The sequence below is a fragment of the Ursus arctos genome, chromosome X, assembly GCF_023065955.2.
Source record: "Ursus arctos isolate Adak ecotype North America chromosome X, UrsArc2.0, whole genome shotgun sequence".
In the NCBI taxonomy this organism is placed as follows: domain Eukaryota; kingdom Metazoa; phylum Chordata; class Mammalia; order Carnivora; family Ursidae; genus Ursus; species Ursus arctos.
The window spans coordinates 40,620,218-40,683,331 of NC_079873.1; the positions used below are offsets into that span (position 1 = coordinate 40,620,218).

Here is a 63,114-nt window from a genome sequence, read left to right on the forward strand (position 1 = left end):
TTTAGAAGGGATGTGTGATTAGGGGGGAGGGGGCCGAAATCAGAAGAGTGCAGTTGTGTGGATGGTCCTACATTGTCCTACTGACTCAGAGCAGGTCAAATTAAGGTTGAGAAAGGTGCTCCAAAAAGCTGGACTCTCCTACCACCCAACCAGGACTTGGGGTTCCAGGCTCCGAAATAGGTTCTACCAGGCCTCAGATACCCATGCGTACTGGGCGCGGACGAGGCCTGAGTGGAGACAGTCTCCAACCTCCATCTGAGCAACGGCCATCCCAAGACAGGGCTCTCCACTCCGGAGCCACAACCACCACCTCTCCACAACACCGTCCCCACAAATGGTATCAAGGGAGACTCTGTGACTTCCAGAACAAAGGGCAAGACAGAGGTGCTGAAGGAAGTGGCCACTTGTACTTCATGGTCTAGCCAAGGAAGCTGGGGAGGCTGCCAATCCATGTGGAGGAGTCCACCACCAGTCACATGGCTTCCCTTTCTCCCTGCCTGAGCTGGCAGAGAGCCAGGGCGGCGCACGTGCCATGGACACCTCACGTCCGAATTTTGGCAGGTGATGAGATCACTCGCTCCTCAGACAGCACCCCAAAGAGCTCGGGGCTTTCAAACACTGGGGCAGAGACCTTGAGACAGACGAGTGACTTCACATCCTGAGAAACAGACCCAAACACTTCTCAGAGAATCCCACGGACTTCAGGCAAAGACCCCCAACCTGTCCAAACACTTCATGCCCTGGGCAAGTAGTTCTCAACCAGAGGCAATCTGCCCGCCCCCCAGGAACATCTGGCAGGACCTAAGGACATTTTGGTTGTCACAGCTGGAAGGGGAGAGGTGCTATTGGCAACGAGTGGGTAGAGATCAGGGATGCCACTTGTCAGTGCCCTTTAGCTGAAGACCCCCCAGAAACAAACCTATAGTTGAACAAGTAGGGTTCATTATTCATTTCTGCGAGGGAGCATGCACACCATGGGAGCCGGGAGATGTCTCAGTAAGAGGGTGTCAGGAAGAACCAATTAGGGGCGCCCAGCTGGCTTAGTCAGAAGAGCACATGACTCTTGATCTCAGGGTTGTGAGTCTGGGCCCCACATTAGGTACAGAGATTACTAAAAAAAATTTTTTTTAATTAAGAAAAAGGTAAGAACCAATGATAGGATCTGGGATTCAGTTAAGTGGTTTGGGGGAAGATCTAAAGAAGGGGGGCTCCCTCTAGATTGGACACTGTCAGAAAGTGAGGGCAGGGGCGCCTGGGTGGCTCACTCATTAAACGTCTGCCTTCGGCTCAGGGCGTGATCCCAGGGTCCTGGCATCGAGCCCCGCATTGGGCTCCCTGCTCCCCTGGGAGCCTGCTTCTTCCTCTCCCACTCCCTCTGCTTGTGTTCCCTCTCTCGCTGGCTGTCTCTCTCTCTCTCTCTGTCAAATAAATAAATAAAATCTTAAAAAAAAAAGAAAGTGAGGGCAGTTTTATGACTGGGTATCTCAATAAATCTTATCTCTAGCAAGGGCAGACTAGAGTGAGGGCAAAGCTGAATTTGGTGTTAAAATAAAAAAAAAAGCAGCAGTCACTCATTTTAACCAAGAGAGGGGGAGGTTTGGTACCTTGTAGGTGGCACAGTGACTGGTTTTTGTCCGTGCTTAGACAACATGATAAAGTATCTTTGCTTTGTCTCATTTTATCATGGTCTCAGAGTAACCTTGTCTGAGGTTAGTATTCTGTGAGGCCGTTTATGTCTAACAGAAGCATGACATGGCTTAGCTGTACGTACCGGAACAACTCTGGGTGTTGGGGGCTGTTCCCTCCTTCCCTCCCTCTTTCCTTTCTTGCTCATGCGAAACATCTTCTACGGGATGATTCATATCCCCCCCCACTCAAATTCATATGTTGAAGTCCTAACCCTTAAGACCCCCCAGAATGTGACCTTATTTGGAAACGGCCATTGCAGATGTAAAAACGAGGTCATATTCCTGGAGTAGAGTGGGCCCCTAATCCACTAGGACTGGCGTGTTTATTAAAAAAAAAGGAGGGGGGACATTTGGATACAGACACACATGCACAGAACACCGTGTGAAGATGAAGGAAAAAATCGAGGTGATGCAGCAGAAGCCAAAGAACGTCAAAGCCTGCCAGGAAACTACCAGAAGCTAGGGGAGAGGCGTGGACAGATTCTCCTGCTCAGCCGTCAGAAGGAAAGCAACCTGCCAACACCTGGATCTCAGACTTCCAGCCTCCGGAACCGTGAGACAATAAATTTCTGTTGCTTAAGCTCCCCCCCGCCCAGTTTGTGGTACTTTTTTTGTTTTTCACAGCAGCCCTAGCAAACTAGTGCAACATCCTACAATGCCTTCCATAACAAAGACTTTTCCAGTCCAAAATGTCCATAGTGCTGAGGTTGAGAAATCCTGCCCTAGATACAGAATCCAAAAGTATCGAGTGACCTCATTATTTCTGACAGAGACCAATAAAAGCTGGCTGAGAGTACACATAGCTCTGAACTTAGACCCCCAAAGTGCTCAGAGACCTCCCACCCTGGACACAGAAGGCCAAACAGCTCAGAGAAGCTATGCCCTGAAGAGACCCCAATAGATCAAAGACATCATTCTCTGGGACAGAAACCACCAAGGAACTAAGAGACCCAGCATCCAGAAACATACACCGAATGCTCAGACACAGTACAGCATGGGACACAGAACCCAGCAGAGCCCTGGGTCCAGGAAGCTCAGATATTTCACACCTCGGTCCCAGACACAAAACAGGTGAACAACAGCTCATGAACAGTAGTAACCATTTCCTGGTTTTACAGTCGTCCTATGGTTATGTAAGCTCTTTACATTAGGGGAAGCAGGGCTAAGGGTATACAGGAACTCTCTGCACTCTTTTTGCAATTCTAGGTCCAAAATGATTTTAAAATAATTTTTAAAGGAAAAAAGATTAAAAGATGTAAAAGGGAATTTAAGTTTTATAAACTTAACACATTTTGCCAACAAGCTCAGAAAACAGTATGAAGCCCCTCCAGTGGTCAGAGAAGTGCCAATTAAACAAAAGGAAATTCAATTTTAAGGAAAACAAACCAAACAACCCTGCACATCCAGAGACAAAGACCCCCAAACAGCTTAGAGACTTCTCACCCTGAGACAGAAACCCACAACACCTGGAAGACCTAAATCTCTGTGACACAGACCTCCACACTGTGAACATCATGTAATAACTACCCTACGATGTGAGTTGACTGCCTTCAGAACCACTTTCCTCCTACTTACGTACACTCAGCCAAACACCTCCCCTGCCCGATGCCTAAAATCCCATCATTAAAAAGTTTATCCTTGGAGTTACATCTTGCCCCCTTCAAAATTCCCCTTTTAAATGCCACATTTCCCTCCATCCCAGAGCATGAAGTCATGCATTTATGATGCATTTATGGCCCACCCCCTCTCCTTACTGGTCCACAAACGCACACATACACCTGCACACACCCTTAATCAGGCCTGGTCCAGAGGGGGCAGGAAGCCTCCAAGTCATCCTCTCCGGGCGGAGGAGGGGATGTCTTAGAGGAGGATCATAAGATCACCTTGAACCTTCTCTGCAGAACTCAGACCTACAGGTAGCCTGAAATACAGATGTCAGGAACCCCAGTGAAGAATTTTTCTCAGTGCTGCTGTGAACAGTGAGTGGGTCCTGAAATCAATATAATGGGACACAATAAGCACTGTTTTAAAAAGAGTAAGAACAGGTAGAAGAGAATAGAAAAGGTTACCCGACACATTCTGTGCTAGCCAATAATGCCAGCTTCTTTACAGGTGCGCAAACTGAAGTTCCCAGACGGGATTCGAACCTACGGTCTCCAGTAGCCAAAGCCCTGCCTCTGCAACCGCGAACGCCAACGCAGGGGCCATAGCGCCTGCGCCAAGTCAGCAGCCAATAGCAGCACAGAGCCAGCCGACTTGCTCGTAGCCTATAAGTAACCTTGGTACCCAGGAATAGCGTGGATGGGCAGTCTTGCCGTGACCAATCAGCACTCAGGACAGGGCTTGATCCCGCCCTCCTCATCGCGGAGCCAATCACTGCTCCGCAGCCTTCTTCCCCACACCACCCCTGCTGTTGATTCGAATCTTCAGAGCCAACCAGACTTAAGATCATGGCGATGGCCACTTCCAGATGGGTGGAGGCTTTACGCTGAGGGTGGGGTCCACCATTCCCCTTCCTGGGGCTTCGTCTGGTCTGGGCGGCTCCATTCTCTCCATCTGGAGTGCGGCAAGGCACACGCAGAACGAGGAAACCTTTCACGACCGTACACATACAGTGGTTTCTTCCAAAATGCACGACCCCCCCACCCCCGTGGTACCTCCCGGTGCCGACTGTTCCATCTCCAGGTCGCACAATGGTATGTCCCAAGCGGCACTGTCTCATCATTAACTCTTCATTCCCACCCTTCAAGTTCTCCTTACGTGTGCGGCCTAGGAAGGGCTGTTTCGTGTCAATGTCCCAGGATTCGCTCCATCTTCAGTTTCCCCCAACACAACTAAATAGACTCTCATGTCTTAGTCCCCTCCGCCCGATCCATTCCAGGCCCCCCCCCATCCCCCAATAGGCTGTCCCAGCCCATACCCCAGGATCTAGCTGAATGTGATGCCGAGGTGTCCTAACCCCCTGCTGCGGAGCCCCGGGCCCTAAAAAGGCATTCGTTCTCCTGATGCCACTGATGGAGGCGTGACTTTGTGTGGCAGCATCTATCAAAATAAAAACGAATATCCCTCCTTACTAGAAGCACCAGAGTGTATGTGGATTTCTAGTCCCCCCGTGTCTCCACAAGCACCTCAAATTGTCCTGCACACATAGGTACTCAAAAGGGAGTTTGCTGAATAAATAACTCTTTGACTTAGCAATTCCACTTCTAAATATGTGTTCTATGGAAATACGCACGCACTGGTCTGTGTGCAGAAGAATGGGAGGAGAAATCAACTAGAGGGAAAAAGGTAAATTAATCACGGTGATTCACGTTATACCACGGAGTACAAGCTGGCTGTGAAACAGAATGAGACCTCACCACTGGAAGCACACCCCAGATGGCTCGGGGACGTCATATCATTGGACACAGGGCACAGAAGAGCTTGGAGACCTCACACCATGGGACCCAGAGTCCAAAGCAGTTCAGGGGTCTCACGCTGCCGACACAGACCACAAAACAGCCTAGAGACCTCACACTCTGGCCAAAGGCTGGCCAAAAGCTCCAAGGACTCACATAACAAGACACTGATAGCCAGTTATTTTATAGATCTCATCCTCTGGCCACAGACTACTACAAACATCAACAGGAGCCTCACACTCTGAGACCCTAAAGCACCTCAGGGACTTTTCACACTGAGACACAAACCCCATACAACTTACATACCTCATACCGTGGACATGGACCCTGAAACAGGTCAGAGATCTCACCACCTGGGATATACATAAAACATCCAGGCAAAGATCTCACACTCTTGACATAGACCACAAAACAATTCAGAGGCCTGGACATAAACCATGAGGGTGACACACCTGTGTCCACTGGAGGGACTGTCTAAAGGACACAGTGTTAATGGCGAGGGGAGCAAGTGGGGGAAAAAATGCTCAAAGACATAAGATGAGCATCAGCCTTGCAAAGTATTCCGAGACCTCACACTCAAACAGCTCAAAGAACTATGACATAAGCCTTGTGACCCACTCCCTGGGATACTGACCCCAGACAGCCCAGAAAGGTGACACTCTGCACATAAGTTCCTGAACAACTCAGGAACTTCACACCCTGGGACAAGACACAGCACCAAAAATAATCCAGTGACCTCAGACTCTGGAAACATCTCGAAACAGCTTATGAGACTTTATACCTAGGAACACAGACATTCAAACACTCAGAGACTCCACACTCTGGAAGAACAGTTCCGAAACAGTGCAGAGACTTAATACTCTATAACCAAGGCCCCCGAACATCTCAGACACCCCAAAATCTGCAACATGGAGTTCATGACAATAGAAACATCATACCTTGGATACAGACCTGGAAACATTTCAGAGACCTTACAACTTGGTACCCAGATTAAACAAATAAATAGATCAAAGATTTCAGACCCTAGAAACAAACGTCAAATATCTTGAGACTTCATACTCAAGAACACAGACACTCAAAAATAACACACTCAGGGGCGCCTGGGTGGCACAGCGGTTAAGCGTCTGCCTTCGGCTCAGGGCGTGATCCTGGCGTTATGGGACCGAGCCCCACATCAGGCTCCTCCACTATGAGCCTGCTTCTTCCTCTCCCACTCCCCCTGCTTGTGTTCCCTCTCTCGCTGGCTGTCTCTATCTCTGTCGAATAAATAAATAAAATCTTAAAAAAAAATGACACACTCAAAAATGCAGACACCTCATACCTTGGAAAAGGGACACTGAAGGGTGGCTGGGTGGCTCAGTTGGTTGAGTGGCTGCCTTCGGCTCAGGTCATGATTCCAGAGTCCTGGGATGGAGCCCCGCATTGGGCTCCTAGCTCAGCGGGGAGCCTGCTTCTCCCTCTCCCTCTGCCCCCACTCGTGAGTGTTCTCTTTCTGTCTCCATGTCTCTCAAATAAATAAATAAACATTTTTTTAAAATAAAAGAGACACTGATACAGCTAAGTGACCTTGCTACCTAGAAACAGACCCTAATAGATCACACACATCCCTCGCTGTAATGGAGACTGCCAAAAAGATCAGAAACCTCATGCCTGGAAACAAACCCCAAATTACTCAAAAGCTTCACATCAGTGGAACTCGGGATCCGCCTGAGCTGGGACAACTTGCCCACTAAGGCCAAGAACCCCAAACCACTCCCAGATCTCCAGACACAGATACCCAACACCTCGTAGACTCTACAAACGAGACACCGAACCTCCACATCACACACTATGGGATACAGACCCGCCAAGAGAACGGAGACGCCATTCCTTGTGACACATCCACATAAATGATTGGAAACCGACCCCAAATAAGGCAGGGACATCACAATCAAGAAAGTAATCCCACTAGGACAGAGACACCACACTCTGGAATGGACATCTCTGCAAGAAAAGAGATTTCACATCCTAAATGGCTCGGCAAGGATAGCACCTCATGGAACCCAGAATCCAAAGAGCTCAGATATGTCACATCTTGGAACACAAAGTCTGAAACAGACACAGACCCCAAACAGCTCAGAGATCTCACATGTGTGGACATGGACCCTGAAACATCTCCGTGGCATCACACCATGCCATACATGCTCATAAAAACACCTCAGAGGGGCGCCTGGGTAGCGCAGTCATTAAGCGTCTGCCTTTGGCTCAGGGCGTGATCCCGGGATTCTGGGATCGAGTCCCACATCGGGCTCTTCCGCTGGGAGCCTGCTTCTTCCTCTCCCACTCCCCCTGCTTGTGTTCCCTCTCTCGCTGGCTGTCTCTCTGTCACATAAATAAATAAAATCTTAAAAAAAAAAAAAACCACCTCAGAGACGTCGGGCTCTGGGAAATATACCCAGAAATAAACAAAAGACCTCACTGTTGTCACCAAGATCCACATGGATGTCGAAGACCTCACACCTGGAAATATCTGCCAAAAGGCTCCAAGATCTGATGTAGTGGGATTTACACCCACAAGAGCTAGGAGGTCTCATACCCTTGATGGAGACTCCCACAAAGTTCAGAAACCTTCAACCCTAGACCCACATCCCCAAAGAGTTCAAACTCCCCACATGCTGGGAAAAAGACACCCCAACAGCTTAGAAAATGTTCATTGGGGCAAAAAGAAATAAAAACACCTCAGTAATCTCATTCTGTGGACCAGACTCCAAGACCACAACAATCTCACACCCTTGGACACAGAACATAAAACAATTCCGGGGCCTCCTACACTGGATGCAGATACCCCAAGGAGCTCAGACGCTTCATAGGCTGGAATGATGACCTGGAAACACTACAGACACCTCACACCCTGAGACACAGTGTCCCAAAGAGCTCAGAAATCTCAGACTCCGAGCACAGCACAAAACAATTCTGCAGCCTTAAGCTTTGGACACTGACCACTCCATACCACCCCCCACCCCGCTCCCCAACAACTTCCGCCCAACCTCACAGACCTCGTGAGAACAGAAGAACTCAAAAACAAAGAGATTTCACATCCTGCCGCACACCTCAGAGACCTTCAGAAGTGGACCCATGCCCAAGATGGCTCTGACAATTCTTATCCTAGAATGCACACCCCAAAATGGCTCAAAAATTCACCCTGGAGCATGAACAGTAAGTACCTCAGAGATCTTATCTCCTGAGAGCTAACCAAAACAACTCGGAGGACATGACACTCTGGACAAAAAACCCCAGACAGCTCAGAAGTCTCGGGCTCTGGAGCCCAGATCCATGAACAGACAGGGATCTCACACAGTCACACAGATGCCTAAAGAGCTCAGAGACCCCACTCCTTGGAAACGGAGGTCAGAGACATCATAACCTTGACAGTGACAATCAATAGGAACAGACTCTTCACACCTGGAAACATATCCCAAATGGCTCAGAATTTCCATCACGTGCCACGGAACCCAAAACAGCATAGACTTCACGCCCTGGACTCATGCCACAAAACAGTTCAGAAATCTCATGCCATGAACAGAGATGCCCATGAGCTCACAGATCTCACGCTTTAGGATTCAGAACCAGAAAAAAACAAAACCAAAACCCCACACTCAGAGATACCACAGTATGGGGTACAGGCCCCAGAAAGAATCCTTGCAGCTTGCAAACAGTCGCCAGTTGCTCAAAGAGTTCAGATGCTTCACACCTTGGACACAGACCACAAAACTAATCAGAAACTCCTCTCCTGGTAGCAGGTTTTGAACAGGCCCCTAAAATAGCTCATGAACTACACAGAAACCAATTAGCGAAGAAACCTCCTACCTGAGACACAAGCATGATAACATTCTGAGACCGCGTCACCCTAGGGATAGACCACGAATACGTCATAGGCATCACACCCTTATACAGAAACCACCAAAAACATGAAAGACTGGATGCCTGGGTGGCTCAGTCGGTTGAGCATCTGCCTTTGGCTCAGGTCATGGTCTCAGGGTCCTGGGATCGAGTCCCGCATCGGGCTCCCTGCTCGGCAGGGAGCCTGCTTCTCCTTCTCCTCCTGCTGGTTCTCTCAATCTCTGTCCCTCTCTTAAATAAATAATAAATAAATAATCTTTTTTTAAAAAAGTGAAAGACCTCACACCCTGGAACGTGCCCCAAATGACGCAGGGATTTCATGGCATGGAACACAGGCCCAAAAGAACTCAGACACCTCATACCCTTCAGACGGCTCAGGTCCCCGAACTGCTAAGGGACCTCACTCCCTGGACACAGACTAAAAAAAATTAATCATGATCTTCATACCACAGACAAACATAATCCAGAGAAACTCAGGAACCTCATATGTTAGGACACAGACACGGAACCATCTCCAAGAGCTCATATGGTAGAACACACCCAGGGATGTAGTAATTCAAAACCACACAGAGACAGAGTCCCCACTCCCGACACCTCAGAGACCTCACACTCTGGGACAAAATCCTACACACAGTTCAAATACCTCAAACCCTTGAGAAAAAAAAAATGCATAAAATTTCAAGATCTTATACCCTGGACACACATCGCCAAAGAGCCCGGACACCACATATGATAAGGCACCGAGCCAGTAACCATGTGTACCCTCACAGCCCGGTCCACACAATCTCCAAAATGTCGTATTCTAACCGTGGGGAATGGACCCCAAACACTTCACATGATCTCGTTTGCTGGGACAGCAAGCACAAAGCATCTCAGAGACTTCACACCTCAGATCTACATATATCTCAGAGACCTTATACCCTGATACACAGACCCCCAAATGTTTCAGACACCACATAGCCTGTGCCCTAGACTGATGAACAGTCCAGATAACTCATACCCTGATTGATCACACAGCCCTGGATGAATCAGAGACATCAGCCCTGGAAGTGCGATTTTCCCAAAAGGATAGAAACATCATGCCTAAAAGCGTACCCCAAAAGAGTTCCAATAGGAACCTCACACCACACAAGAGAGATGTCAAAATAGTTCTGAGAATTTACATCCTACGACAAACATCAAAACAGCTCAGAGACTTCACACACAATTATGCAAACTACAAAACCCGCAGAGATCTCATTTCTTGGGATGCTGGCTCATAAATGGCTCAGAGACTGTAGTCACTAGAAATAATACCTTCATAAGTCAGAAACCCCCAGAAGGAACAGAGGCTTCATAAGTCAGATACCCCCAAAAGGAACAGAGGCTTCACACCTGGAAATATACCCCAAACCACCTAGGGATCTCATGTCATGGGACACAGAAAGCAAAAGTTCTCAGAGGCCTCACCCACTGGACAGACACACACACACACACACAGTTCAGAGTTCTCAAATTCTCTGTCATGGGTGCCCAAATAGTTAAAATAAATCCTAATTCAGATAAAACCGCCAAGGAGCTGAGAGACCACATATTCTGGGGAATGATCTTCAGATGTTATAAGGATCTCCCACCCAGGATGCTTGGCTCACTCAGTTGGGAGAGCATGTGATTCTTGGTCTCAGTGTTGTAAGTTCAAGCCCCACACTGGGCAGAGACATTATTTTTAAAAAATAAAATACTGTGGTTTTTTAAAAGAACCAATTGGAAATCCTAGGACCCCAAAATATAACATTTGAAATAAAAAATTACCCAGATGGGCTCATAGCAAAATGGATATGACAGGGGAAAATATCCATGAATGTTAAGATAGATCAATAGAAATTATTTAACTTGAAGAACAAAGAGAAAAATATTGAAAAATGTGAGGAGGACTTCAGGGATCTCTTGGACAATATTAAAAGGTCTAATATTTATGCTACTGGAGTTTCAGAAAGAGAGGATGATATTGGCATGGAAAAAAATTGAAGAAACAATGACCAAAACTCCCCCAATTTTGGGTGAAAGACATAAGTTAACAGACTCAAGAAACACAATGATCCCCAAGCAGGATAAACTCAAAGAAAATTATGCCAAGAAATATCATAAATCAAATTTCAAAAAAACACAACACATTATTCATAGAAGAAAAGCAATACAAATTCCATAGATTTCTCATCTGAAATATAGTGGCCGGAAGACAGTGGAACAACATTTTTAAAGTGCTGAGAGTAAGAGTCAACCCGGAATTCCAATCCGTGAAAATGACTTTCAGAAACGAATACAAAATAAAGACATTCTTGGGGCACCTGGATGGCTCAGTCGGTTAACTTGGGCTCAGGGCCTGATCTCAGAGTCCGGGGATCGAGCCCCACGTCAGGCTCCAAACTCAGCGGGGAGTCTGCTTGTCCCTCTCCCTCTCCCTCTGCCCCCGCTCATGCTTTCTCTGTCCCTCTCTCTCAAATGAATAAACAAAATCTTTAAAAATAAATAAAGACATTCTCAGATGATGGAAGACGAAGACAATATGTCAACAGCAGATGTGCTGTACCAGAAATGATAAAGAAAAATAATACCAGAGGGAAATTTGGAACTTCAAGCATGAAGGAAGAACAACAGAAATGGTAAATCTCTGGGTAAATATCAAAGACTATTTTTCTCCTCTTAAATTCTTCAGAATATGAAGGACTGTTCCAAGCGAAAATGTTACTATTGTGTGTTAATGTTTTCATTGTAGAAAGATGTGATACATACAACCACCACAACAAAAGGGGGTAGGGCAAGGGGAATTACATGGTTGCAAGGCTTCTACATTTTACTCGAAGTGGTGAAAGGTCGCCTCCAGAAAGACTGAAAAATTACATGTTTTGTAATCTCTAGAGCAATCACTAAAAATTACGACAAAGAAATACGGCCAAAACCCAATAGCTCAATTGAAAGGGAATACTAAAGACTATTCAAACAATCCAGAAGAAAACAAGCAAGGGGAAGAGCAGAACACAAGGGAAAAAGGAAAAGAGAAAACAAATAATAAAATGGTAGCCCTGAATCCTGCCATATCAATAAAAACGTTAAGGGGCGCCTGGGTGGCTCAGTTGGTTAAGCGTCTGCCTTTGGCTCAAGTCATGATCCCAGGGTCCTGGGATGGAGCCCCGTCTCAGGCTCTCCTGCTCAGTGGGGAGTCTGCTTCTCTCTCTCCCACTCCCTCTGCTTGTGTTCCCTCTCTCGTGTTCTCCCTCTGTCAAATAAGTAAATAGAATCTTTAAAAATAATAGTAACGTTAAATGTAAATGATCGACACCAGAGGTCAGCAAATGTTTGCTCTAAGGGCCAGAGAGTAAACATTTTAGGCTGCTGGGCCCTACAGGCTCTGTCCCAACTACTCAACCCTGCTTTTGCAGTGCAAGAACAACTGTAGGCAGTAGTGAATGGATAGGTGTTTTATGTGTTCCCAGCAAACGTTATTTACAAAAATAGCCCATCAACTTGCAGGCCATAGTTCGTGACTCCAGGCCTAAACTCATCAATTCAAAGACAGAGGTTGTCTGATTATAAATACATGCTTTAAAACAATATCCAGCGATAATGCTTTCTATAATAAACCCACTTTACATATAAAGGTATAGATAGGTGAAAAGTAAAAGGATCGGAAAAAAGGTGGAGCGACAGACAAAGCAAACATCATAACAAGGAAAGTTATCAGGGATAAAGAGGAACATTACATAATAACAGAGTGGTCAATTCACCAAGAAGATGAAACAATCTTTTTTTAAAAAAAGATCTTATGTATTTGAGAGAGAGAGAAAAAATACGAGCAGGGGGGAGGGGCGGAGGAGAGGGAGAAGAAGATTCCCTGCTGAGCGGGGAGCCAGACATGGGGCTTGATTCCAGGACCCTGAGATCATGACCTGAGTCAAAGGCAGCTGCTTAACTGGCTGAGCCACCCAGGCACCCCAAAGGTGAAACAATATTAAATATATACATACTTCACAACAAATCTTCAAAATACACGAAGCAAAAACAGAAAGAAATGTAAGGAAAATCAGGCAAATTCGATTATTGTTGGTGACATCAATACTTGTCTTCTAGTAATAAAGTAGTAAGAAGTAGGTAGAAAATCAGTAAGAATACAGAAGACTTGAACAATATTATTAAACAGTTTGACCTAACTGGCATTTATAGAGTACTTCAACCAACAACAGCAGAATACACATTCTTCTCAAATGCATATGGAACATTCACCAAAATAGACCATATTCTGTGCCATGAAACAATCTTTAACAAACTTAAAAGAATTGAAATCACAGGAGCGCCTGGGTGGCTCAGTCAGTTGAGCTTCTGTCTTCGGCTCAGGTCATGATCTGGGGGTCCTGGGACTGAGTCCCGCATCATCAGGCTCCCTGCTCAGTGGGGAGTCTGCCTCTCCCTCTCCCTCTGCTCCCCCTGCTTGTTCTCTCTCTGTCAAATAAATAAATACAATCTTAAAACAAATTGAAATCACAGAAAATTTGTTCTCTGACCATGATGGAATTAAACAAGAAATCAGCAACAGAAACATACATATATGGAAAATCCCAAAATATGTGGAAACTAAATAACACACTTCTAGGTAATCCACGAATCAAAGAGGAAATCTGGAGGGAATTTAGAAACTAGTGTGAATTGGATAAAAATAAAAATATAACGAATCAAAATTTGTGGGATGCAGTTAAAGTGGTGACGAGAGGGAAATTAATAGCAATAAAATGCCTGTAAGAGAAAAGAAGAAAGGTCTCAAATCAATTATCTAAATTTCCAACTTAGAAAACTAGAAAAATTATGGGGCACCTGGGTGGCTCAGTTGGTTAAGCGACTGCTTTCAGCTCAGGTCGTGATCCTGGAGTCTGAGGATCAAGTCCCACATCAGGCTCCCTGCTCGGTGCGGAGTCTGCTTCTCCCTCTGACCCTCTCCTTTCTTATGCTCTCTCTCTTATTCTCTCTCTCTCTCTCAAATAAATAAATAAAATTTTTAAAAAATAAAAAAAAGAAAACTAGAAAAATTATGCCCCAAGGAAGGAAATAATAAAGATACAAACAAGTCAGTAAAATTGAAAACACACACACAAAAAATAGGGAAAATCAATGGAACCAAATGCCAGTTCTTTGAAAGCATCAATAAAATTGAAAGTCGCTAGCACCAAAAGCAGTACAATTTTTTTTCATTAACTCCTAAATCAGTAAGAGATTCTCTGTAGAAATTTTCTGTTGTTTCTGGAATCTCAAGGAGAAGGGATTTTCCTCAAAACAGCCTAATTCGCAAGTCTTTTTCATGCAAAAAAATATTGTATAAGCAAAGGGAAATTTTTTTTCCTCTGCATTGTGATTACTTGAATTCACAGTTATACCGTAAAAGGTAAGGCATTTAGATCTTTCAGATTATCTCTATAGTAAGTGGAGCTATTGAATTTTTTATTATTGCGGTAGATTTCATCCTGGCACTTCAAAGTTAGTTTGAAGTTCTGGAATCAGAAAATACTCTGGTAGTAATATGTTCAAGCAGTCATTTGAGCTGAAAATTAGTGGTGATACAGTGCGGAAAGCCATTACAACTTCTGCTGCAATTAATTTATTTTCTTCCACAGAATTTCTTTTTTTCTTAATTTATTTTTAAGTAATCTGTACACTCAACATGGAGCTCCAAATCACAACCCTGAGATCAAGAGTCACATGCTGTACCAACTAAGCTAGCCAGGCAGCCTTGAATTTCTTAATGAAAATTTTATCATTTTATGAGTATTTTTGGTGCAAGGTGAGGAAATCATACATCTCTTACGCTTAGCTGTACTATGTTGGCTTATATCTGACTTCCTACCATTTTTGATATTGAATGAATGATGGGATACTGCTCAAAGAATTTCAAAAGGACTTTTCCTCATTTAGTAAGTGTCTACTGTTCAGTAAATTCACCACGAAATTTACACCTGCGTTTTAGCATTTGGGAGTTTAAATACACACTAAAGATACATACATATAATAGCAACCACCACAATTGTAGTTGGATTTGATCATCTCACAGTGCGTCTGTTACACGTCAAATGCATAACAAACTGTGAGCCACTGAGACCTGTGAACTAACAATAAATTGGACTCGAGATCTGCCGCAAATCAGGTGAACTTCGCATTTACCTGAGAGGGTGAGCTGTACTTGTAAGGTGCACTTTTCCAGAGCAAAGCCAGCGCTTTGGGAAGGTTTTGGAGAGCCAGGCGTGCAGGGATTGGTGGATGTAGAGAAGTAGAAGTGTGAAGACACTGAGGGACTTTCAGGGTGTTCCTGCTCTCGCTGGAGTAAGGCCGCTGGCAACTGCCGACTTTCAGAACAGGCGGCTGCAGTGAGCACGCGCTGTTTGGATGTCGCCCAGAAGCATGGGCTTGTCACTGATTGGCTGACTTTTCAGGAGGGCTTATCATTGATTGGCTGGCTTTTCAGGAGGGCTTATTGTTGATTGGCTGGCTTTGAGGATTAGGCATTTATCACCCAGTGATAACTGGATGTACTCCACAATTTGTTTATTCATTCTCTAGTGTTCCTAGAGAAGTGAAATTTCTGGATTACAAAAGATGCATATCTTTAAACTTTCTTAAATAATTCCAAATGGCATGCCAAATTGGTTGAATTATTTTTTTTAATATATTTTTTTAAGTAATCTCAGCACCCGACGTTTGGCTCGGCCTCACAGACCCCACTGACTTAGCCAGCCGGGCACCCCTAAGTGGTTCAATCATCTTATACTCTGACCAGCAGTGCATAAAGAACAGCCTTAAAAATATTTCTTTTGTTACCATTCTGATATTGTGTGATGTTCCTTACGGTGATTTTAATTTATGACAAATGAGGTTGAACATCTTTCACGTTGTTTTAAAGATTTTTTTTTATTTTTAAATAATCTCTACACCCAAGGCGGGGCGCAAATTCATAACCCCAAGTTCAAGAGTTGTGTGCTCTACCAACTGAGCCAGCCAGTTGCCGGTCTTTCACATTTATTGAACATCATCCTCTTCTGTAACTGCCTGTTCGAATCTTTTGCCTACTTGTCTATCGAATTTCACAAGCTTGAAGTTGTGGTTGATTTGTGAACTCTCAGAAGTGTAGTCACTGTAGTGAGGCTATCACCCATTGGCAGATTTTCAGAGCACAGGAACAGATCCAAAATTATCTCTAAACAGTGATTACTTGTTCACAGCTTGGGACTTTGGCCATGAAACAGATTTTTTCCTTTCTTCAACATGTATCTTTAATTTTTGGTCACCCCTCTCGGTTTTCTCTCAACCAAACCTACAGGAGATACCATAAGAGACATTCCAGATCTTTATTTGAGGAGGTAAGATTTTTTTTAAAGATTTTATTTATTTATTTGACAGAGAGAGAGAGAGAGAGATAGCCAGCAAGAGAGGGAACACAAGCAGGGGGAGTGGGAGAGGAAGAAGCAGTCTCCTAGCAGAGGAGCCTGAGGTGGGGCTCGATCCCATAACACCGGGATCATGCCCTGAGCCGAAGGCAGACACCTAACCGCTGTGCCACCCAGGCACCTCTAAGGAGGTAAGATTTTAAGTAGTGTTGCCATTTTAGTGATTTAAGAACCAATTACTGTGGCAGAAAAATAGCTCCAACTGTCAAATTTTTGTAATTCATTGACAAAAGTCTCTCTCTCTCTAATAAATAAAATCTTTATATAAAAAAAAACAGGAGATGTCAACAAATCTTTTCTTTTTTTTTTTTTAAAGATTTTATTTATTTGACAGAGATAGAGACAGCCAGCAAGAGTGGGAACACAAGCAGGGGGAGTGGGAGAGGAAGAAGCAGGCTCATAGCGGAGGAGCCTGATGTGGGGCTCGATCCCAGAACGCCGGGATCATGCCCTGGGCCGAAGGCAGACGCTTAACGACTGTGCCACCCAGGCGCCCCAACAAATCTTTTCTGTAATGGGCCAGAGAGTAAATATTTTAGGCTTTGGGAAACATCATCTGGTTTTTGTTACAACTAGTCAACCCTGCCATTGTTGTGAAAGTAACCATAGACAATACATAAATGAACAACAGTGGCTGTATTCTAGCAAAACTTTATTCACAGATCCTGAAATTTGAATTTTGTATAATTTTCACATGTCACAAAATATTTTTTTCTTGTAATCATTTTATTTTAGAATTTATTCTTTAAAGATTTTATTTATTTATTTATTTATTTGAGAGCGAGAGTGAGAGAGCACAAGCCAGGGGGAGAGGCAGAGGGAGAGGGAGAAGAAGGTTCCCCGCTGAGCAGGGAGCCTGATGCGGGACTCGATCTCACCACCCTGAGATCATGACCTGAACTGAAATTAAGATTCAGATGTTTAACTGACTGAGTGACCCAGGTGTTCCAGAGCTTTTTACCTTATAAAATGATTTTTTTAAAGACTTTATTTATTTGAGAGAGGGCATGAATGGAGGCGGAGAGGCAGAGGGAGAGGGAGAAGCAAACTCCCTGCTGAGCAGGGACCCCGACGCTGGGCTCCGTCCCTGAACCCTGGGATCATGACCTGAGCCAAAGGCTGACATTTAGCCGACTGAGCCACTCAGGGGTCCCTAAAATGATTTTATTTATTTATTTATTTTTTTAAAGATTTTATTTATTTATGTGACAGAGATACAGCCAGCGAGAGAGGGTACAGAGCAGGCGAGTGAGAGAGGAAGAAGCAGGCTCCCAGCAGAGGAGCCCAATGTGGGACTCGATCCCGGAACGCCGGGATCACGCCCTGAGCGGAAGGCAGACGCTTTAACGACTGCGCTACCCAGGCGCCCCCCTAAAATGATTTTAAAAACACAAGAAATAACAGGTGTTGGCAAGAACGTAGAGATAAAGGAATCCCCGTGTGCTGTTGGTGGGAACGCAAACTGGTGCAGCCACTGTGGAAAACAATATAGAGGTTCCTCAAAAAATAAAAAAAAATAGAACTACCCTCCAATCCAGTAATTGCACTACTGGGTATTTACCCAAAGCCTACGAAAGCGCTAATTCAATGGGACGTATGCCCCCCTATGTTTTTTGCAACACTTTTTACAATAGCCACATTATGGAAGCAGCCCAATTGTTCATTGATTGGAGAATGGACAAAGAAGATGTAGGATATTAAATATACACACAATAGTATATATATATATAGTATACTTGTATACACAGTGTACATACACACACACACAATGGAATATTACTCAGGCCTAAAAAAGAACGAAAACTTGTCATTTGCAACAATGTGGATGGTTCTGGAGAGTATAATACTAAGCAAAATAAGTTAGAGAAAGACAAATACTACATGATTTCACTCATATGTGGAATTTAAGAAATAGAACAAAGGAACAAAGATGCAAAAAATACAAACCAAAAAACAGACTCTTAACTACAGAAAACAAACTGGTGGTTGCCAGAGGGGAGGTAAGTGGGCGATGGGTGAAATAGGTGAACGGGATTAAGAGTATACTTATCTTTTTTTTTTAAGATTTTATTTAGTTATTTATTTGACAGGGAGAGACAGCCAGCGAGAGAGGGAACACAAGCAGGGGGAGTGGGAGAGGAAGAAGCAGGCTCCTAGCCGAGGAGCTTGATGTGGGGCTCGATCCCAGACCGCCGGGATCACGCCCTGAGCCGAAGGCAGACGCTTAACCACTGAGCCACCCAAGCACCCCAAGAGTCCACTTATCTTGATCAGCACTGAATCATGTGTTGGCTTATTGAATCACTGGGCCCTTGGGTGGCTCGGTTGGTTAAGCATCTGATTCTAGATTTCAGCTCAGGTCATGATCTCAAGGTCATGGGATGGAGCCGCACATTGGGCTCCTCGCTGGGTATGGAGCCTGCTTAGGATTCTCTCTCTCTCCCTCTCCCTCTGCTCCTCCCCCTGCTTGCACTCTCTCTAAATAAATAAAATCTTTAAAAAAAAAAAACAAGGTAAAAAGCTCTTACCTTTTTCCTTTCTTTTTTTTAAAGATTTTATTTATTTGACAGAGAGAGAGACAGCCAGCGAGAGAGGGAACAAAGCAGGGGGAGTGGGAGAGGAAGAAGGAGACTCCCAGTGGAGGAGCCCAATGTGGGGCTCGATCCCAGGACTCTGGGATCACACCCTGAGCTGAAGGCAGACACTTAACGACTGAGCCACCCAGGCGCCCCATCTCTTACCTTTCTTAGCTCAAGGCCACATGGAAACCCGCAACAAGCTAGATTTGGCCCGTGGATCATAGTTTACTGGCCCCTGAAACAGAACACGGCCAGAACTACAGAAGCCCTCAGTGCACCCCTTCTCTGGCACGTCGTTCTCTCTTCCCAGAGAGAACCACCCCCCTGACTTTCATGGTCATGATTTCCTTGCTTTTCTTGCTCTTTACCACCCACATCTGTGAACCTAAACAGCAGAGTTTCGTTTTGCCTGCTCTGAACAGTATATAAAGGAACCAAAATACATTACGTATGTTCTGTCTTGCTTTTTTCCTCGACATGATGTCTGAGAGATACCTGGACGCTGTGTGTAGCCGTAATCTGCTCATTCTCGCCCCTTTGTTGTACTCCATTGGTAGATATCCCACAGTGTGCTTATCCATTCTCTTAGCGTGCATCAAAGAGTATCATTTCTCGGTCCCAGAGGACACATACCTTCATACATTCCTAAAGAATTCCAAATGGTTTTCCAAAGGGGTTGTGTCAGTTTACAATCCCACCAATCGTGCATAAAGTATTACACTAAAAAAATCATTCCACCAATACGATATTATTGTGAGGTTCCTCTTTGTGGTTTTAAGTTTCTTTTCCTTGATGAATAATGAGGCTGATCATTCTTCACATATGGACATTTGGGCATCCTCTTCTGTAGTGTGCCACTTCAAATCTTTGCCCCCTTTTCTAGTGGCTGCAAATGATTTTTTTTAAAAGATTTTATTCATTTATTGGAGAGCAAGGAGTGGAGAGCAGAGAGTGAGCAAGGGAGAGAGCAAGCAAGAACGAGCGAGCGAGAGTGGGAGCAAGCGGGGAGGATGGACAGAGGGAGAGGCAGACTCCCTGCTGAGCAAGGAGCCCCATGTGGGACTTGGTCCCAGGACGCGGAGATCATGACCTGAGCTGAAGGCAGATGCTTAACTGACTGAGCCACCCAGGCGTCCCAACTGCAAAGGGTTTTTCAAAAATTGTAACTAGTGATCAACTTTAAAAAAAAGTAAAAGATTTTCTACTAAACTGTGGTATCTGGCTACTGTTGGGATATTGGAAGGTCTGGCCACCCATACAGCAGCAATGGGTGGGAGCAGGGTAGGGTCTCCTCTAGATAAGGCATGAGGTCACCAATGTCCCCTGTGCCCACTGCCAGGATGGCTTTGATCATGAAAGTGTTTGGGACATGCTGGGGCAGCCACCCTTGACTCCGTCTTCACCTTCCCCTGCCAGCTGGGCTCTGCGAACCTAGAGGGGTCAGGGAGAAGTGTAAGCAAGTGTTTCCCAGATTTCGGCTAGGTAGGAGTTTGGCACTAACTCCCACGTTGCTCGTGCCCGATATAAAGCAGTGGCTCTCAAGCAGGTCCTGGAGCCTCTGTCCACGTGGCCTGCTCCCACCCAGACACTCATATCTCCCTCCATGCCCCAGGGCCCTGCATGCCCCCTGACCTCACCATTGTACAGGGAGTCCCAGCTCTAGAGCCAGGCGGTGACGGGTAAATATTTTCTCAATTTAAGTTAAAGTCCTCATGGGAATATTGGCAGCTTAGATCCTCACTTAAAAATTTGAGCCAGGAGCACCTGGGGGGCTCAGTCAGTGAAGCGTCTGCCTTCGGCTCAGGTCATGATCCCAGGGTCCTGGGGTCGAGCGTTGCATCAGGCTCCCTGGTCAGTGGAGAACCTGCTTCCAACTCTCCCTCTGCTGCTCCCCCTGCTTGTGCGCTCATGAGCTCGCTCTGTCTCTCTCTCTCTCTCTCTTTATCAAATAAATAAAATCTTTAAAGTAAAGAAAAGGAAAAAAAAATTGAGCCGTACTGGGGGACCTGGGTGGCTCAGTCGGTTAAGTGTTGGACTCTTGGTTTCGGCTCAGGTCATGATCTCATGGGTCATATGATGGAGCCATGTGTTGGGCTCCGTGCTCAGTGGGAATCTGCTTGAGATTCTCTCCCTCTGCCCTTTCTCTCTCTCTGTCTCTCTCAAATACAGACATACACACATACATACATCTTTTAAGAAACTGAGCCATATTGGGGTGCCTGGATGGCTTCGTTAAGGATCCGACTCTTGATCTCAGCTCAGGTCTTGATGTCAGGGTTGTGAGTTCAAGCCCCGCATTGGGCTTCATGCTGGGCATGGAGCCTACTTAAAAAAATTTTTTTTTAAATTGAGCCATATTCTCATTGATAGAAATGTCTCAAAAAATCCATTAAAATTCCATAAACCTCAGTTAATGGGAAGAGCCAGAAAGGGTTCGGCTTAGTTTTGTATCTGTAAAAGTAATACTAGCAACTTTTAAACAAATGATTAAATGTTTTTTTTGTTACTTATACAAGGTTCTGTGAAGAAAGGGAAGGGGCCATGATTCTTCCAGAAGAAAACAGATTTGATGGACTATATCCCAGATGGGAAGATAGAATGCTTGGCCCCCTTTCCATATATTCCTGATCTCGGTGCTCCTAGGCTATGTTCTGGAATGGCATCTGGAGATGTGTGTTCTGACTACGTGACTCTGGCCGAGTCATGAGTCGCCCATGGGGCTCCGTTTTTCCTTCTGTCCAATGAGTAGTCATAAGCACCATTCTGACCAGTCACAGGCTTCACAGGGTTGTTGGGAGGTCACAAGAACGTGAAAATGAAGTATCTTTAAGCAACTAACTCAGCTCTCTCAGAATGTAACGCGTTTTAAATTATTATCACATAGAAGTTGTTTCTTTAGGGGCGCCTGGGTGGTGCAGTCGTTGAGCGTCTGCCTTCGGCTCAGGGCGTGATCCCGGCGTTTCAGGATCGAGCCCCACGTCAGGCTCCTCCGCTAGGAGCCTGCCTCTTCCTCTCCCACTCCCCCTGCTTGTGTTCCCTCTCTCGCTGGCTGTCTCTCTCTGTCTAATAAATAAATAAATAAATCTTAAAAAAAAAAGTTGTTTCTTTGGAGCAAAGTGGTAGATAACCCTAGTGTGTTAGCCTGCTGGCAGGGCCCTAACAGAATACGACTGACCAGGCGGCTTAAACAGCAGAGATTAATTTTCTCACAGTTCTGGACACCAGAAGTCTGACATCAAACTGTCGGCAAAGTTAGTCCCCACCCCCTCCAAGGTGGCTCTTCGCTTTGCAGACGGCCACCTACTCCTCGTGTCCTCACACGGTTTCTCTTCTGTTTTCTGCGTCCTGATCTGCTCTACTTGGAAGGATGTCAGACTGGATTAGGACCCACCCTAATGACTTCATTTTAACTTGATCACCTCTTTAAAGGCCCAAATACAGTCACATTGTGAAGTACTGGGGGTTAGGGTTTCAAGGTGTGAAGCAGAGGAAGACACCCCTCAGCCCGTAAGAGCCACTAAGAGCCATGGATGAATTTTATCTATTTGTCTGAGGTGGGGGATGAAAAGGAGGGGGGTAGTCTAGATCTGGGATGTGTTGGTTTGTTCTGGGGAGACCTCACCTAGGACAGACAGAACACTCAAAGGTGGCCATGGGCATTGACTGGTGCAGGCTTTCTCAATAAAATGCATAATCGTGACCTTATTGTTTTGCTTAAAAAAATAATAAGGCCTGCTCATTACCAAAAAATGGGGGGAAATGTAGAAAAGCACAAAGATGAACACTTCTAAAAAATCCCTCTAGGGGTGTCTGGGTGGCTCAATCAGTTGGGCGTCTGCTTTAGATCATGATCCTGGGGTCGTGGGATCGAGCCCTACGTGGGGCTTCCTGCTGAGTGGAGTCTGCTCCAGCTTCTCTCCCTTTCCCTCTGCCCCTCCCCCTGCTCTCTCTGTCCCTCAAATAAAATTTTAAAAAATAAAATAAACAAAATACATAAAATAAAATAAAAAGTTCCTCTAAATCCTAATACCAAGAAATAACCAAATAACCATTTTTTCTTACCATGTTCCTTCCGCACATGTACAAGGAGACAGATTGGTGGGTGGAGAGAATGAGCAAGAGGGAAAGAAAGAAAAGCAGTTTCTGAGAAGGGGCTTGCACTATACACGGCAGTTTAAGTAAAAAGTGTTGACCTTCTCTTCCAGTACATTAACAGAAGGGGCCTGGGTGGCTCAGTCGGTGAAGCGTCTGCCTTCGGCTCAGGTCATGATCCCAGGGTCCTGGGATTGAGTCCCACGTAGGGCTCCCTGCTCAGTGAAGAGTCTGCTTCTCCCTCTCCTTCTGCCCCTCCCCCCTGCTCTCTCTCACTCTCTCTCATGCTGTCTCTCTCTCACTCTCTCAAATAAACAAAATCTTTTTTTTAAAGATTTTATTTATTTATTTGACAGAGACAGCCAGCAAGAGAGGGAACACAGGCAGGGGGAGTGGGAGAGGGAGAAGGAGGCTCCCAGAAGAGCATGGAGCCCGATGTGGGGCTCGATCCCAGAACGCCAGGATCACGCCCTGAGCCGAACGCAGACGCTTAACGACTGCACCACCCAGGCGCCCCTCAAATAAACAAAATCTTTTAAAAAAATTAACAGAAGAAAAAGAAACGGATGTTGTATTAGTTCCTTTTTGCCGCTACGACAAATTACCACGAACGCAGTGACTCAAAACAACACGAATTTACTACCTTCCAGTTCTGGAAGTCGGAAGTGCAGCACGGGTCCCACTGGGCTCCAAACAGGATGTTAGCAGGTCTGGGTTCCCTTCTAGAGGCTCCATGGGAGACCCTTTTTTCTTGCCTCTTCCAGCTTTGAGCGGCCCCCGCCTGTCCTGGCCCGGGGCCTGCTTCCTCCATCTTCAGAGGCAGCAATTCAGTTGGGCCCCTCTCACATCACATCACTCCCGCCTTCCTCTTCCACTTTTAAGGACCCTTATGAGTATATTGGCTCCACCAGATACTCCGGGATAATGGCCTTGTCTTAAGGTCAGCCGATTAGCAACTTTAATTCCCTTTTGCAGTGCAACCTAACATATTCACAGGTCTCAGGAATTAGGATGTGATCATCTTTGGGGGTGGGGGCAGTAATCTGCCTGCCACACGCGCAAAAAGTAAAAAACTGCCAAACCTCTGCTAAAGTTGTCATCACAACATCCTCTACATTTAAATTTTTCATAACTCTCTAAGCCAAAAAAAAAGATTATGAAAAACCTTTATCAGTTAAGATGCTTTTGTCTGGAAGTAACAGAAACTGACTTGAACCAGCTCGACCAATTAAGGGAATAGATGGGGTGCACCTGGCTGGCTGTCGGTGAAGCATCTGCCTTCGGTTCAGGTCATGATCCCGGGGTCCTGGGATCGAGTCCCGCATCGGGCTCCTTGCTCAGCGGGGAGTCTGCTTCTCCCCTCTACCTGCCGCTCTCCCTGCTTGTGTGCTCTCTCTTTCTCTTTGTCAGATAAATAAATAAAATCTTAAAGAGAGAGAATAGATGAACTCACAGAAAGAGGAAGTGGCTTCGGGTTGGCTCAATGCCGTCTCAGAAGCCCCGGATTCCTCCTATCCCTTTCCACTGCAGCATCCTGAGGCTCGCTTGAATGCAGGAAAAGGTGGGATGGGGGGGCGGGTTCCAGGGAGGCCAAAGGCCATCTCCCACGAGCGAGTGGAGAGTTGCCATCCCAGGCCAGGCTGTCCAACCATTGGCCCACCGGGATCTTCACCATTGTCAGTCCACACTGACCTGTGCTGGTGGGGGCACAATGGCCCGGAGGCCTGCCTTCCTGAGTCAGTGAGTGGCAGCGGGCCACCCGCGTCTCCAGGCCTGGCAAAGGGCTGCATTCCTCAGGCATAGGCCAGCCCTTGGCCTGTGCTTTCTGCACGACTAGGGAGCCGCATGGCCCGCCAACCATGGGCACATGGTCAGGCTGCCTTTTGCCTTCTCTCCCTTCTGCCTGGCTGGGCTCGCCTGGGCCTCTGGAAGCCAGGGTGGTGCTGAGGCTGGAGCAGGTCCACCTGGAACCTGGCCAGGCCCGGGGTCTAGAGAGGAGCTGGGAGGAGAGGGCTTGTACCCCACAGGCCTCAGTCCAGCATCCTGAGCAACCCGCCCACGGATGTCCGGCCCGCTATCCTAAGTGGCTCGGTTGCTCCCACGCTGCTCCTGTGCGTTCTCATCTCCAAGTGCTCTACACATGCTGTTCCTTCTGCTGGCATAGTCTGTCTCTTTTCCTTCTGCTCAGTTAACTCCCTATCCTTCAAATTTCGACTAAGAGGTCACTGCCCTGAGGACTGCTTCCTGGCACCCCACCTCGATGTGGTGGGCTGAACAATGGCCCTCCAAAAGGTATCCAGCTCCTAATCCCTGGAATTTGTGAATATTCACTTATGTGGCAAAAAAAAAAAAAAGGACTTAGGTGTTATTAAGTTAAGGGTCCGGGGGCACCGGGTGGCTCAGTCAGTTAGGCAACCAACTCTTTATTTCAGCTCAGGTCATGACCTCAGAGTTGTGGGATCATGCCTGGCATCGGGCTCCAAGATTCTCTCTCTCCCCCTCCCTCTGCCCCTTTCCCCCCAAAAAAGTTAAGGATCCGTGATGGGGAGATTATCTTGATTTTCCAGGTGGGCCCTAGATGTAACCACAGATATCTTTGTAAGAGGGTAGCCGAGAGGGATTTGAGACAGAAGAGGAGAAGACAGGGGCGCCTGGGTGGCTCAGTCGGTGAAGTGTCTGCTTTCAGCTCAGGTCATGATCCCAGGGTCCTAGGATCAAGCTCCACGTCAGGCTCCCTGTTCAGCGGGGAGCCTGCTTCTGCTTCTCCCTCTGTCTGCTGCTCCCTGTGCTTGTGCTCTCTCTCTGCCAAATAAATAAATAAAATCTTTAAAAAAAACAGAAGAGGAGAAGACACACATGCAGAGGAGGTGGCAGTGTGATCACAGAGGTGGAGATTGGACTGATGCAGCCATAAGCCAAGGGATGCTGGCAGCTTCTTCTAGCAGCAGACCTCACCTTTCCCTCCTGTCCTTCTTAAATCCACTCAGCCTCAGCAGTTTAGGACTATAAAGTCCAGCAGAGACCATCTTGTCTAACCTCCTCACTGAACAAATGGGGAAACTGAGGCACAGAGAGGGCCAGGGACCTGTTCAAACTCACCCAGTGTGACATTAGCCACAGAGCTAAGGCTGGAAACTGGACCTGGATGTGGGCCCCTGCTCTGTCTCAGGAGTCCCTTGTAAACACTCAGAGTGACCTCTTCAAGGACAACCAAAATGACCTTGATCACAGAGGGAAGAGAAATTCTTGCCCCTGCCAGGCGGTAGGAGACAGGAGCCAAGTAGCCTCTAGACCTTCCCCATTCAAGACTTGGTGGGCCTTCCCTGTCATGTGGTGGATTCCACAGCCCAGCCCCCATGTCCAGGTTAAGGCCACAGGGCCACCAACACATAGAGTGTCTTTTGAGACCACTGAGCTCAACTCCTTCTGTACAGAAGAGGAAACTGAGGCCCAAAGAGGGCAAGGGACAGAACCCAGACCACACAGTGGCTCCAATGCGGAACGAGGGCTAGAACTCAACTCACCTTGCCTCCCTTTCTGTGGTTCTATAGGCGATGCTTTCCACTGCCTCCCTACATTCCTCACACCCATTCCCTCCCTCTCCACTACTCCATCCCCACGTTCTCCAGATGGTAGGTGGAGGTCCCCTGTTCTTTATTTTTTTAAGATTTTATTTATTTGTCACAGAGAGAGAGAGAGAGCGAGCACAAGCAGGAGGAACAGCAGGCAGAGGGAGAAGCAGGGTCCCCACTGAACAGGGGGCCTGATGAGGGACTCAATCCCAGGTCCCTGGCATCATGACCTGAGCCGAAGGCAGACGCTTAACTGACTGAGCCACACAGGTGTCCCTGGAGGTCCCCTGTTCTTAAGGAGCATAAATTCCTCCCCAAGACCAAGGGGAGGGATTATGATTAGTCTAAACCATGTCCTAGCAATTTTGCTTCCTTTGAATAATTTTGAATGTCAGGGAGGGACATTTGGTGCAGTTTTGGCCAATGAGATACAAGGGATAATCTATAGGGAAGGCTGTTCAGCCCAAATAAAAAGACAATGCCTCATTAGGAGAAAGCCTTTGTCCTGATCCCTTTGTCCTGCACTGGATACAGACGTGAGGTCTAGAAGTACAGCAGCCTTCTTGGGACTATGAGGCAAGAACCATGAGGAACAAAGTCAGCATGCTTAAAGATGGTGGAGATGAAGGGGGAAGGAAACATTGACTCTGCTTACAATAGCATTGAACCTGAGACTGTCAATCTCAAACTTTCTGCTAAAGGGAGGAAATAAACCCTTCTCACTAAAACGCACCCTAGCAGAGCTTTCTGTTAGTTACAGGGTGAAGAATGCCTGAGAAAGTCCCTTTACATATAATCTCTTAACTACCCTTTGGGACAGCCAGGCTAGGTCTTATGTTGTAGGAACATCCAATGACCCTGGAGGTGGCCATGATTTGGGAAGCCCTGGCTGCTGTCCCACTGGTTTTTCTGGGGCTTTGTTCTGGGAGAAGTGCTTGGGCCGGTGGTGAGCAGGGAGGGAGCATGTCGGGTCTCAGTACCCTCCCCAGCAGGTGCCTCTATTCTATGGAGAAAAAGAAATCTGCTGGTGGAGACATTTAGTGAAGTCAAAGCTCTCTTTAATCTGTCTATGAATAGCAGTAGCTAAATTATATGAACTCTTGACGTACCCTGAAGCCCATTATGAAAGCCTGGCCAAGCCACAGAGCCCTGGAGCCTCGTCCACCTGCAGATCTCTGAAGAACCAGGCTCCGCATCCAGGCAGTGGAGCCAGTGTCCAGCTTGGAGGTGCAGATGCCCTTCCAGCCCCGTCATCCTGGCCGGAGCTCTGCCGGCTGTGAAGGAAGGATGAACACCTCCTAGAAGCCAGGAGGCCCTCTTGGAAGAAGACTCCCCCTGCTCACCCCATGAGCTCCTTAGCTTGCAGAGCCCATTTCCGCAGAGGGTTCGATCTGCCCAACACTGTGTATTCTGGAATTAATTCTGCAGTAACAAACCAACCCCATGATGTCAGTGGTTTCAACTAATAAGACACGTTTATTTCTTGCTCTCATCACAGACTAACAGGGCTGTTCTCGGTTGATAGGTGGACTGCCAGGTGGTAGCTGAGGACCCCAGGCTCCTTGCGCACTGTGGCTGTGCACTGCGCTGGAGCTCTGGACCTCCGAAAGAGGGACAAAGAGCAAATGGAGAAAGCACCACCGCAGACCTTCCAGGCAATAGATCATCAACGTTTCTCTTGCTCAGGCACCCCCAGGCCCCATGAAAAGAGTCAGTCTGTGGGGTCTTACATGGCAATGTGCTCGCTTTGGCCGTACAGATACAAAAAGTGAGGCCGGCTTTTGAGAGCCTGTCCTGTGCATGGCTCAGGTGTGATAAAAGATAAACTGAGGCACGCTTAAATTGTCAGTTTCTTGGAGCCTAAGGCAACCAGAGCTGGGCAGCACCGCACAGGAAGTAGTGAGGAGTGCTAACGACAGGAGCCAGGAGCGAGGGGAAGTCTCAGACGGGAAGCAAAGGGAGGAGATTATTTGATGGGCTGGAGCTGAGGCGGTGGCCTTATCCGGGAAAGCCTAGCTGGCTGTTTGAGATGGTTGTTCTAACATTTTGGTTTCTTGGGTGCAAGTGCACCGCTCTGGCTCAGGTTTCAGTTTGCTTACTGAGGCTACCAAGGCCTCAGAGCCACCTCGCTCCAACGGCCTCCTTGTCGAAGTACTTTTAACAGGTGGTATTTGAGCTTTGCCCTCTTAATCAGGGTCACCAAACGGACGGCTCTAGCATCATTCCATCCCGTTCTGTGGGACATCATGAATGTGCACACCCCTGTGTGTGATACCAGAAGCGTCCCCATCCCAGTGTGTAACCCCAGGAGTGCCCACCCCCCAAGTGCGTGGCACCAGCAGTGTCCACACCCCAGCGATGATAGTGAGTGTTCAGTGTGCGTGACCCCAGAGGTGTGGGACCAGCGTGTGTGACCCCAGTAGTGTCCAAATACCCATTTGTGTGACTGCAGAGATGTCCACGCCCAGTCTGCGTGACCCAAGAGAATTCACATCGTGATTTGTTTGACGCCAGGGCCACCCACACCTGCGACCTCAGCAGTGCCCAGTCCCAAGGCTCTACCAGGGAGTGTCCTGAAACTACCCTGTGTGACCACAGGAGTGTCTACACCTCAGTTGCTTTCCTTTTTTTTTTAAGATTTTATTTATTTATTGGACAGAGAGAGACAGCGAGAGAGGGAACACAAGCAGGGGGAGTGGGAGAGGGAGAAGCAGGCTTCCCGCTGAGCAGGGAGCCCAATGTGGGGCTCAATCTCAGGACCCTGGGATCATGACCTGAGCCGAAGGCAGATGCTTAATGACTGAGCCACCCAGGTGCCTTACACCTCAGTTTCTGACCTGAGAGGTGCCAACACATCATTTCTTGGACCAAAGAACTATCCCCACCTCAGTCACAACAATCCCAAAAGTGTCTACTCCTCGGTCTGTGTAACACCATAGATGTTCACAGCCCAATCTGTGCAACACAGGGAGGGCCTGATCCACAGTGTGTGTGATATCCGGAGTCTCCACTCCCCAGTGTGTTTTAATGTCAAGAGTGTCCCAAGCTCCTTCCGTGTGACCCCAAAGATTTCCACTCTCCAGTGTGTGTGACAGACGCCTTGGAGTGTTCACACCTCTGAGTGACCCTGTGTCTGTCCACACCCCAGCATGAGTGACTCCAGGAATGTCCAAACCTCCATCTTAGTGATCCCACGTCTGTCCACACCCACTCATTCTTACCTCATAGTTGTCTACACCGTAGGCTGTCTGAGCCCAGGAGTGCCCACGTCCCAGTCTGAGTGACCCCAAAAGCTCCACAATCCAATCTGCTATCTGAACCCTGGGATGTCCACACTCTGATATGTGTGACCCTGTGAATGTCTACTAGCCAGTCTGGGTGACCCAGGAGTGTCTACTCCTTAGCATGTATGACTCCAGAAGCCTCCACATGCAAATCTGTTTGACCCGAGGACCGTCCACACCGCGGTTTGTCTCACTACAATAGTGTCAACACACTAGTCGATCTGAGCGCAGAAACGTCTACAACCCATTCTGTGCAACCCCAAGAGTGTGCAGTCTCCAGTGTGTGTGATTCAAGGAGTATCCACTCCCTAGTGTGTGTGACTTCTGGATTGCCCAGACCCCCACCTGAGTAACCCAAGGCTGTCCACCCCCCAGTGTACGCTACCTCATGTGATGGCCACACGCCTGTCTATGTGGCCCCCACACCCCACTCTGTGTGGCTCCAGGTTTATGCACACCCCTGTCTCTGTGATCCGCAAGGGTGTCCACAAAACAGTGTCACGATGCTACATTCGAAGACAGTACTGGATTCCTCAGTGCTGTGTCCCTGCGCACCCTCTGTGGGTGTGACCTGTGAGGGGCCCTTCATGCCTAATTCAGTGGACCACTGTCCCCAGCTTCTGCCCACACCATTAAGTGGCCTCTTCTAATCCTATTTCCCCTCACTCTCTCCAGGAGACCATTGAATTCCCATATCCTCCTCCCTGACCCCACACACATAGGTCCACATCCCTAAATAGACCGTCCCAGCCCCAGCCCCTGCAGATCTTGGAGAGAGCAAAGGCCAATGCAGCCAGCCTCCTGCCACAGACCCCACCCCGCAGAGAGCAGTGGAGCGGCAGCCAGTAGAGGCACCGCTGATGGGAGTAAAACCTTCCAGGATCTCGTGAAACATCTATGGGAATCAACTTCTTACACTCCCTTCCTCCCCAACTAGAATGTCGGCTCCACGTGGGCAAGGACCTTTGTCCAATCCAGTTCTTCGATGTCTCTCCAGCACCTAGAACAGCAGTCGGTACACGGAACACGTTCCTTAGGAGTTTGATGCATGAAAAAACCCTCTGACCCAGCCATTCCACTTCTAACTCCATCTAACACGTACACACATTCTCCGAGCTGCGTGCACAAGGCTGGTGGGAGCGAACGACTGGGACGACCTGGTACATCTCCATAGAGAGCCGATGCCTATTGCAGAGTGAAAGGGATGCTGGTTTGGGTTCTACCGTGGAGCACCCGCTGCCCATGAGGCAGGATGCGTGGGACGTGTGGGTGCCTGTGGGGGTGGGGACGCCTTCCACAGAACAGGCTGTTGACAAGGGAAAGCAGGTGGGAGCTGGTCGTGGTGATGTGTCTGTGTGTGCGTGTGTGTGTGTGTAAGGAAACACCAGAAACTGACCTCAGTGGAAATTTTTGGAGTATGGAGGCGGGATGACCTTGTACTCCATATACTGATGCACTGTTGAAACCTTTTACACAAACCTATATTCATGTATTATAAGGGAAAATCATATGCTAAAATCAGTATGCATAGTACAGAGAACTTGTGTATGTTGGGGGGGAGTACTTGGGGTGTGCCTAGGGACAAGAATCTCAAACTCAATGCCCCAGGGCCTAGACCAGTAACCCCCAAGAGAGATGGAACTCAGTTCAGGGTAAGTAAGCAGCAGTGGGACTGATGAAAGTTCCTGACTCTCAGCAGTGGAGGGAGTGGGCGTGGTAAGGGATGGGGGGGATGGGGGAAACCCTCAAAGCTCACACCCCAAAAGAACTCAGAAACATTGCACCCTGGGACACAGAACACTTAATAACGTAAGAGATCTTGGCTCGGAAACAGACCCCCAAGTCAGTGGTCATACCCCAACTCAGCTTTTAACTTCACACCCTGGATACAAACGCTGACTCTCAAACAGATCAGAGATCTTACACTCTGGGGACACTAGCCTACGTAGACTAGAGGCCTCGCACCCTAGAATAGACCCCTCCCCCCCGCCATACTCGGGATGGGTGGTTTTTCTGTGTTATTACAAAGTAGTCCCTTATACATACACCTTGTAAAGGACTGAATGTTTGTGTCCCCCCCAAATTCATATGTTGAAGTCCCAGCCCTCAATGTGATGGTATTAGGAGGTGAAGTCTTGGCGGGGGGTGATTAGGATTTTGATGAGGTCACGAGCATGGGGTCTTCGTGATGGGAATAGTGCCCTTACAAGAAGAGACCAGAGAGCCTGTGCTTTCTCTCCACCATGTGAGGACACAGAGAGAAGGTGGTCGTCCTCAAGCCCGGAAGAGAGACGTCACCAGCACGTGACCCTGCTGGCACCCCGATCTCAGACTTCTGACCTCCAGAAGTGCTAGAGAATCAATTTTTGTTGTTTAAGCCGCCCAGTCTGTGGTACTCTGTTATGGTGGCCTGAGCTGAGTCAGACCTCAAGCTTTACTTTCAAGGCCCTGAGTTTTATATCAGAGTCCTTGTACTCGCACTGCCTACCTCTGTCACCACCAGCATTCCTCAGCCTGTAGCCCTCCCATTCCTGCCCCTTGATCCCTGGGCACTGAGCCAGAGGGTTGTCTGGAGACTCCAGGGCAAGGACACCTAGCCTGGCATGCTGCGTTTTCTGCCCTCCAGGCTGCCAGCCAGGATGTGGGACGGAACTTCCCAGAAGCAGGTGAGTGGGGTGGTCCCAGGGGCCAGGGGCACGGGTGTTCACACCAAGGCTGGAGATCCCTCAGCCCAGGCCTGGTAACCTGCTTCCCTTCTTTGTGGGCTATCCTGGGGTGTTGGCATCCATTTTCCCATGCTCCTGTCTCTTCCTCTTTCAAAGACAAGCAGAGGGCAGCAGAGGGACACGGAAAGGCCCTGTTCTACTGCAGTCAGACAGCAACATGCCTGCAAGAATGGGCTGAGGGGCCGACTGCTCTGTTACCTCGGGCTGGCTCCAGGGAGCCAGTTCGGCCAGGAACGTCACGATGGGGCAGTGTGGGAAGGGACCAGGAACCCCGACACTGACCTTGGGATTCACTGTGAAGGAAACCTTGAAGAAGATTCTGTAGAAAAACAGGAGGCCAGAGGGAGGGCATCGTGTTCTGGGAACTCTATTATACAGAAAGAGTTACTGTGAGGAATAAAATGTATTTCACTTAGTGCTTAGAGCGGGGCTTGGCACAGAGTAAGCCCTACATGATTACTATGTCCTTTTACAAACCGGCCTCCCTGACGTCACCCCAACAACCCTGAACTACCTGTCCCTTGCCTTCCCACACTGATCATGCCTCACTCACTCTTGGATTCTAAACCACACTGGCCTTCTTCCGGTTCTTTAAGAGAACCAGCCCTGCTCATCCTTTAATTTGTGAGGATGGAGCTCCTTGTCCGCAAAACAGGATCTGGGGAGTGAATCCGAGTGGGCAGGGCATTGAAAAATGGGAGGAACGGGTTGAGGTGATTTCCAATATACTCCCAAAATTGGGGGGGGGGGGCTAAAGCAGTGTGTAGGGGGAAATCTATAGTTCTAAATGCATAGATCAGGAAAGTAAAAAACCAATGACCTGAGCTTCCATATCAAGAAGCTGGAAAAGAAACAGCAAATTGAACCCCAAGAAAGTGGAAGGAAGGAATTATAAAGATAAGAGTAGAAACTGGTGAAACAGAAAACAAGCATCCATTGGATACAATCAACAAGGTCTTAGCTCGGCTCTTTGAACACATCAATAAAATATTAGTAATTTCTGTTTTCTGTCAAGCAATTAAGAGAAAAAATATAAACTACCAATATCAGGAATTATAAGGGGGTGCTATTACAGATCCTATAGACATTACAAGGTTTTTAACATACAACTTAATTTTCGGTGGAGCCCAAAGGTCAATTTCTCATTCTACTGCTTGTGTGTTCCCAGGGATCCTCTGTATCCATGAGGACAGCAGAGCTCAGCAACTTTGCTAATGCTTCCACCACCGATAAGAATAGAACAGCACGGGGTGGGGGGGTAAACAGAAGGGGGAATGAACCATGAGAGACTATGGACTCTGGGAAACAAACTGAGGGCTTCAGATGGGATGGGGGATGGGGGAATGGGATAGACCGGTGATGGGTATCAAGGAGGGCACGTATTGCATGGTGCACTGGGTGTTATATGCAAGTAATGAATCATGGAACTTTACATCAAAAACCAGGGATGTACTGTATGGTGACTAACATAATAAAAAACTATTATTAAAAAAAAAGAATAGGGGCGCCTGGGTGGCGCAGCGGTTAAGTGTCTGCCTTCGGCTCAGGGCGTGATCCCGGCGTTATGAGATCAAGCCCCACATCAGGCACCTCCGCTATGAGCCTGCTTCTTCCTCTCCCACTCCCCCTGCTTGTGTTCCCTCTCTCGCTGGCTGTCTCTATCTCTGTCGAATAAATAAATAAAATATTTTAAATAAATAAATAAATAAATAAATAAATAAATAAATAAATAAAAGAATAGAACAGCACAGTATTTTTTTTAAGCTGGGGCTCAGTGCAATCAATTGTTTAAAATGTAATGGATTGGGGGCACCTGGGTGGCACAGCGGTTAAGCGCCTGCCTTCGGCTCAGGGCGTGATCCCGGCATTCTGGGATCAAGCCCCACATCAGGCTCCTCTGCTATGAGCCTGCTTCTTCCTCTCCCACTCCCCCTGCTTGTGTTCCCTCTCTCGCTTATCTCTTAAATAAAAAAATAAAAATCTTTAAAAAAAATGTAATGGTTTGAAAGGAATTGCACACAGTGGAATGGAATGAATAAAATAGTATAGGGTGGAATGGAGTAGAATAGAATAGAAGTCAGACTTTGTGCTAGGCACTGGGCCTCATTGTTGTGGTAGATATCCACTAATTGAACAAATATTATTGAACATCTGCTAGTTGTTTGGGACACAGTGGGTAACAAAACAGAGAGAATATCTGCCCTTATGGAGTTTGTATTCTAGTCAGAGAGACAGATATTAGCATATGCATTAGACATGCATAAGGTTGTGAGGCCAAAAATACAAAGATGGCCCTTCTGAGGAACAGGCAAAAGGACAATGTAGCTTGAGATGGATGAGGCTGTAGAGACTAGGGGCCATGCTCGGGAGTCTAAAATTCAACAAGATGACCACGACAACATCATCATCATCACCGTGAACTCTTACAGCACTTGCTATGTGCCAGGTGTTGTTCTAAGCCCTTAAAAATCCAACTCTTTTTTTTAAAATGTTCACAATAATCTTATATGTATCAAATCATGCACATTTTACAGAAGGGGAAACCAAGGCACAGAGAGATTAATTAAACATCAGTCTGGCTCCCAGAATCGGTTCTTTTAACCACAATACTCTGCTACAGCACCAGACCACAGGCACCTTATAGTTCTGTAGCAGATGTCGTGTAAATACACAAATTATTAAAGAACGCAAATCAAGAGAAAGATCAGGTGGGAGGTGTGCTGAGGGCAGGAAGTAAGAAGGGAGGAGGTGTGTCTTCCCACTGGATGTCAAGGCGGATCTGTAAACACACATGCCTAGAAACATTTATGTCATCTGAGATGCTCCCTTCCTGTCCTGGCATAACTGAGGAGTGAGAAAAAAGGGGACTGGGTTCAACTGGCCAATGGAGGGCTTGTATTCATAGGGTTGGGCTTCCTCTGTGTCTTGTCATTCCTTGCAAAAGAGAGGAGTTCCAGCTTGGGGACAACAAGAGAGGGTTTGGTCTTGGTCCCCACTTCCCTTAACTTCATTTCTGTCCCTCTACAAGGGGAAAGAGAACAAGAAAACACTAGAGAGCGGTCATGGCAGACTCTTAAGAATCCACACATGGGTGATAAGATTCTACTCAAGTGGGCGCCTGGGTGGCTCCGTCAGTTAAGCATCCGCCTTAGGCTCAGGTCATGATCCCAGGGTCCTGGGATCAAGTCCTGCATTGGACTCCCTGCTCAGCAGGGAGTCTGCTTCCCCCTCTCCCTCTGCTGCCTCCCCTGCTTGTGCTCTCTCGCTCTCTCTCTCTCTCTCACTCTCCCTCTCTCTCAAATAAATAAAATCTTAAAAAAAAAAAAGACTCTACTCAAGTTTCCACCCCGGACTTTCCCCTGGAAATGGGGTTGAGGAAGAAATATAGTCCTTGTGGAGATGAAGGGAGGTGAAGAGAAGGAAACAGGAAACATGGGTGTGGCCAGTGGCAATGTGATCTCTTTAGAATTTTTTTTCTTTTTTAAGTCATGGAGGAACAGCAGTCAGACTCCTTCACCATGCCTTATCCATAGACTTGACCACATTGTGATGACGGTAAAGAGTATCAAAAACACCAGCATGTTTTATTCCAAGATCCTGGGCATGGAAGTCACAACTTTCAAGGTAATCACTTTCTCAAGTACAAACTGCAAATGAAGTAGAATTTGGTTATAATACTCTTAATCCCTCCCCCTAAAAACATCCCACAGGAAACCTGTGAGAAAAATTTAAAGGATCAATGTAGGAGATTCCAAACTCTGAAAAGTAGAACTTCCAGAGAGAATAGACAAAAAGGAGGGGAGGAATTTGCCATAAAAATAATGCAAGAGATCTTTCCAGTCTTTATCCAGAAAGAGTTAACTGAGTATCCAGCACATTGACACTTAGATATGTTCTTATGAAATTATACAACATCAAAGTGGAAATGACTATCTTAAGACCTTTCAAAGAGGTTAGAAAGAAAAGTAGCTCAGTCAGTAGAGCATGTGACTCTTGATCTTGGGGTTGTGAGTTCAAGCCCCACGTTGGTCATAGAGTTTCCTTAATAAAAAGTGTAGATATAAAGAGTCAGACATTTTGTGCACTTGCTTTGAAAATTGCTTGCGAGCATGCTACATCAAAACGAGGGATTAAGCCAGGAATAGGGAGGACATCAAAGTCAGGACACAGTGGATCCCAAGAGGAAGATTCCAGAAAGATAACTAGAAAACATTCAGTACAGTTTGGAACAGGTGAAAGAAACATCCCAAGAAAGAGAGAGAACCAAGGGAAAAAAGTGAAATAAGGTCATTTTCTGGTAGAATGGATATGGTATCAACTGTGGTGATAGAAAGGAAAGAAATAGGAAAATGATAAAAAAAAAAAAAAGAGGGAAGAGGTGGAGAGGGTGGGGACATGAAGAGGACAGGAGGGCCAGTGAGACACTAGCTGTAGTTCATCTATCAAAATGTAAAGATGCAAGTGGGTCTTTTAAAAATTATAAAGGAACTAAAAGAGGAACTACAAATGATAGAATTCTATTGGGAGGGGCGGTAATGTGGGTGAGCTAAATTCTTATCAGAGCAGGGAGACGAGTGAAAACGTCTCAAGTTGCTAAATCAAGAAAATGTCTAAAGTTGCCCATTATCAGTCACTTACTGTGTCTGGAGGTACGTAGGAGAAAACTCAATGAACAGTGGGTGGAAGAAGATAGAGTTTTCCTTTTTTTTTTTTTTTTTTATCATTTAACAACCCCTGTAGAAAGTTGGGGCTCAGGCAGGAGCTGGGAAAGAGGAGGACGTGAATGGGCCAGAAGTGCCAGTTCAGTGGGGCCGGAAGGTTTCCAGAAGCTCCACCCACAAGCTCTGCTGACATCTCATTGTCCAGTCCATCTTACATGGCCCCCCTCAGCAAGGAATGCTGGGAAATGTAGACTTTTTAAGCTGGGCACACAACTGACCCCACTGAAATTTGGGTTGTTTACAAGAAAAAAGGGAGAAATGTATATTATATTGTATTGCCTCTAGGGAATGCGACTGGATTGGGGTGGGGCAAGGGGCTGGGTTTTTTTTCATTAAAAGCCCCATTGTACTTCGATTTAACCTTGTTGGGGTAGGGAGGGGGCTTTGTCTCATGCTTATCTTGGGGGTTTAGCTCTCGGTTGTTCTTCCTCCCCAAATAGGGTGACCTGACAGTTAAGCATCTGCCTTCGGCTCGGATCATGATCCCAGGGTCCTGGGATCGAGCCCCACATCGAGCTCCCTGCTCAGTGGGGAGGCTGCTTCTCCCTCTGCCTGCCGCTCCCCCTGCTTGTTCTCTCTCTCTCTCTGTGTCAAATAAATAAATAAAATCTTAAAAAAAAATAGGGTGACCGGAAAGCATTGTGTTTTGGAGACCAGAAATTCAACCTCCACGAGGTGGGAAAGGAATTTGAACCCAAAGCTGCTCACCCAGTTCCTGGCTCCCTGGACATATGTCTGATCACAGAGGCACCTTTGGAGGAAATGGTCCAGCACCTCAAGGTGAGTTGGACATCCGTTCTTTTCGAGAAAGCTGCTGCCGTACAGCGGAAACCAAAGCACGACCCAGTCAGGTCTTCCTCAAATTTCAGACATAACAAGTTTTGTCACTTCCAGATAATTCTTGTACACAACTGTTTGCTCATTATTTTTGCTGACATCATTGTTTCATGTAAACAAGTCTATTTTAAAGGGAAACATTACATCACTTTCTAAAAGATTTTATTTATTCAAGACAGAGAGCACACAAGCAGGGGGAGCAGCAGAGGGAGAGGGAGAAGCAGGCTCTCCGCTGAGCAAGGAGCCTGATGCGGGGCTCAATCCCAGGACCCTGGGATCATGACCTGAGCAAAAGGCAGACGCTTAACCGACTGAGCCACCCAGGCGCCCCACATTACATCATTCTTGTAAAAAACAAACAAACCTAAATTCTTTTTACAGAAAAAGTACATGAAAAGCCCATTGTACCTTGACACAAAGGGAAGTTAACTTGTAAAAAACAAACAGCTATAAAAACACCAGTCCTGGGGCGCCGGGGTGGCTCAGTCGGTTAAGCTTCTGCCTTCGGCTCAGGTCATGATCGCAGAGTCCTGGGATCGAGCCCCACATTGGGGCTCCCTGTTCAGTGGGGAGCCTGCTTCTCCCTCTCCCTCTGCCCTTCCCCTCTATCAGTGCTCTCTCTCACTTGCTCTCTCTCAAATAAATAAATAAAATCTAAAAAAAAATACCAGTTGTTAGATTCTACGCACTTTCTTTCTCTGAACCGTCTGGGCCTGACATTACAAAGGGAAGTTTGGCAAATGGTTGAGGAGGTGCTAAGGACTTGTTAGCATCCACTAGAGGCTTGCTTCTTGGTATAATCAGGATTGAAATAGGGGGCACCTGGCTGGCTCTTTCAGAAGAGTATGTGACTCTTGATTGTGACGTTGTGAGTTTGAGCCCCACACTGGGTGTAGAGATTACTTAGTTAAAAAAAAAATAAAGGACTGAAATAGGATTGAAGAGGGAATATTTAGCTCAGTGTCTCTCTTTTAAAATGATTTCACATAAAGGGAGCATTTCTTCTCCTTTTGGGGAACACAGTTTAAGGTCTTGCATCTAATCTTTCTTTGGAAAGTTATCAGTGAAAAAGGGCCGTTCAGAACTAAAGTGGGGAAAGCATAGAGGGTTAAGAGCATGGACTTTGGTCCAGACTACCTGGGTTTAAATTCTGACTCTGTCACTTACTAGATAATACTAGGCACCGTTACCATCCCTTCTTTACAGATGAGGAAACTGAGGCACAGAGCAGTTAGGTACTATGCCCGAGGCCATACAGCTGGTCCATGGCTGGAACAGAGTGCGGGAGGGCAGAATGGCAAGAGATGAAGTCAGAAAGATATCAGGGACCTTCTGGGGATTACCTTTTGGTCTCACACATGGACTATGATGAATGACTTTTGTCTTTTCCTCCCACTTCAGGCTTGTGAGGTCCCCATTGAGGAGGGTCCAGTCCCCAGAACAGGGGCGAAAGGACCCATTATGTCCGTCTACTTCCGAGACCCTGATGGAAACCTGATTGAGGTGTCTAACTATATCACCCCCTGATCGAGGCTGGCCCTCCTCCACTCTGTTTGCGGCCATGTCTCCCTCTCCCTTCCTTCCTACAAACTCTCACTCAAGCCCAGAAGTCTCCAAGGACTGAGGACTTGGGCACTTCATTCTTCCTACTGCGGGGGGAGGGGGGAGCCGATTTGGGTTTGGGACCCAAACTACCTGTGTGAATATCTCCCATCCAAGGTCTCCCCTAATAAATTAATAATCTCTTGATTAATACGAGTTCTTCATCATTGTCTCAGTGTTATGTATGGATGTTTGTCTAGGGTGTGAGGTCTCTGAGCTGTTTGGGGTCAGTGACATCTCTGAGGACCAAATCCAGGCTCAACCCCTTGGGATTCAGGGCCCTGACAGATTTCTCCCTGTTAGTGAGCCTGTCGTTTTTCATCCTTTGGGAATTCACCTCACCCCTTCCAAGTGCTGCCTGCTGTGCCCTCCACCCCAGAGGCCTCACTGAACCTCAAGATCTCTGTGAGTCCCATGGAAACTTCAAGGACCACCGCAGATGATACGACGACCTCTTCCTGGAGTGCCTCATCTGATCACGCCCCCAGGGTATGCGGTACTGTCGGCCTTTGGATCTGTTAGGTCCAGACTCATCTCATTGATGCTAGACAGGTCAAAGACAAATCTCACCTGTGACTGTTCCCCCCCCCCCCCCGCCCAATACCACCCATTCATTCAACTCATAAACATATATTGAGCACCCACTGTGTGCTTGGCCCTGTTCCAGACACTGGGGAGACAGTGTTGAACAGAAGAGATAAGCATATCTAGGTTTGGGGAGCTGTCATTCTAGTGAGAGAGACGGAGAATAAATAAAATTAAGTAGGGAAAATACGAAGCATGTTGGAGGATGAGACATGATTTTGGAGGAAAAGAAAACATGGGAAAGATGGAACGCGGCTAAAAATCGCTGAGGCAGTTTCTGATGTGTAAGGGGATGGTAAGCGGGCCATCTTCACTGAGGAGCCATTCGAGCAGGGATCTGAGGAGGTGAGAGAGGGAGTGGCCCTGATAGCTGGAGGAAGAGCAGAACAGGCAGAGAGAACAGCCGGCGCCAAGACCCTGAAGAGTGGACGTGCCTAGCACGTGAGGAACAGTGAGGCCAGTGCAGAGGCAGCCCTGAATGTGCGGGGGGGGGGGGGGGGGGGCAGCAGGAGGTGAGGTCAGACAGCGGGCGGGGGACAGATTGTGTAGGGTCTCCTGGGCCTTGCAGAGAACTCTGGCTTTTACTCTGAGTGACAGGGGAGCCACGGAAGAGTCATGAGCGGAGGAAGGCCATGATTGACTTAGGATTTAACAGGCTCCCTCTGGCTGCTGTGAGGACAATAGGCTGGAGGGGCGAGGGTGGAAGCAGGGGGACCATGACGGGGAGGCTACTGCAGTGGTCCGGGTGAGCGATGCTGGTGCTGGCAGGGGAGGTGATAAAAAGTGGTTAGATTATGGAGATATCCTGAAGACAGAGACTGGACCAGTTTGCCAAGAGACAAAATGTCAACTAGGGAAGAGGTCCGAGGACACTTGGGTTCTGAAACAAGGATGAACCAGCAAACGAGGCAGGCAGAGAGGAAGGGGAAGAGAACGGCTTCCTGAACAAATGAGTGATGGATGAAGGAGCATGTCTGACGGTCTCCTGAAGTAAGCGAGCCCCTAGTCTTGTGGACTCTGGTCTCGAAACAGTCCCCAGCTGGTAGTTCAGCCAGACCCTATGAGTGAACCCCCAAAGAGCCCCAAAAAGGCCGGGAAGAGAGGATGTGTAAGGATGTGAGTTTCAGGGTGTGGAAGGCTCTGCCAAAAGCTGTAGCAGGTCTCCTATTTTAATGTTTTTATTATTTGCTTATTTACTTTTACAATTAAATGTTTATTGAAATAATATAAACTGGGGGTGCCTGGGTGGCTCAGTCAGTTAAGCATCTGCCCTCAGTTCAGGTCATGATCCCAGGGTCCTGGGATTGAGCCCCTTGTCGGGCTCCCTGCTCAGTGGGGAGCCTGCTTCTCCCTCTGGCCCTCCACCTGCTTGTGCTCTCTCTCTCTCAAATAAATAAATGATCTTAAAAAAATAATATAATATAAACTGTGAGTAATACAGATTGTTTTCAGCGTGATATCAGTATCACCCATTTCTCCTAGTAATAGATGATAGATAGCCAGATGAAACACAATAGTGGAAGGATCTAGAATAATAAATTTTATTACTAGGAGTCTCCCTCGAAGTCAGCAAACCCGACCTACTCACAGCCAAGGAAACAAATGAAATGGTCAGGACACGGACGATGGGCCAGGCACTTGCTCGGCGCTGTGCATATAAAAGTAAACAGAATGTGTTACGTGTACTCAAAGAGCTCGGAGCCAGGCTCATGGGCGACAGCATCCAGAAAGCAGGAAATCAGCACACAGCCGAATCAGTATTATGAGAAAAGCACGCTGAAGCTTCAAGGCGCACCCAGCTTGGGCTCGGGAGCAGCTCCCCGCAGGTCGAGTGTGAGAGCTGACCTGGGCAGGGTGAGCAGGTATCACACAGACAAGGAGCTTGTGAAACAATGCCCTAGGAAGGCCCAGGGGAGGGAAAACATAGTGCATGTGCTTAATCCAAGGAGTTCAAGTACAAAGTAATTCCAGTCCCAGATTCTGGAGACAATAGTCTCCCGGCTCCCAGGTCAATGCTATTTTTAGAGTACTATCTGCCTTTCTAGGTCTCCTGACAAGTATGTGATGATTCACAGGTATCGATACTCTTGCATAGAAAAAAAAGGAAGAAGCCATGGCTCATGCTTACCCAGGTACAGATATTAAGATTTTTTTGATGGCTGAGTAGTATTCCACTGTATATATATACCACATCTTCTTTACCCGTTCATCGACACAGTAAGATTTTCAAACTCTCTTGTTTGAAACGTCTCCTTGAGGAATGATTGGTTTGTATTATAGCCTTTCACTTCCCCCCCAGATTTGTGGGAATGAGGTCATGCCCTAAGTCTGGAAGGGACTTGAAGGAATCACTTTGTCAGTGGCCAAGGGAGCAGGAGGCAGTAAAGGAGCCATTATCTGTAGGGAACTCAAAAATTAATCCTGAAGCTAAAACTGTTCCACATTTTCTGATCACCACGTGGCGGCAACCCAGCAATTGTTAGTAATGTCAGTCATGAAACCCTCCTCCCTGCCAAGGCAAAGGGCTCCTGCTGACCCTCACCCCGTCTCTGCCCCTGCACTTAGATATCCTTGCATACGTAGAAGGCCTGGCACCCCCATGAGCTATATATAAGTCTGAAATCTCCACCTCGGCCCTCTCTTCCATTCATATTGCCACACATTCTCCTTTCCATTTCATTCCCTTTTGCAAACACAGCTGGAGTCGTCAAAATCACACATACAAAAAAAAAAAAAAAACCCCACATCAATGTTTCTCTCTCTACAATTATGACATTTCTCTCCAGTCAGGTTTCTCAGGGCTCAAGTCCCTTTTGAGCTGGGGATGACATCCAATGCCGCCACCCATGCATTGGCAGGCTTACCAGGTACGGTTCTCGCTCGTCCTCTCTGGCCGGGCCATCCAGCAGGCGCTCGGTAGGTTAAACACCGAGGGGTCTTTAATGCCCAGCTGCACATTGAAAAACTGTGCAGACAATATTACACTGTAACTTTGGGCACAGGTTTCCTGGACAGCATAACCATCTTTCACTGTATAAATGCCAATCCAGGTTTCATCTGATCTAGCTGGCTTTGGTCAGGCCCCTCCTGAAGAGTGATCTGCTCCTGGGGCCCCCTATGGAGTACTTGTCCTCCGAGGTGGCATTCTGAGAAATGTCTAGAGGTCCCAGGGCTCTGTCGGGGTGATCTTGTAGCACTGCTTGGTGGCTCGTTCAATCTGAAACACCAATCCATCCTTAGAGAACAAAATATATTCCAATAACCTCTTGCAGGGGCTCAGCACCTTTCACTCGTTCAGCACCCGTGCATGCTGGTTGAGCCCGTTGTAGGAGAGCACGGCTGCTGCACCTGCTGCTCTCCGCATACAGAACCTGGTGGGCCTCCCACTGCTGTGGCATCTGGCAAGGGCACAGGGTCCCCGGGGCGCCCCTAGTCCCTGCCCCCAGCGCTGCGGCCCCTTGGCCACCGAGGCCACCTAGAGTCAGAGGCCACCCAGCAGCCAGGTGCCCAGGGCCCCCTGGGCCATGTTTCCTGCTTATTTTTAAAAGACAGCTTGCCTTGGACCCAGAGTCATATGTCTGGAGATAGATGATTTATGAAAGGAAGAAGGAAGGAAGCAGAAAGGAGGGAGAGAAGGAGGGAGGGAAGGAGGGAGGGAGGAGGAAGGAAGGAAAGAAGAAAGGAAGAAAGGAAGGAAGGGAGGGAGGGAGGGGAGGGAGAGTGGACAGCAGATGGGTGAATGAATGAATGGGTACATAGATGGGTGGATGGATGGATGGGTGGGTGGATGTGTGGATGGATGGATGGATGGATGGATGGACGGAATGATATCCTCTGGCCCTAGAGAAACTCTTTCTCTTGTGTGTGCATACAGAGAGGAATATGAGTTTGTAAACTGCAGGTTTGCTGTAATACAGAAAAGACTGGAAACAACCCAAATGTCCCTCAGCAGATGAATGGTTAAACAAACTATGGTATAGCCACTCCATGGAATACTACTCAGCCATAAAAGGGAATAAACTTACAAGGCCAGCACTAAAGTAATACCAAAACCAGACAGAAACATATCAAGAAAACTACAGACCAATATCTCTTATGAATATAGATGCAGAAATCTTCAACAAAATACTAGTAAATAGAATTCAGCAATATATAAGGATTATACACCACAACAAAGTGGGATTTATCCTAGGAATGCAAGATTTGTTCAACATAAGAAAATCAATCAATGTAATATACCATATTAATAAAGGACAAAAACCACACGATCTTCTCAACAGATGCAGAAAAAGCATTTGACAAAACTCAATACCCTTTCATGATAAAAAAGACTCAACAAACTAGAAACAGATAAGAACTTCCTCAACCTTATAAAGTGAATCTACAAAAAACCTACAGCTAATATCATACTTAATGATGCAAGACTAAAAACTTTCTCCTGGAGATCAGGAACAAGACAAGGATATCCTCTCTCTCCACTTCTATTCGACAATGTACTAGAGGTTCTAACCAGGGCAATTAGGTAAGAAAAAGCAAAAGCATCCAGATTGGAAAAAAGAAGTAAAACTATCAGTATTTGCAGATGACATGATCTTATTCGGAGAAAATCTTAAGGAACCCACAACGAAACCATTACATATATATATAATATATATGAGTTCAGCAAGGTTGCAGGATACTAGATCATACAAGACTTAATCATATTTCTATACACTAGCAATGAACAGTCCAAAAATGAAATTAAGAAAACAATTCCATTTACAATAGCATAAAAAAGAATAAACTACTTAGTAATGCATTTAACAAAAGATGGGTAAGACTTGTACACTTAAAACCATAAAATGCTATTGAAAGAAATTAAATAGGGGCGCCTGGGTGGCTCAGTCAGTTAAGCGTCTGCCTTCGGCTCAGGTCATGATGGCAAGGTCAAGGGATTGAGCCCCACATTGGGCTCCTTGCTCAGTAGGGAGTCTGCTTCTCCCTCTCCCTCTGCTGCTCTCCCTGCTTGTGCTCTCTCTCTGCCTCTCTTGCTGTTAGATAGATAGATAAATCGATAGATAAAATCCTCATGGGTTGAAGACTTCATAGTATTAAGATAGCAATACTCCCCAAATTGATCTACAGGTTTGATGCAGTCCCTGTCAGAATCCCAGCCTGCTTCTTTGCAGAAATTACAAACTGATACTAAAATTCCTATGAAAATGCTAGGGACCTAGAATGGCTACAACAATCTTGAAAAAGAAAAACACAGTTGGAGAGCTCACACTTGCCGATTTAAAAACCTACTACATGGCTACAGTAATCAAGACTGGGTGGTACTGGCATAAAAACAGATATATAGATCAATAGAATAGAATCGAGAGTCCAGAAATAAACTCGGACACTATGGGCAACTGATTTCTGACAAGCGTGCCTAGACAATTAAATGGGGGAAAGAACAGTCTTTTCAACAAATGGTGCTGGGACAATTGGATATTATCCACACGTGAAAGAATGAAACTAGACCCCTACTTCACACCATGTATAAAAATTAACTTCAAAAAATCAAAAGACATGAGGGGTTCCTGGGTGGCTCAGTCATCAAGCGTCTGCCTTCGGCTCAGGGCATGATCCTGGCGTTCTGGGATCGAGCCCTGTATCAGGCTCCTCCGCTGGGAGCCTGCTTCTTCCTCTCCCATTCCCCCTGCTTGTGTTCCCTCTCTTGCTGCCTGTCTCTCTCTCCCTGTCAAATAAATAAATAAATAAATAAATAAATAAATAAATAAATATCTTTTTAAAAAATCAAGACATGAATGTAAGAGCCAAAACTACTAAACTTCTATAAGAAAACACAGGCATAAATCTTCCTGACTTTGGATTAGGCAATGGTTTCTTAGATAAGCAACCAAAGAAAAAACAAATTGCATTTCATCAAAACTAAAAGCTTTTGCACTTCAAGGGACACAAGAGAGTGAAAGGACAGCCCAAAAATAGGAGCAACTGTTTTCAAATCACATTATCTGATAAAGCCCTAGCATCCAGAATACATAAAGCACTCGTACTACTCGACAATATAGACGACCCAATTAAAAACAGGCAAAAGATTTGAATAGACAGTTGTCTAAGATACACAGATGGCCAACAAGCACATGAAAAGATGCTCAATGTCAATAATCATTAGGGAAATCAAATCAAATCACAACAAGGTATCACATCACAACCACTGGGATGACCAGAATCAAAGAGAACAATATCAAGTGTTGGAGAAGATGTGGATAACTTGGAATCCTCATGGAACCCCTGTGGAGAATACTTCTGCAATTTCTCAAAAAGTTAAACAGAGACCCGTCGAACGGCCCCACAATTCCGTTCCTCAGTGTATGCCCAAGAGAACTGCAAACATATGTCCACATAAAAATCTTAATATGAATGTTCGTAGCCGTATTATTTATTCATGACCCCCAAAACGTCAATTCATCAGATGAACAGACAAGCGTAATGTAGAATGTTGACACAATGAGGTATTATTCAGTCATAGAAAGGGATGAAGTAGCTGATCCATGCTACAATGTGAGCAAATCTTGGAAACTTTCTGCAAAGTTTAACTTTGCACAAAGAAGCCAGTCACAAAAGGCCACATATTATATGATTCCATTTGTATGAAAAGTCCAGAATAGGCAAATCCATGAGACAGAAAGTAGATTAGTAGTTTCTAGGGACTGCGGGGAGATGGATAATCGTATAGGGAATGTCTGCTAATGGGTACAGGCTTCTTTTTGGGGTGATGAAAATGTTCTGGAATTAGACAGTGGCGATAGTTGTACGACCTTATGAATATACTAACCACTGAAATGTACTGTTCAAAGGGTGAATTTGGTGGTATGCGAATGACATCTCAATAAAAAAGAATTAACTATTAATACACATGACAATATGGGTGAACGTCATAGACATTATGCAGAACAAGTTCAAATCCATGCCGAAAACCCCTGGTATTTTAAGCTGCTTATGGATACATACATACGAAGTAATGGAATGAAAATATTCACGAGGGAGATAAATACCAAACTCGAGGTAGTGGAAGGAGAGAGGAAAATGGACTTTGTACAAGAACTTCAGCTGGATCTGTTAATATCACATTGCTTTTAAAAATATCTGAAGCAAATAAGGCAAAATATTAACGTTTTACAAAGGGGAATGCTTGTTACAGTATGCTTTATACTTTCCTCTTAAAAAAATAAAACAAAACAGCCCAGTTCTGAGACAATCGTTGGACTCCTTAGCCAGGCTTTTGTTGACGTTTCCTCTCTGCACGATTGAGACCAAGGGGAGTTAGGATCTGCCCCTGGCCTGGTGGACTCCAGTCTGGAAGAGGCACAAACAGTGCACAGGCCATGGGCTGGGACAAAGCTCTAGAACCTCAGAAGACGCCAGGAAGAAGGGAACCAGGCAGGGAAGCCTTCCAGGAAGAGAGGATGTTGGGGCTGAGCCTCAGATGGAGGCTTGACAGAGGGGACGCTCGGGCCGGACACCCCACCCCCACCCTTTGGGTCTCTCCCAAAGCCTGGCCTGGCCCTGCTGATTCCCTTATCTGCCCGCTCCCAGCTGCCTCCCTGCTGGCTGAACTGTCGCCACAGACTTCTGGGCCTGTGTCCCCTCCACGGGGATGGGGGAGGGAATGGGGTGAGCCTGGCCTCAGCCTCAGGGCTTCTGGCTCTCCACGGAGCCTGGGTTCTGAGGCCCCCACTCCCCATCCTTAACTTCCCTTCCCAAGGCCTTTCTCTGCTCCAGTTATGAAGAAATAGGCTAAGTCCAGTGGCCAAACGCTTGTCTGAGACATGCCTCCGGCCTGACCTTCCTGAGGACAGATTTCCCTACTTTGCTCCCAATGTTGCAACTGCTGTTTCTAATAAAAATAACAACGAAGAGAGTTCCCAGTACAGAGCTCATTATCTATGGCGTACTGGGCAGGACCTGTTTCAAGTGGCCTTCTCAACGACATTTGCTGTGGGTTCTATGATTGCACCCAATATCCAGGCAAAGAAACTGAGGCTCAGAGGGTGGCCTGCCCAGGAATCACACAGCAAATCAGTGTCAGAGCTGAGAAAAGAGCACAGGCTCTTGGACAGCCATCTTCATTTCTCTGAGCCCACTCCCAGTCTGGAAGATGTGGGCAATTATACGCACTTATACCACAAAGACCTGGTGAGAATGGGATAAAATTAGGCAGGGAGAGCACCTAGCACAATGCCTGGGGTGGCTCGCTGAACAGTGCTGCCGTTATGACGATATTAGTGCTGAAAAAAAAGTATTCGTATCAGAATTAGCATTTGTATTAGTATGGTTGTGGATAGAAATAGAATAATGATTAGATTTAGAATTAATATCAGTATTACTAGCACTATTAAGATTAGTATCAATATTCAAATTAGGATTACGAATTAAAATTGGTATGGGTGTCACATATTACTAGCGTTATTACTGGAATTAGTAGTGCTAGTAAAAAAGGGTCAAGTATCATCCCTTGTATACAGTAGGTAGTCAGTAAATCAGTAAGAGTACTTAACATTTATTGAGATCTCAGATTCAAGTGAGTTAAAATCACTTAACGGATTAAATCTCATTTAGCTGTCCCAATCACCCTATGGAGTGGCCACTATTATTACCCCATCTCCACAGATGAGGAACTGAGGTTCCAAGGGGGCTGGTAACCTGTCCAAGGCCACATGGCCCCTCCGTGGTCAGGGCAGGCTATGGATGAGGGGGGCTGGCTCCAGAGCAGAAGTCCCGAAAACATCGCCCCTTAAGTCAGAGGGGTCTTCACCACCCTTCTTACTTATGAGGGCTCAGCATAGGATGTGGCACACAGCAGGAGCTCAATAAATGCAAAGTCATAGCCATGCTCTCTGTCCTCCTCAAATCTCCCATTTTGCTTATGAGGACAACAAGGCCCATGAAGGCAAGAGGAGGATAGCAAGCTCCTTCTGGGGCAGCTGGTGAGGGAGCAGGCCCCACTGACCCAGGGCTCCATCAGTGCCCTGTGCCCTTGGCAGGCCTCATTTTCCCCATCTGTAGAATGGGTGGTCAGGAGAATGCTCCGTCCTGTGGAGTCCTGGGGCCACCACCGGGTGCTCTTACCCCCGCTCTACAGTGACCTGAGATGGACACCTACTGTGTGCGCGGATGCATCCATTGATTTTACAGAGATAGTGCTTGGCCTGGGGTCTGTGTCAGCATGAAACACTGGTTGTCGTCACTGTTCTTACTCTCTGGGGGAAGTAGGGCAGGGCAGAAAGGTGGGGACTGAGGTGCGGGAGTTCCGGAGGTCCCTCTCAGCAGGTTGAGGGCAGAGCCACAGATCACATGGGTCCACATCGACCCACATGGCCCTGTGCCACCCACCCCAGCACCAATGACCCAGGGCCTAGCCCAGGCTGACACCTGGGGTCTCGTGGACTTCCTCCCAGACTCTGTCCATGGATCTCTCTCTGTCTTGGTCTCCCTTTCCAGATTCTCCACCCGTGTCCTTGGCCTCTGTCACTTTCAGGCTCTTTTGCCTTCCATCCTGTCTCATTCTCTTCGCCTCTCTCTGTAGATCTTTAATTGTCACTGGCTCTCTTGGTGTCTCTCCCTCCTCTCTGTACCCTCGTTCTGTCTGCCTCTAGCTGTGTCCCTTTTTCTCCCTGAGTCTCCCTATTCCCATCTCCCTCTGTTTCTGTCTCTTGCTCTCTGCCTCTCTCCCTTCTCTATCCCTTCAGTTCTTCTTCCCTTCCCCCACCCTATCCCACTCCTCAAGGACCCACAGAGAAAGCAACTCTGGGTCCCACCTGTTTCCCGCCTCCAAAGCAGCATGGCGGGCAACAAGTTGAGGCCGCTGTCCCTGGGTGCCCCCCCCAACCCCGCCCCCCATCCCAAGACAGCCTGTTACCGCGGAGCCAACAGCCACAGTCTCCTCCATCTGATAAGACTTATCTGCTGCCCCAGGGCAGGCCGGAGCTGGCGTAAGCCCCAGTGGGGCACTGAGTGAGTATGCCCCTGCCTCCCGCCAGCCCTGGCCTGGCCCGGCCTCCAGGCTGGGCCTGGGTCATCAAGATGTCCCATGGGCTCTGGTTCAAATCCCACCGAACCTCTGTTAGCCTCATTCTTCTTGCCTGCAAAATGGGTACACTCACATCCCTCCTCTCCCTGTGGCCAGGAAGATTGACATACATAAGGGCCCAAGCCCGAACGTGACCCAGCACATAGGATGTGCTTTGGAAATGCTCACTGAAAAGCCTAGTGGAGTCATAAAACGGTATCTGCTATTTTCATTTTATCTTGGCTTCAGCCCATTTTGTTTGGCTGGACACTGAAGCCCACAGGAGCCCAAGTTGAACAGGGTCCAAGAATCCATGGGGTGGGCAGGTGGGGCAGAGGAAGGCCCCCACTGCCCAAAAGGTGCCCCACCAGCAGGGAGCCCGCCCCCTCCCCTGGTCCGCCCCACCCACTGGGGCACCAGCCACTCCCTGGGGAGGAGGGAGGAGGGAGAGGGGAGGGAGGGAGGGAAGGAGGAAGGGAGCCTCAAAGGCCAAGGCTAGCCAGGACACCCCCTGGGATCACACCGAACTCGCCACATCCCCAAAGCGGCCGAACCCTCTGCACCAACCAGCCCAGGTCAGTCTCAGCCCCCTAAGAGCCCCCAGCAACGCAAACCCCAGACCTGCTATCCCTTAACCTCAAGGCTACTCCTCCAGCCTGCTCCGGGCTCCCCAACCCCCGGTGGGTCCCCAAAGTGTCTACCATCCCTGAAACCCTTCACAGCTCCTCCAAACCATCTGTCTTTCCAACCCCTATCTCTACCTTGAAACCACCCCCCAAAACCGACCTCTTTCTGCCCTGACTCCCATCCTCTCCTTCCAAGATATCTGTTCCCCTGATGGCTTAACTCTGCTCTCCATACCCCATCTCTGCCCCCTACAACATGCCTTTCTCCCCCAAATCCTAGCTCTGCCTGAATCTGGTTTTCACTCACCTGGAATTGTTTGTCTCTGAGTTCTCCCCAAAAGCTCACTTTCGCTTCCCCATGCCTATTTCTGCTCCCCAAACCCTTGTCTGCTCCCCATCCTGGTTTCTGCTCCAAATTCTCCAGTCCCTTAAACCCTGGCTTCATCCTCTTATCCCCATCTATGCCTCTCAAACCCCATATTTGTTCCCTGTGACTTTTGTCTGATCCCCTCAAACCACAACTCTCCCCCAGCCCCTTGCCTGCACACCAAAATGTCTGTCACTCTAAACAGCTAGTCTACTACCCCAAGTCTGTTCTGCCACACGGATCCTCATGCCTACCTTCCCTAAACCCTATCTCAGCCCCAAAATATGTCTCTGGCCCCTCGGATCTCCTCTGGCCCCAAATCTTTCTCCACTCCAGTTCTATCTCAGTTCTCAAAGTCCCCCTCTGCTCCCACGACCCATCTTTATCAGACACATTCTTGCCTGTCCAATCCCACCTCTGACCCCTAAACTCCATCTCTGCTCCAGCAAAACCCATGGAACCCCCATACTTTTCCATGACCCTCAGAATCCATCCCTGACCCCCGAACTACATCCCCAGCTTCTCAACGTTCTCTCTGGCTCTCAAATGTCACCTCAGATCCCCAACCTTGTTTCCGCTACTCCAACCTATTTCTGATCCCAAAACATGACATTTCAAATTTGTCTCTGCTCCTCAAATCCCGTGTCTGCTTCCCCCAAACTCTACAGCTATACCCCAACCACTCCCTGACTCCTTCACCCCCCCATCTGACCCTCAAATTCCACCTCAAAGCCTCCCAAGATTCATCTGCCCCCAGACCCCATCTCTGCTCCCTTCAGTCCCAAGAGACCCTCCCTTGAGGGCTGGGGTAGGGCTGTTACCTGGGGTGAGGGGCTGGGCCTTGGGAGAGTTGAGGGTGCCGGCCTGCTGCCTGCTACCCGTTGGGGCAGCACTTACTCTAGTGGGGCAGCTGATAAGGAGCTTTCATATCCCCCAGCCTCGAGATAAACTTTATCTCTGTCCGGAGAGTGATAACTGGGGGTGGGGGGGCTGGGCCCCTGCCATAGGAGGGGTGGGCAGCCCTGGACCCGCCAAGGTGCGAGGTGCAGGGATGTGGGGCAGTGGGACTGGAGGGAGATCATGGGGGGGGTGAGGTGAGGATGAGGGGAATCAAGGAACAGTGGTGACAGAGACAGAAAGAACTAAAGACAGGCAGACAGAGAAGGAAGGGAGAAACGGGGGGGGGGAGAAAAAGAGACAGAGACAAAGAGCAAGAGACAGACAGGAAGAAAAAGAAAGGAGGAACAGAGAGATAGCAGTAAAGTAAAGGAGACCCAGGAACAGAAAGAGAGCAAGAAGTGAATGCAGAAAGAGAGATCCTCACAGACGGAAAGAATTGTGGAGAGACACAGAGGAAAGACAGGGAAATGGAGGAGGAGGCAAGACACGAACTCCAGGGAGAGTCAGCGGTGATCCTGGGCCTGGAGGAGGGTGGTGGTGGACGTAGCCAAGGGCTCATCTCTTCGGCTGCACCCCCCGCCCCCAGAGCCAGCCTTCAGCGTGTGCGCACAGTGGGTCCCGGAGGCTGGGCTGTGAAGAGGGCCTTCCACTCTCTCTCTCTCTCACCCCACCCCAAGGACAGGGAAACTAAGGCCTTCAGATTGAGAGGGAGAGTCGGGGGCAAGGGTACGTGTTCTGGCTCCTCACCCGGGCTGCGCAGTGGGGCATAGGTGAGGGTGTGGGGCTAAGAGGACAGGTGTGGGGATGAAGCCAGAGGGCAGAGAGAGAGAGAGAGGAAGAGGAGACAAACAAGCAGAAAGAGACTGAGTGGGAGAGATGGAGAGACATTCAGAGACATGACTGGAGAAGGAGTGAGAAGTGAAACAGAAAGAGGTGAAAGACACAGAGATAAAGATGGAGAGAGACAACCAGAGACAGAGACATGGAAAGCCAGAGAAAGGGAGGGGGGAAATTAGGCATCGTTAAAGCAGAGAGAGAGAGTGAAGACAAGACATATCATGGTAGCATAGAAAGACGGGACAGAAATATCAAGGGCCAGGCTGGAGAGGAGAGAGTGTTAGGAGAGAGACGCAGGGACACAGATACACACACAGGGAAGGACCGACACAAAGGGGCAAAGGCGAAGCCACCATCTCACAGGTCTTAGCTGGGCCCCGATCACCACCTCCTATCTGGCAGCTGGGGAAACTGAGGCCTGGGGCTGGTTGGAACCGAAGGAACCCGAAAGCAGAACTATGGTAGGCCTCCCCAGGGCAGACCTGTCCCCCTCCTCAGAGGAAGCCAGTAGCCTTGGGGTGATTTCAAAAGTTGGGCGGGGATGGCAGAGATAAGGAGTGGGGGGGTACTGACCCCCCCATGGAGCAGGGAGGAACTGAGGGGGCCCTCTGTCTGCAGACCCAACGGAGGTGGGGGGAGGGAGGAGTCAAGCCAGTCAAGCCGGAAACCATGGGTTTCTGAGAAAGTTAAAAGATGCAACAGATAGGGATGAAGTTGGGGAGCACAAGAGGGTGAACCCCAAGGTCCCAGGGGTGACAAGTAGCTCAAGGGACTCTGGCTCTGCACCCCAGCCCATCCCACCCAGACTTCTCTAGAGGGAGAGAAGAGGAGGAAGAAGGGGAGAAAATGAGGAGAGGAGAAAGAGATGAGCAGAAAAGGAGGGAGAGGAGAAGGATGAAGGAAACGGAGGGGAGGAAGGCGGAAGGGGACAGGCAGGAGGGAAAGAGAAAATGAGGAGGGGAGGAGATGTAGAAAGGGGAAAGGAGGAAGAGGTGGATGATTAAAGAGGAGGGAGAGGAGGATCAGGGAAAGAGAGAATGAGAGGATGAGAGGTCTGGGAGGAGGGAGAGGGAGGAGTGGGAAGGGGAGCAAGAGGGGTAAGAGGAGAGGGGAAAGAAGGGGAGTTGTAGGAGGAGGGAGAGAAAAGAAAGGGAAGTGGAAGGAGAGAAGAGGGAATAGGAGGGAGGGAGGGGAAGGGGGCAGAGGAAGGAGGGGATGATGGAAGGGAAGATGGGGAGAGATGGCGGGAGGAAAAGAGGGCTACAAAGACTGAGGGAATGGAGTAGGAGAAGGAGAAAGGAGGGAAGGGGGTGGGGTGGGATGGGGAGGGGAGGAGGAGTTCGGAGTCTGAGGACCCCTCCTGTCCTCACAGGTCCCACCAGAGGCCCCATGGAGTTCCCTGGCCTAGGGGCCCTGGGGACCTCCGAGCCCCTGCCCCAGTTCGTGGACCCGGCCTTGGTGTCCTCGCCGCCAGAGTCGGGGGTCTTCTTCCCCTCTGGGCCCGAGGGCTTGGACGCAGCAGCCTCCTCCACGGCCCCCAGCACCGCCACGGCTGCTGCTGCGGCTCTGGCCTACTACAGGGATGCCGAGGCCTACAGGCACTCCCCAGGTAACTCTGCTGCATGGCTGTGTTAGCACCGGCTCCCGTGCTGTCTCGGTTGCCATGGCAGAATCCCTCTAGGAGGTCATCTTGAAACTGGCTGGAAACCTTCAGAGGGCTGAGCCGGTCGCTTCCCCCTGCCCATTGAGCCCAGACCCGGGAATGCCAATGCTCCCCATCTGCCGTCTTGGGGTAGCCACATTGGAAAGCAACGGCGGAAGTGGGTGGTGGTGGCCCTAGTTGTCAAGTGACCCATGGGGCTCTAAATTCCAACGGTCATCCTCAAAGCCCCTTTGGAAACGGAATGGGGGGAGAGGTTACCGCAGTTGCCAAAGTGACCGGTGAGCCCGGGATCCAGGATTTACCCGAGGGCCAGCAGCTGTTCTGGCTGCCTGGGGGAAGACTAGAGACTGGGCCTCTCCGCTGTAGCTCTGGGGCACCACTGCGCCCTGAAAGCAGGATGGCTTTAGACTGATCCCTCCTTCCTTCCAGTACCCACCCTCCATAATAGTCTTTCAGGTGTACCCACTGCTCAACTGTATGGAGGGGATCCCAGGGGGCTCACCGTACGCCAGCTGGACCTACGGCAAGACGGGGCTCTACCCTGCCTCGACCGTGTGCCCCACCCGGGAGGACTCCCCTCCCCAGGCCCCGGAAGACCCGGATGGGAAAGGCGGCAGCAGCTTCCTGGAGACCTTAAAGACAGAGCGGCTAAGTCCAGACCTCTTGACACTGGGGCCTGCGCTGCCTTCATCCATCCCTGTCCCCAGCAGCGCCTACGGGGGTCCTGATTTTGCCAGTACCTTCTTTTCTCCCACCGGGAGCCCCCTCAACCCAGCGGCCTATTCCTCCCCCAAGCTTCGTGGAACACTGCCCTTGCCCCCCTGTGGTGAGGTCCCCAAAAAGGGACGGGGAGGCTGAGGTGTGGGGGGGAGTCCAAGGCAAAGCTGGGCTGAGCCTGGGCTCCTCCCCCACCGCCATCCCCTCTGTCCACCCCATCAGAGGCCAGGGAGTGTGTGAACTGCGGAGCAACAGCCACTCCACTGTGGCGGCGGGACAGGACAGGCCACTACCTGTGCAATGCCTGCGGCCTCTATCACAAGATGAATGGGCAGAACAGGCCCCTTATCCGGCCCAAGAAGCGCCTGGTAAGACCCCAGGCCTGTCTCTGCTTCCCCAGGAACTGCTGTTCTCGACCTGTGCAGGGATCCCTGTCCTCCTGCTCTACAAGCACCCATATTCCCCCTATCCATCCCTTCCCCACCCAGCTTTGCATAGGAATGCCTATCTTCAACCTACCTTGGTAGGTTACATGCAGGAACCCTGCCCTCTCCCTGCACAGCAAGTGTTTTTCCCCTTGGCTTCACGAGGGGACTCACCTTAGGACACCCTGAACCACTGGGGCCTGGCACCCTCCCCCAGACATGTTGATTTCATTGGCCTAGGGTGTCGCCTGGGCCTCAGGATCGTTTTCAACTCCCTGAGTGATTCCAATGTACAGCCAAAGTTGGGAATCACTGATAGAGTCTCACCCCCAATACCAAAATCCCCTATCCTGGCCAGGAGGCCCTGTCCCTGCCCCATACAGAACCCACAGTCACCGTCCTGTAAGTACATCTGTTCTTACCCTGCATGGGAAGCCCTGCCTTCAACCTGACCCTGACCTCTCGGGTCCTCCACCCCCCACCCGTGGGCTGATCCTCACATTCTCTCTCCCCCAGATTGTCAGCAAACGGGCAGGTACCCAGTGTACAAACTGCCAGACAACCACCACGACCCTGTGGCGGAGAAATGCCAGCGGGGACCCTGTGTGCAATGCCTGCGGCCTCTACTACAAGCTACACCAGGTTTGTCCTGCCCCGTCCCCCCCCCCCCCCCCGGCCCAACCTCCCTCCTCTCCTCCCACCAACCCACCTTCCTCCTCCCCTGCTCCGGTTGCACTCCCACCTTTGCCTCCCCTCATAACCCTCCCTCTCTTCTCCTTTGCCCCTTCTCTCCCCACCTTTTCTGCCCCCTCCTTCCTTCTCCATTCCCCTCCTGCTTGGTCCTCATCCCTCCCTCCTCCCATTCCTTCATCTCTTCACACCCTTCCACTCCCTCCTGCCACTCCTCTTCCATCTCCTTCATCCTCCTCTCCAGCCATCTGCTAACTTCCACCCCCCTGCCCTGAAACCTGAGGCAGCTCCATCAGCCTCAGAGGCTTTCCCAAGCTCAGGGTCTCACAACCATGGGATTCCTTAGGACAATCCCTGCACCATACCAGGGTCACGTTCCCCTAGTCCCTGAACCAATTCTCCATGCTTAAAAAGAGGTGGGATGGATATGGCCTCCCTGGTCAAGACACAGAGGCAAAGATGTGGAGTTAGGAAACACCCCCAGCCTCCCTTTTGGCAGGTGAACCGACCACTGACCATGCGGAAGGATGGCATCCAGACTCGAAACCGCAAGGCATCTGGAAAAGGGAAAAAGAAACGAGGGTCAAGTCTGGGAGGTACAGGAGCAGCTGAAGGACCGGCTGGTGGCTTCATGGTGGTGGCTGGGGGTAGCGGGAGTGGGAATTGTGGGGAGGTGGCCTCTGGCTTGACATTGGGCCCACCTAGTACGGCCCATCTCTACCAAGGCTTGGGCCCCGTAGTGCTGTCAGGGCCTGTGAGCCACCTCATGCCCTTCCCGGGACCCCTGTTGGGTTCCCCTGCGGGTTCGTTCCCTGCAGGAGCCGTTCCTCCCACCACTACCACCACTGTGGTGGCTCCACTGAGCTCCTGAGGGCGCAGAGCAGGGCGTCGGGGCAGGGGTGGGGTCCCTCTCCTATGTAGCCAGCAGTCTGTACAACCCAACCCTCTGGGCCCCAGCCATCCCCTGGCCTGGACCTTCAAAGCTTTTGTAAAATAAAACCACCTAAGTCCTGAGAGCCGACGTGTGAGTCTGTGTGGGACCGAGTCAAGAACAACGGGAGGGGGAGGTTGGGTGTCTGGGAGTGTCTGAGGATGGTGTCTGGCTGCAGCATATGGCCACGGGAAGCCGAGGCTGCCTATGTGACACTTCACAATTGTGGGTTGCGACAGGCAGTTGTGAACAGTGTTTGTGAAGCTGCGTGTGACAGCTTCTGGGTGGCCTGAGACGGCGTGCATCGCCACCCACCACAAGGTGAGTACATTAGATCCACTGTGTGACCGAGGAGGTGAGGCTTTGCAAGACGGTGTGTGTGACACCAGGTGACAGCGAGAGCCAGGGCCCAGGCGACTGCAGGAGGGGACATGGAAGTGTGTGTAAATGGCGGCATGCTCAGGAGAAACACGTGGCACCATGTCGATGTGACTGTTTGCCACTTTGGGGTGATCTTTGAGACGGTGTGACGGCCTATGTGTGGGGCACAGAACTGGATGGGCAGATGCTTCTGGAATGTTGAACGCAGGCTGTGTGTAGGGGCGTGTGGAGGCTAACAGCGTGACCGCAGAGGGTCTGCACGTCTGGGTAGCTCTGCGGGTCGGGTAACGGCAGTATTTCTCTGCCACTCTAGGCATGTGGGAGCACAGATCACATGGTGTGTGCCAGGCCACAGTGTCTCTGAGTGGCTGACGGACGTGAGCAGCTCTGTGTGTCCTTGTTCCCGGAACGTATCAACATGTAGAGTTTCAGTTGGGTCTACATTAGGGACTCGCCTCCGGAGGACAAAAGACGTGCAGGATAGGAAAGGGGGGGAAGGGGTGGGGCTGGAATGGTAGCCGTGAAGAAGGTCAGAAGGCCAGTGCAGGACCACGGGGTTGTCCGGGGGCCTTCCCTGTCAGTCATCTCTTATCTCTCTTGGCCCAGCTCAGCCTGCAGCTCTGTGGGAAATGGTAGAGGAGGAGAGGGGAAGATTAGGAGGACAAAATAGCTTCTAGGGATGATATTTAGACCCCGTAGGTGGGGGAGCTCCTCCCCATAGTGCCAACTCCCTTGTCAACGCACCAACTCACCTGGGCCAACTGCTCCCCCCAGAGTGGAATCTGGTCTTCCAAAATGGAAAACCCGTACGTAGGAGCCTATGCAGAGTTAGCTGACATCCCGAGCTGGAGGCCACACAGCTGGAGACAGGGGGCCAAGCCAGGCTCTGTGGCTTAGCCTCCATCCTACCCAGCAGCTCCCGACAGCAAGCAGCCCCATCTCCTGAGTGCTTAATGTGGGTCAGGCAATGGTTGGCAAGCTGCAGTTGCTTTGGTTCGTGAACACCTGGAAAAAAAAAATACTCCAAGGAAAGGATACTACGCACTTTTCATTTTCATTTTACTAATGAAAAGGTAAGGCTCAGAACTGGCATTACTTTCCCTGACCACACTGAGTTTAAGGAGTGGATTTTGGATGCCACTTCCCGCCCCCCCCCCCCCCCCCCCCCGTGAGTCTTGCTCACACTTAACTGGGCTGCCTCTTTCTCTCTCCCTCTCTCACCACTCACTCACTCAATCCACTCACATCTGAATTTGCTTTCGGGCTGCTTCTCATTATGGCTTTCCCCCAGAGCCCCAGAGATGAGGACCGCGGACCCGCGGATCCTGAACATAGTAGGGGTAAGTAGATGTCCTCAGGACAGCTCTCCTTCAGCTACTCGCCAGGCTGGCCTGCTGCAGAATCACGGCAGTCCACACTCATTACAGGGATTGTCCAGAACTTCCCTGGTCTTTGTAAAAGCCTCCTGCCTGCCTGGCCACCCCACAGAACCCCAGCCCTCTCACCCTGCAGGAGCCCCTGTCCACATCTTGAACAAAAACCCCTCAGAACCTGTGCTGGAAATGTGCCTGGCCCTACGTTTCTCAGTAGCCCCAGTCCTCACCTCCCAGAACAGCTGCCCTAGCCTGACACTGTAAGGGAACCCTTCTCTAATTAGCAACAGGAAACCCATCCTGACCCTAGACAGGAGTGTCAGCCCTCACTCTCCGTCAGAGGAATCCCTGTCCTCCCCTGCCACAGGAACCTCAGACTTAGCCCAGTTAGGAATCTGTGAGCTCACACTGTAAAGAAGCCCTTGTACCACCGGTTTAGAAACACCTGTCCTGGGGCGCCTGGATGGCTCAGTCAGTTAAGGTTAAGCGGCTTGCCTTTCTTTGGCTCAGGTCATGATCCCAGGGCCCCGGGATCGAGCCCCACTTCGGGCTCCCTGCTCAGCAAGGAGTCTGCTTCTCCCTCTCCCTCTGCCTGCTTGTGTTCTCTCTCTCTCAAATAAATAAATAAAATCTTGAGAAAAAAAAAAAAAAAAGAAACACCCGTCCTGACCCTCCTCACTAGTGTCAATCTCTCTACAGAAGTCCTGCCTTGACCTTGGACAGGACACCTCTATCTTCACACTGTACTGGAGCCTAGCCCCCCAGACAGCATTTTAGAAACACTACCATCACAATAAAATCTAGTTCTGAACCACTGACCTAGCTCTCTCTGCAGAAACTCCAGCCTCAACATCTTCAGGAACTCTGATTAAATATAGAAGCTCTTGCCTCCATTGTTGACAATGACCCCTGATGTCACTCTTCACAACAATCCCTGATCTCACACTCTAACCTGTAGAGTCCATAAGAACCCCTAGTCCAACTCTTCTTTTTTTTTTTTAAAGAGTTTATTTGAGAGAGAGCGCATGCAGAAGGAGAAAAAGAATCTTAAGCAGACTCCCTGCTGAGCATGGAGCCCAGTGCAGGGCTTGCTCCCAGGACCCTGAGATCACAACCAGAGCTGAAACCAAGAATTGGACGCTTAACCAACTGTGCCAGCCAGGCCCCACCAACCCCACTGTAATCCAACTCTTTTTTTTTAAAGATTTTATTTATTTATTTGAGGAAGAGAGAAAGACAGTGTAAGAGAGCACAAGCAGTGGAGAGGGAGAAGCAGGCTGCCCGCTGAGCAGGGAGCCCGATGCGGGGCTCGATCCCAGGACCGTGGGATCATGACCTGAGCTGAAGGCAGACGCTTAACCTACCGAGCCACCCAGGCATCCCTATAATCCAACTCTTAACCTGAACCTCAGTCTTGAACTTACAACCCTTTTCTAAAAAAAAGAAGAAAAGAAAACCCTTTCCTGACCATGGCAGGGGTGCCTGTCCTGACCCTCTACTGTAAGCCTAGACCTCATCTTATACAGGTACCTATGGCCTCACCTGGCACAGGACCCCCTACCCAGACACTGTACGGGGCTTCCTGTCTTTACCATGTGTTAGCTCCATAGCCCTGACCCTCTACAGAAAGCCTTGCCTACAACTGTACTGGAACCCTCTGACTGGACTCTCTGTAGCAAACCTTTTCCTCTCAACAGAAATCCTTAACTCCACTCACAGGAATCTCTGACCTGATCCTTTATAGGCACTCCTAACCTCGCTTTCTGGAAACACTCTATTGACCCCAAACAGGATGTCCTGATGTGACTCTGACAGCCCTGGCCCTGGCCCTGTCCTGGAAGCTCCACCCTCACCCTGTACAGGAACCATTATCCTGACTCTGTGGGGTTTATAGAATCCTGTAGCAGGCACTGCCATAGGCTCTTCAAACTTGTGTTTTCCTAAGCTCACTCACTTTTCTGACCTCCTTTGCAGTGAGATGTGGACATGTGACACAGTTCTGACCCATGGAGTATGGGCAAAGTGATGAACACCACTTCCAAGCCTGGCCCATAAAAATCTCTCACGGAATCTTCCACTCTCTCTCTCTTCCCATCTACCAGCTCAATAGTGAGAACTCCAAGGATTCAGAGAGCAGAGCCACAAAACGGAAGTTGCCTGGGTCCCTGAATGATCAGTAATAAATATTCACATTAGACTTTATATGAGCAAGAAGTAAATATTTATTTGTTAATCCTCTAAAATTCTGGGTTTGTTACAGCAGCTAGCATAATTTAGCCCAGCTGGGGAGCCTGGGTGGCTCAGTCGGTTAAGTGTCTGCCTTCAGCTCAGGTCATGATCTCGGAATCCTGGGATTGAGCACTGTGTCAGGCTCCCTGCTCAGCGGGGAGTCTGCTTCTCCCTCTGCCCCTCACCCCGCTCATTCTCTCTCAAATAAATGAATAAAATCTTTAAAAAAAAAAAAAAAAATATATATATATATAGCTCAAGGGTGCCTGGGTGGCTTAGTCGGTTAAGCATCCAACTCCTGATTTCTGCTCAGGTCATGATCTCAGGGTTGTAAGACTGAGCCCCCCATCTGGGCTCCACATTCAGTGTGGAGTCTGCTGGTCCCTTTCCCTCAGCTCTTCCCCCTGCTCTCTCTCTCAAAGAAATAAATAAAATCTTCAAAAAAATTTTTTTAAATTAGCTCAATTAATAACAATTGCTTGATTGAATCTAGACACGAACACTGTTCCTACTGTCGACATTAACGTAGCTCTGAACCTGTACAGAAACACCTGTGCTGACCCTGAACTGGACCACCTGATCTCTTCGTAGGAAACTCATAATGCAGTCTAAGGAGTCTCATCCTGAGCTTGTATGGGAGCCCCTAGTCTGGAGCTCTCCAAAAACAACTGTCTTGTCCTGTATAGAAATCCATGTTTGGGGGGCGCCTGGGTGGCACAGCGGTTAGGCGTCTGCCTTCGGCTCAGGGCGTGATCCCGGCGTTGTGGGATCGAGCCCCACATCAGTCTCCTCCGCTATGAGCCTGCTTCTTCCTCTCCCACTCCCCCTGCTTGTGTTCCCTCTCTCGCTGGCTGTCTCTATCCTGTCGAATAAATAAATAAAAAATCTTTAAAAAAAAAAAAAAGAAATCCATGCTTGGATCAGGAGACGAACAAAACTATAGAAACTACAGGAATCCCTGTCCTCACTCTGTCCAGGAACACTGGTTGACCCAGTAGGACACCAGAAGTGACCTGACCCTGTCCATGAATCCCAGTCCTCACACAAAAGGAATATCTCTCTTCAGGAAGCATGGAAACTCTGTACTCATCCTGTAAAAGAATCCCAGCCAGATAAAGAAAACTAAAAACTGACACTCTACAGCAGGATCAGAAAGTTACACCCTTCAGGCCAAGGCCAGACTTCAGCTGGTCTCTTCATTTTTTAAAAAATATTTTTTTAATTTATTTGACAGAGAGAGAGAGACCACAAGCAGAGAGAGCAGCAGAGGGAGAGGGAGAAGCAGGCTCTCCACTGAGCAGGGAGCGTGATGCGGGGGCTCCATCCCAGGACCCTAGGATCACCACCCGAGCAGAAGACAGATGCTTAACTGGCTGAGCCACCCAGCTGCCCCGCCCCCTTCATTTTTAAAGGAAAAGAAAGAATATGCCACAGAGACCATTATGTGGCCTGCAAAACCTAAAATATTTACTATCTGGCCCTTTATAAAAAA

General features: G+C 48.5%; 2 protein-coding genes and 1 pseudogene across 2 annotated transcripts; 2 read left to right on the top strand and 1 right to left on the bottom strand.

Moving 5' to 3' along the window:
* The first annotated feature begins 32,340 nt into the window (after positions 1-32,340).
* GLOD5 (glyoxalase domain containing 5) lies at positions 32,341-39,978 on the top strand. The gene is made up of 4 exons (XM_026513370.4): positions 32,341-32,621; positions 36,168-36,305; positions 38,027-38,182; positions 39,641-39,978. The coding sequence occupies exons 1-4, from the start codon at positions 32,559-32,561 to the stop codon at positions 39,764-39,766; spliced, it is 483 nt and encodes a 160-aa protein (XP_026369155.1). The 5' UTR covers positions 32,341-32,558; the 3' UTR covers positions 39,767-39,978.
* Positions 39,979-41,945: 1,967 nt separating this feature from the next.
* Positions 41,946-43,952, bottom strand: LOC113265927 (mammalian ependymin-related protein 1-like; annotated as a pseudogene).
* A 10,638-nt stretch (positions 43,953-54,590) lies between these two features.
* Positions 54,591-57,705, top strand: GATA1 (GATA binding protein 1). Its single transcript, XM_026513371.3, has 5 exons — positions 54,591-54,822; positions 55,325-55,702; positions 55,816-55,961; positions 56,535-56,660; positions 57,208-57,705. Exons 1-5 carry the CDS (start codon positions 54,603-54,605, stop codon positions 57,577-57,579), a joined length of 1,242 nt encoding a protein of 413 aa, XP_026369156.1. The 5' UTR covers positions 54,591-54,602; the 3' UTR covers positions 57,580-57,705.
* Positions 57,706-63,114: the final 5,409 nt, after the last annotated feature.

Coding starts and splice junctions, on each gene's coding strand:
- GATA1 (XM_026513371.3), top strand. CDS start 54,603: ATGGAGTTCCCTGGCCTAGGGGCCCTGGGGACCTCCGAGCCCCTGCCC. Junction 54,823..55,324: donor GGCCTACAGGCACTCCCCAG/GTAACTCTGCTG, acceptor CCTCCATAATAG/TCTTTCAGGTGTACCCACTG. Junction 55,962..56,534: donor TCCGGCCCAAGAAGCGCCTG/GTAAGACCCCAG, acceptor TCTCTCCCCCAG/ATTGTCAGCAAACGGGCAGG.
- GLOD5 (XM_026513370.4), top strand. CDS start 32,559: ATGCTGCGTTTTCTGCCCTCCAGGCTGCCAGCCAGGATGTGGGACGGA. Junction 36,306..38,026: donor TGGAAGTCACAACTTTCAAG/GTAATCACTTTC, acceptor AAAAAAAAATAG/GGTGACCGGAAAGCATTGTG. Junction 38,183..39,640: donor AAATGGTCCAGCACCTCAAG/GTGAGTTGGACA, acceptor CTCCCACTTCAG/GCTTGTGAGGTCCCCATTGA.